Below are 72,089 nucleotides of genomic sequence, written 5' to 3' on the forward strand. Positions count from 1 at the left end.
TGAGGTAGATGAACCTGGAGCCTATTACACAGAGTGAAGTAAGTCAGAAAGACAAAGACAAATACTATATATTAAATATATATATACAATTTAGAAAGACAGTACCAGTGATCCTACATGCAGGGCAGCAAAGGAGACACATATGTAAAAAACAGACTTTTGGATTTAGTGGAAGATGAGAGTAGGATGATTTGAGAGCGTAGCATTGAAACATGTATATTACCATATGTAAAATAACTGACCAGTGCAAGTTTGATGCATGAAGCAGGGCACCCAAAACCAATGCTCTGGGACACCCCTGATGGTTAGGGTCGGGAGGGAGATGGGAGGGGGTGCAGGATCTGGGGGACACATGTAAACCTGTGACCAATTCACGTTAATGTATGGCAAAAACCATCACAATATCGTAAAGTAATTATCCTCAAATTAATTTAAAAAAAGTATAAGATGTGTTTAGCAAAAAAAAAAAAAAAAAAAAAAGGAGTCAGACACGACTGATGGACTTTCACATTTCACACACACCTGCTTGGTGTTAGTTGTAGTACATGATATCTTTAGTTGTGGTGTGCAGTCTTAGTTGCAGCATATGGGAACTAGTTGCCCAACCAGGAATCAAACCCAGGCCCCCTGCATTGGGAACATGGAGTCTCAGACACTGGGCCCCCAGGGAAGTCCCATGTATCTTTTCAAATTGGGTTTTCTCTGGATATATGTTCAGGAGTGGGATTGCTGGATCACATGGCAACGATTTTTTTTAGTTTTTTAAGGAACCTCCATTCTGTTCTCCATTGTGGCTGTACCAACTTTCACTCCCACCAACAGGTATAAGAATGTTCCCTTTTCTCCACACCCTGTCCAGTATTTATTGTTTGTAATTTTTTGATGATAGCCATTTTTACCTGTGTGAGCTGATACCTCATTTTGGTTTTGATTTGCATTTCTCTGATAATTAGTGATGCTGAGCATCTTTTCACATGCTTTTGCTTGTCTTACCAGAACTGCTCTTTCCAATTTCTAAGCTTTAGCCTGCTCCTCCCTTACCCTTGTTAAAAGCTATCTTTTCATTTTTATCCTTTTTGCAAATTTGGGGCATAAAATTCATTACAAATTTAACTGCTTCAATGAAATAAGAGTGAGAATTTTAAAACCATGTGGAATCTTGGGTGAAAGACATATGCCTGATAAAATCTGTCAAGGCCTGCATGTTTGCCATTATGTTTTAAAGTAGTCTTTTTCTTTTCCTGTGAGTAAATGAACAAAGAAGCTTTAATCTTTCACCACAGTGAACAACAAAATACTATCCTTACAAAGGTAAAAGCTAATGTTCTAGCATTTCCCAAATAAATTAGACTTTTGGAATTTTCAGTCTAAGGCCTAACTCCAGATCAGGTCCAAGAGTTTAGTGACACATGCATCTTTTTTTAACCTCATAAATAATTAATATCTATACGGTAAAAATGTAAAAATACCTGTTTTAATAAGGGACTCTTTGGTATGAGATTTATTTCTTTTTACGGAATATTTTACTTATTTTTAGAAGTGAAATGCAAGTTCTTCCATTTACAGTAAGCTGTGGAGTCCATATGAACATGCTGGCTATTTGTATCTTGGGGGAAAGAAGGGAAATTCCTATGAGAGTTGCTTTTCCCAAATTGAGTATTGACATAAAATCATCTTCAGTTTGTAAATTACTATTGACTATGTTTTTAGTTCAAACATCTCTTTTCCTTTTCACAAATCACTTCAGTGTTTTCCTTGGAATTTGAATCAATCCAGTTTAAGTTTATCAGAACATTTGGCAGAAATTCAGGAAATGACCCTTGATCACTTTGGTATGTTTAAATCCAAGAGAGCTATAGTCAGATAGAGAGTTTGGGGGCACGTGGGCAAAATATTTCTGTGGTTTTTCATGTATCTTAAAACAGTACCAGAAATCTGCAGCAATTGAAATGTGTCCATTTTTCAAACAAATACAATTCTTATTATGGCTGGCCTTCTTTTTATTGCCCCAAATCACCCACGCTCAATAGAGCCTCAACCAAATGCAGCCAGGAATGGAATGCTAGTTTATTTCTTCCAGAGCAGATTGCCAATGTCCAAATCATCTGTCTGGAATCTAGAATGGGAAGAAAGTTGCTCCTTAAGAAAATTATGATAAGACTTTAACCAGTAAAAACTTGTGAAAGTATTGTAAGTCTCTGAGAGACATTGTGTTTCCAATATGGCTGTTTTGTTAACTAATTATTATTTAGGTGGTTGTGGTGGTTTAGTCACTAAGTCGTATTCGGCTCTTGCAACCCCGTGGACTGTAGCCTGCCAGGCTCCTCTGTTCATGGGATTCTCCAGGCTAGAATACTGAAGTAGGTTGCCATTTCCTTCTTTGGAGGATCTTCCTGACCCAGGAATTGAACCCAGGTCTCCTGCATTGCAGGCAGATTCTTTACTGACTGAGCTACAAAGGAAGTGCCTCTAAACTATTATTTAGAGGAAGTGACAAAAATAGGAGGGATGTGTAATCTCTGCGGTCCCTTCTCAATCCCTTCTTTGCTCTGTATCCGGCGCAAAGGCAAGAAATGAGAGAATATTTGACAAGCTCCAAACCTTATTTTCATTCACTTGTTCAGTCATTTAGATTGGAGAAGAGATATGCAAGATCTCTTTTCAAACATTTGAAAAGAAAAAAAAGTTAGATCCCTAAAGATTCACACAAAATCAACAACAAAGACCCTGGAAGGATGAGAATTTTTATCATGTTGAGATAGAAAAGGCCTTTCTAAGCATAGTATAACACCAAGAAGTTCTAAAAGAACAACAGATCTGATCACATGAAAATTTAAAATGCCTGCATGGCAAATTATTTGCCCTGAACAAAATTTAAGGACAAACGAAAAGTGGAGAGAGAATGTGCAGCCTATATAGCAGATCAAAGGGTTGATATTTCTAATATACAAAAAAATAATAAGAAAAAAGAAAACATAGAGGAAAAACACTAAATACGCAATAATAAATGTGCTAATACAAAAATATAAATTACAACACCAATTTTATCTACCTGGATATAGATACCCAATATTGCTCAAAAATAATAACACGCTTTCTTTTCTACACAGCAGTTCTCCCACTAGGCAGAACCTGTCAGGGGGGACTCTCATGCCAGGCAAGGAGCTCAGCCCCTTCATGTTTGTTGTCCCTGCAGTGCCAAGAATCCGTGTGGCAGATGGAGAGCCATGTCTCCTTTCTGGTTGCAAGGCAGACCCCTCCCCCTGTCATAGCTGATTTAGGGCTCTGCTGCCCTGAATGAATGTTTAGGAACAAGCCCATCAAGCATAAATCTGCTCAGAGGCTCGTTGTCTGGTTTTGTTCTCAGTTGTCAGGAACCGGTGTGGATACGGAAAAGGAAGAAACGGGAAAAAAACCTGTTCCTAAATTGAGGAAGCACCTCGCTGCCTCTCCTACCAGGGGAGGGGCTCTGAGGAAGCTGAGCAGTTCCGGGCAATGGTTAAGGCCCAGATGCCACTGGGTAGCTTTATAAATAGTGGGCCATATGAAACGCTAAATGCCTGTGACCTCCGGGGAGAATGTACCTATCTTCATGGCTACTTTTACTTGCTAATAAAGAAGGTACTTAACCGTAGTGTTTAATTTTGCACTTTTATGTTTGGTTTGTTTTGCTTGTAGAATTTTTAAATTCTGTGTTTGTGACAGAGGTGTTTACTAACACCACAGTGGTAATCATATTGCAATATAAAAACGTATCACATCTATATATTGTATACATTTACATACACAGTGTTACATGTTATATCTCAATTTTAAAAAGGTAAGAATTTTTTAAAAATCTGTGTTTACTTGGATAACAACTTGTTTTGTGTTATACCCAAGAAAAGACAACACTATGGCTAAGAATTTTCAGGTGACTAAATGCCACACAATAGCTCCCCTCTCCTCCCCTCCCCTGCCCTCCCTTCCCCTTCCCCCACTTCCTCTCCTTTCCTCCCCTCTGCTTTCTTTCTCTCCCCACCTCCCTCTCTTTTTCCCTACCTCCTTACAATCCCTCACCCCATTTTTTCCTCTCTCTCACCAATCCAGGCACACTTAGAAAATATAACCAGGGTAGTATACCATTATTACAGGCAGAAGCCCCCTTCCTAGAGCTCCCTAGATTTATATTCCTTTCTGAGTATTAACCTAAGGGAGGTGCAAACAACCATTATCCACCATTCATGTCGACAGAGAATGAATGAGCCACCTCCCCAGCCAGGTCTTTGGCTGAGCTCAGAGAGTCAAACATTCCAGGCAAAGGAGAGGAAGGGAGGTGTGCTCAGATTGCATAGCTAACCCCCTGGACAGAGTGTGGAATCCTGTGAGTGCAAAGGAGCTTGGAACCCTGTCTGTAACATTTAAACGTTTAAGAAAATAGACCAAGGCAAAGTAATATTTCAAAATGAGAAAAAGTAATTTTACATGGCTTATCTCTGTATTTGAATTAAATTGACTGCAACTCACGAATGTTTTAATTCAGTTTAAAGTTTGCTCATTCCTTCTTATTAGACCCTCTCTTTGCTTCCCTCTTATCCTCAGTCTCCAGCCAGTGTTGCTTCTGGATTTCCTCTATCGGGTCCTACCATCATGTTGAATAAAGATAAAAGTTACACGCTATGGTAGTGCTCTCTCTTCTACCCCAGAGTTACTATAATTCATTTTGTGCTAGTGGTTACTCCTATGCTTTTGTAGCTTCTTCCAGGGCCTCTGCTAACCAACTTTCTGCAAATTAAATAAAACAAGTGCCCCTCAGGGATAACATAGCCCCAGACTGGGGGACATGATGAAATATGGCCTCCATTTCAATCCTGACTTGGCCCTCAGCCTGGTGCCCCTGTATGGTGAATAGCCTTTGCAGTGGTATATGGTCACCCTGCTTTCTCCTACTCCTGTTGCTCTAAAGTACAAACAGAGATGAATGCTTAGAAAGAGGGATATGTGTGGTGTTGGAATGAAGAATCTGTGGGACTCAAATGCAACACTGGCTGAGTCTGGCCACTCAGCTGGCCACACTGACTCTGCACTCCTGCTTCTTTTTGTGTATTCCCTGTGGCATGTTAAAACGGAACGCTTTTGCTCTCAGAGTTTTGGCATAGGCCTTAAGCCTGAGAACCAAACATTCCAGGATCCTAAAGAGAGATTTTAGGCCACCTTTGCAGAATATGCTTAGAGACTGACTCCTGTTCTGCTGTCATTAGTCCATCACTCACCTCCAAGTGATAGAATAAGAGGGATAAGATGCCAGGATTAAGAGTATCTTTGGAGAAAGTTGTTGCAGGCAGGGAGTGGATGGAAGAGGGAATGTTTCTGCCATTTCAAACCCACTAAGGAAGTCTTTAGAGATGCAGAGAAGTTGTCATGTGTACCTTGGAGTGTGACGGAATACCTAAAAAGTCTGAAGAGGACAGACTGTCTCTAGCTGGCTGGTCTGGATCCATGGAGTAGAGTTTGGCTGGTCATGAGTTATATTTCCAGAGTTCAGTGGGGCAAGGGCATTTCTGCTTGGTCAGATAAGGATCCCATGGACCAGACTGGGTCATTTAGTAATGTACTCTATTCAAGAAGACTGCTTGGAGGGGGAAAGTAACCCCCAAGAAATGGAGGTGGCATCAGAAAACCACGTGGTGGAGTCCAGCTATTGTCGTTGGGAAACTTATCTATGGGGAATCTTTGAAGGATCCACAAAAATGCTTTAGAAGAGAGAGAAATAGCATTTCAATTCTATACCCTGAAAGGGCACTGATGCCAAATTGTAAGTCACCAATCAAATAAGACCTTTCTTCCCTCTTCTTTTCCTTCCTACCAGGCTTCAACCCAGGAAAGACCAAACGCCTGCAGGTCATGCTAACAGATGAGGCAGAACAAGCAAGAACGGGAAAACATCCTCTCCTTTCCCTTCCCTCACTGATAATTTCCTAGTGTGGGGCTGGCCAGAGCTGGCAGTTGGGAGAAACTTAAAATTCAATGAATTTTGGAGTTTCAATAATGTCCTGGATGCTAAACGCAATCTGTGGGTTTTTGATGTTGTTGTTGTCAAGAGTAACTGAAAAAGCCATGAGATATTCTGGAGGTTGTACCCAGGAGCAGGGCAGCACAAGTTGAAAGAATTAGTTTCACAGGATGGTGATGGGCAAGAACAATGTTGCTTTCTGTTTCTACCTTTTCAAGTTTCAGTTTCTTTACTGAGCCAGTTCTGTATGGACCATGAAGAGTCTTTCGGTCTCTTTACTGAGCCGGTTCTGTATGGACCGTGAAGAGTCTTTCTTGCAGAGAAGTGCATGTATGTCTTTGATCCCATGCACTCTCACCTGCCGTCAGCCCCTGCAGCTGTCTCCTTCCTCTTGTGTATCATTGACTTCCCCCTCTCTACTGGATCTTGACTTACTATCACCCATCTTAGAAAAACATGATTCCACATTCTCTTTAGCAACTGCTCTGTTCCCTGTTTCCCTTCACTGAAAAAATTTGAAACTGTTAGCTGACTCCGGGTCTATGTTTCTCCATCTCTCCTCAGCTCACTCCAGTGGGTTTTCATCTCCACTACATCACTGAACAGGCTCTTACAGGATCAATAGTTCTCTCCCCACATCTCAGCTGATTTCTCAGCCGCTCTTGATGTGGTTGACCACTCCTCCTTCCTGAGCCATGTTCTTCCACTAGGCTTCTGTGTTAAACATTTATCTAGGCTCTTCCTACTCTACTGGCCTTTCATCTGCTGGCTCTTCCTCCCCTCCAAGCCCCTGTCCTTGGTCTCTTCATCTCTGTCCAATCTTTGAGACGGAAAGATCTTAAAATTATTTCAATCTTTTTAGGAGGTATAGAACTATTCTATTCCTTAAAACAATTTTATATACTGAGGATTTAATTTCTTTAATTGATTCAGAACTGTTGAGATTTTAAATGGTTTCTAGTGTCCATTTTGGTAACTAAAAAACATTTTATCCATTTCATCAAAATTTTAAAAATAAAGTTACATAAGGGTGTTCATTATTCTCTTGTCTATTAAATGTCTGTAGTGATGGCCTCCTTTTTATTCCTGATGTTGATCATTTATGTTTTCCCTTTTGTTCTTGATCAATTTTATTAAGGGTTTATCACTTGCATTAAGAACCAACTTTTGGCTTTGTTTATTTCCTGTTACATGTTCTTAATCTCTTTCATTGATTTCTACTCATAATATTTCCTGTTTTTCTATTTCCTTTGGATTTAACCTGCCTGACATGAGAATTAAGTTTGTTGCTTCTCAATATTTCTCTTCTCTTTCCTTCCCCGACCTCCCTTCCCTTCACCCAATATGCACTATGCATTTGGAAATATAAATTTCCTTTATGGCATCACTGTTAAGTAAATCACTTTCATTATCATTCAGTTCATAATATTTAATTTATTTCTTATTTTTGAGTTGTTTAGAAGTTCATTGCATAATTTTCAAATATTTTGGGGGTTTTCTAATTATTTTCTGTTATTGATTATATTTTAATTCCTTTGTAATCAAAGAATATATTCTACATGATTTGATTTTTTGAAAAAAAAAGTTAAGACTTCCATTAAGGCCTTTCTGTATCTCTATATTTAAAGTGATTCTGTTTTTGACAACATACAGTTGTGGGGTTTTAATTTATTCAAACTAATAATCTATTTTTAAAAACTTATTTAGTTCATTTATATTAGATGGAATAATTGATATAGTTGGGTTTAAGCCCACCATTTTATTATTTATTTTGTTCATCTTTTCTTTGTTCTTCATTCCAACTTTTGGACTAACCAAGTGTATTTTATGATTACATTTCTCTACTCAATTAATAGGTGGCTAGTCACACTCTTGCCTGGAAAATCCCACGGACGGAGGAGCCTGGAAGGCTGCAGTCCATGGGGTCGCTGAGGGTTGGACACAACCGAGCGACTTCACTTTCACTTTTCACTTTCATGTATTGGAGAAGGAAATGGCAACCCACTCCAGTGTTCTTGCCTGGAGAATCCCAGGGACGGGGGAGCCTGGTGGGCTGCCGTCTATGGGGTCGCACAGAGTCGGACACGACTGAAACGACTTAGTAGCAGCAGCAGTCATAAATTATTGTGGTTTTCTTTTGACATTTCCCTAGAGATTATAATATGCATCCTTGATTTAATACAGTCCATCCTAACCTTTTGTGCTATTATTGTCATACATTTTATTTACATGTTATAAATCCCACAAGACATTATTATTATTGTTACATGAAGCAGTCAAAAGTATTTCATGTTTGCTCACATATTTACACCTTTTGATGCTTTTCATATCTTCTTTCAGTCCTGTGCTTTCAAATGATCATTACCTCTCGTTGTTTCAGCAGTATGGATCTGCTGGTAAACATGTCTCTCACTTTGATTTTTCTGAAAGTTTCTTTATTTTGCTTTCATTTTTGATGATATTTCAAATGAACGTGGAATTCCAGGTTGACAACATTTTATTTTAGCACTTTGAGAATGCTATCTTTTTATTAAGAGCACTTTGAGAGCACTATCTTTTGGCTTCTATAGCACGTTGAAAAGTCAACCATTAGCCCTATTGTTGCTCACTTGAAGCTAATGTATTTTTTCCCCTGGCTGCTTTTAAAATTTTCTCTCAATCCTTGACTATTAGACATTGACAAAAATATGTCTATGTATGGTTTGTTTGTTCATTTGCTTGTTTCAGTCCTGCTTAGAATTTGCTGAGCTTCTCTTGGATCTGGGAGATGATATCTTATTAACTTTGGAAAAGTCTTGGCCATTATTTCTTCAAATATTATTTCTGCTTCAGTTTATTTCTCATTTTCTAGTACTTTGTTGAAATATGGTAGACCTTTTAACTTTGTTTCATGTGTCTCTAATGCTGTTTTATTTTTATACATGCTTTGTACCCATGCTTGAATTTGCATATTTTCTATTGTACTATCTTAGAGTCTGATAATCTTGTCTTCTCTGTTGAGTCTGCTGCTAAATGTGTTCTCAACTTCAGTATTTTGCCCATCTAATTTTTCTTTTTTACATGGAATCCCTATCTATGTTAATATTCCTTATCCTTTCATCCATTTTCTCACTTTTCTTCTATTTCCTGTAATATATTCATCAATTAGAATCCTTGTCTGTTAGCTTCACTATTTGAATTATCTGTAGGTCTGGTTCTATTATTTATCTTTTCTTGATTATAATTATCAATCATCTTTTGCTATTTTTTTGTATGTCTTGTAATGTTTTGTCAGACATTGTGAAAAGCACTGCAGAGGCTCTAGATGATGCCCCACACTGGAAGGGGTTTACACTCCACACTGGAAAGGGTTTACACTTTTCCTGTTAGGCAATAGAAGGAAGAGTTTATCTTTGAGAGGGGTAGGGGTTACTTTTGAAAGACTTTAGTCTACTTCTCATTTTTCCCTGTTCTTCAAGCATAGTCCATCTGGGCTTTTGATTAGAGCCTACAGGATCTCTGTCTTCTCAGTCCTGAGAATGCGAAATTTAGTGCTGGGCTTTGCAGTTTTAAACTTAGCTCTTTACCTTTCTCTCCTGGCCCTGTCTCAACTTTGAAACCTAAAAGATGTCCCAAGGGGTACCTGGTTATGTGTTTGAATGGGAGGACCTCTTTCTCTGGTTGGACTTTTTCTTCTTAGCACTATGAATCTAGAGGAGATTGTACTATGCCTTTTGGAATTCTTCTGCCAAACTTCCCAGCCTTCTTTGCATAGTCCCTGAACTCCGAAGATGTCCTATGGGGAAAACCAGTTGTATTTAGCACTTCTCAAGTTTTTAGTTTCTCTCGCCAGCCCTATGAGATTACCAAAAACCTCTCTGGTTTCTCTTTTCTCAAGAAAATTCTTTACAAGTCAAGTTTAATTCTCAGTCCATGCCCAGAATTGTTGGATATCCCCAAAGAAGAAAACAAATGTAGTTCATATAGCCCTCATTGCTTCCTTATTCCCTGAGACCCTTAAAAATGTAACTTGTTATCTAGCTGGCTCTTTCTAGTTGTTGCCGTGGGAATTATAGGTCATTATATCCCATGACCTACTACCTTTAACTTAGGGACAGAAGTCCCCTGATGCTTATGTTAAGATAAAGGCCAATCAATATGGTTACAACTTCAAGAAATGAAAAGGGCCAGAACCTGCCTATAGTAGCTGGATTGCAGGAAGTAGAAAGTTACATTGATTACCCAGACTTAAGCTCTTAATTTCAGAGGACATGAGTAAATATGTAGCATGGCTACACTTGAGGCAAGGAGGAAAGTGGTCAGAATGAATGGTGGCTCTTGAACAGACCATGTATGTTTGCAGCAATAACCATAGCTAGCAGTGATCAAAATAGACTTTATGCAAAGGTAGGAAGGGACTCCTCTCTTCTTTTTGTGCTGGGTGTTTAAACAGGATTAAATGTGACTCAAAATATTTTAAAAGCACGTACTCTATTTCACAGAGGGAAACATACTTATCACACTGTTATTTCTAGTAGTACAACCAGGTAGCTGGTTACAGAATTGATTCAGAATTGTGAGACTTCAAGAAATTTTATAAATGCCTTAATAATTTTATTTTGCTTAAATTGTCTTTTTCATGTGTATACATATAGATGCACAAATACACATATGTATGTGTACGTGTATATATGTTTATTCATGTATGTGTATAATACAGTTTTTACTCTACCCTCACTTTTCAGTCATTAATAATATAAAATGGGCACTTATTTTTTAATTATGCTTTTAAATTTTATTATTCTTTTTTAAGAACAATATTGATATTGTAAGCTGGATCCTTGCCTTTTAGACCATGAGTTTACTAGTTTTTAATTCCTTTTTTTGCTTCGTGTTTTGGTCAGTTGAGGATGCCTTACATTATTTCTTCTAGAAGATATTGGTATTTTGTAAGAAGTTGGATGCCTGACTATGTCTCTTATTGTCTTCATGAACGAAAAATGACTTTGAAATCCTCAGGCTACAGATTTTTGTATGACTACAGATATTTTAATGACTCCAGAGCTGTCATTCTCAACTTTGAGTGCACATTGTCATTTCCTGGGAGCTTTAAAAATACTGACCCCTGGGTCCCATTCCCAGAAATTCTGATTTAATTGGTCTGTGATATGGCCTGGGTTAAAAATGAAATAAAATAAAAACAATAAAAAATAATGCTTGGGCTCCACTGTGTGTCAGTTAAACTCTAATTTTCAGGAATGGGGTTTGGGCATCAGCAAACTTTTTCTTCTTTGTGTGAAAAATGCTCAAGCTTGCTGACCCTACAGTCAGTTTCCAACTGTGTCCATCTTGTTCCTTATTGCCATCAATGAAGATTAGAATTTTGCTTTTACATTGTCAGATTTTTTTTTTTTTTTTGGGCGATCCTTTCTTACCTGTCATCATCCTTTTTCCTTGTAGTCTCTTTATGCCAGATGATCTTCTTATAGCTTTCCCCTCTTTCACTATGGAGGTAAGTCATTTTACATCTTATAAAATAGCTTTCTAAAATTTTCTTTTGTATTTTGCAGGAGATCACTTTTGGAGAGGCTTGCTTTTCTTCTATATTTCCAAAATGATTCTCCCTTGCCCTTTTTCCCATATTAGTTTTTGGTCAGACCTCTGTTTTGTTGTTTCTGTGGCTTTGGTTTAAGTGATTTCTTCTCTTTTCCCATTTCAAATATGACAAAACTGACCAACCCAGAGATCGAGAACCCAGGTCTCTCACGTTGCAGGAGGGTTCTTTACCATCTCAGCCACCAGGGAAGCCCCTCATTGGCCCCACTCTTGGGTAATACGGATGATAGGTGGTTACTTTTCTCAAATCCTCCTCTGTGGCACTGTTGTAAGCATTCCCATCTCCCAGTCCCATCTCCAAAGTCCAAGTTTTCTCTTCATGTGGTTTTGCTTATAGTTCTGTTTGCCTGACCCTCTCATATTCCCATGGTCCACATGTAGTTTTAAAAACTTCTTCCAGCATCACTGTCCCCGTGCTGTCTTTCATCGTTGTCCACCCATAGTGCTTTCCTCGTGGGGACCTCTTTTCTTAGGAAGCCACGTACTAACTTTAGAACACACCTCCTGCTTTACTTCTGGCCCAGTTCTTTTTTGGGGTTTTCCATGTCTGCCAGATGGTGACACAGACTGAGGAACAGTAACAACAGAGAGCGAGAGCAGTGAGTCAGGGAGGGGCTGATGTGCTTCCTTGTGGGTATGTGACTGGCTGTCTGAATCTGTGGCCTATCAAGGGGACTGATTTGAAATATCTTCCTGTAACTTTTCTTCAGATAGATGAAGTCAGTTGGGCTAAAAACAGGATAGGCTATGTTCCATCCTCCTGTGTCTGGATTATAACTGTATAATATACAGAGCTCCATGGGTGATTCTAGATATATAAGGTAGAGAGCCACTGTTTTGATCAATGCTTGGAAGAAGCTGCAAAAGGGACCAGTGGGACCCCCATCTCAAAATGGAAACTCAGGCTGAGTTTGAGCAGAATAACTCCATGGAGATGAGAGATTCAAGGGAGGACAAAGACAATAAGTGAACAGGTTTTCCAGTCATCCATGTGATGGTGTTACTGGGACAGGGTACCTTGAGAAGGGAGTTGAGGAGGGGGGCAGGTGTGAGAAATGGTGGAGAAGCAGCATTCTCTCAGGATCCTGAGTGGATACAGCAGGAAGGAAGGGGAAGAACCAGTGACCACAACAAGACTGCCAATCTCCTGAGTGTTCTTGGCCCAAATAAATGCCTGTCGGGTCCTTTTAGAAATGGCATACTGAGGTTAAAAGATAGCAGCTATCAATTAGCTGTATCCATTCACTAACAAGTGTTTGTTGAACACCTACTGTGTGCCAGGCTTTTTGCTAGACCCTGGGGATGAAATTTAGTGAAAAAGCACACAGTCCTTGCCCTCATAAAGGCTTCAGTCTAGATGCTTTAGAGACAGCATCAGTCAGATAATCTTACCAATTAGCGTGTATCATAACTTGAGGGGAATGCCCTGAAGGTAAGGAACTCCTCCGCTATGAAAATATGTCAGAAGGGAAGCTAAGGAAGGAGGGGATGTGGGTCTGGGACACAGCACGCCAGACAGAGAGAGCAGGTGACAGATTTTCTAAGGGAAACGGAAGAGCTCCAGAGTGCAGAAACTCAGAGTGTGATGAAAGTAGGTTCAAGACAAGGCAGGGCAGGTGGGCAGTGCCTCCCAGAACAGGAGACAGCTGTCATCTGTGAGTACTGCCCTGCTCATTCCAGTCATACCTCAGGCTTGTAAGGCATTGCTGACTGAGTCAGCCTAAGTAAGCAAGAAGGTTTTTTATACACTACCTGTGAAATGCTATAATGTATGATGATTAGTAAAAAAAAAAAAAAAAAAAAACAAAAAAACTGTATTCTTTTCATAAAGCTATTATGAAAATTTAATCTTTCAGTTTAGTCACTCAGTTGTGTCAACTCTTTGTGACCCCATGGACTGCAGCACACCAGGCTTCCCTGTCCATCACCAACTCCCAGAGCTTGCTCAAACCCATGTCCATCTAGTTGTTGATGCCATCCAGCCATCTCATCCTCTGTCATCCCCTTCTCCTCCTGCCTTCAATCTTTTCCAGCATCAGGGTCTTTTCCAATGAGTCAGTTCTTCGCATGACATGGCCAAAGTATTGGAGCTTCAGCTTCAGCATCAGCCCTTCCAATGAATATTCAGGACTGATTTCCTTTAGGACTGACTGCTTTGACCTCCTTGTAGTCCAAGGGAGTCTCAAGAGTCTTCTCCAACACCACAGTTCAAAAGCACCAATTCTTCAGTGCTCAGCTTTCTTTATGGTCCAACTCTCACATCCATACATGACCAATGGAAAAACCATAGCTTTGACTAGACGGACCTTGTTGGCGAAGTAATGTCTCTGCTTTTTAATATGCTATGTAGGTTGATCATAGCTTTACTTCCAAGGAGCAAGCATCTTTTAATTTCATGGCTGCAGTCACCACCTGCAGTGATTTTGGAGCCCAAGAAAATAAAGTCTGTCACTGTTTTTATTGTTTCCCCATCTATTTGTCATGAAGTGATGGGACCAGATGCCATGATCTTCATTTTTTGAATGTTGAATTTTAAGCCAGCTTTTCACTCTCCTTGGAAGGTCAAAAGTGGCCCAATAAATCTACTTTATAAACTTGACCAGAGCTCTCTCTTCCTGTAAAGCCAGTGGATTTTCAAGTGAGGAAATCATTAGTCTAGACATCATCTTTGTCTGAAAAGGAGCAAGCAAGCACTTGTGTGTCTGCACCATGTTTCTCAGGATTTATGAAGCTTCTGTCATCCTAGTCTTCAAACAAATTTATTCTGATCTATGATCACATTCATAAGTGGGAATATTTTCCCATTCATAGTTCCTTGGGTGTGGTGGATCACTCTGTCAGAATTACTGCAGGCTGATTTTTTTCCTCCATTAAAAAAAAATTAAGGTATAATTGATTTACAGTGTTGTGTTAGTTACAGGTATACAGCAAAGTTATTCATATATGTTTGTGTGTGTATATATATATGCATTATAACTAAACTAAATTTATTGGAAGCTTATATTCAGTTTTATATATATACACACACACACACACACACATATATCTATATATTTTTTTTCAGATTCTTTTCCCTTATAAGTTATTACAACATATTGAGTATAGTTCCCTGTAGTATAGAATAGGTCCTTGTTGGTTACCTATTTTATATATAGCAGTGTGTATATGTTAATCCTAACCTGCTAATTTATCACTCTTCTGTTCCCCTTTGGTAATAACCATAACTTTGCTTTCTAAGTCTGTGGTCTATTTTTGTTTTATAAATAAGATCATTTGTATCATTTTTTTAGATTCCACATATAAGTGATATCACTTGTTATTTGGCTTACTTCACTTAGTATGCCTCCATTTTTAAATTTATGTTTTTCCATTCTATCTATCTATCATCAATCTGTCTGTCTATCTACCTATCTATCTATCCTTCCTGGCTCATTTCCTAAGTTAGGGCCTTTATGTGACTTTGCTGCTGCTGCTGCTAAGTCGCTCCAGTCGTGTCCGACTCTGTGCGACCCCATAGACGGCCTCCTACCAGGCTCCTCTGTCCCTGGGATTCTCCAGGCAGATGACTTTAGCCCCAAGAAAACTTCGCTTTTCAGTCTACACCCTTCCTACTGGATCTCCAAGTCCTGTACGTTTCTCTTACTCTTCAGTTCAGTTCAGTCGCTCAGTCGTGTCCGACTCTGTGCGACCCCGTGAATCGCAGCACGCCAGGCCTCCCTGTCTTCCTCTAGTCTTCCACTATTCCCCCCTCACCCTCCGTGTTTCTGTCTCTGTCTCACTCTCACTTGCTCTTCATGGTTTTCCCGCTCCCGCTTTGGCTCCTGTCTTGCCCTGGCCCTACTCTCATTCTTACTCACACTTTCTCCCTATTTCTTTCTTTCACTCTCACCTCTCACCCTCAGTCTCCCTCTCTCCCTCTTATAATTTGTACAATGATCTCCCCACATTTGTAGTTTCAGCTATGATCTCTGCACAGAGCTATCTTGTCTATATTTGTAGTTATGGGGCTCTTGGAGTTGCTAATAACAGAAACCAGCTTTGACTGACTACGAAAAAAGGAGGGAAATTTTATTAGAAGGTTACAGAGACATCTCATAAAATCAACAATCATGAAAATAAATGGCCCTTGGGTCCACTGCTAATTCATGAACTTAATATTGGTAATTCCAAGTTTCTTTGATTTTCTATTCCTTGCTTTCAAATCCCTGTGAGAGAGAATTTGACTAATTCGATCTCACAGTGGATGCTTCAGCTCTGGATTGAGGTCAGGGTTGCCATATGCAGATGAGGATGGGTTTTGGTTTGCCATGTAAGTTGCACCACTTCCAGTGTTCATAAACTAGGCATCAACCCAAATGGCTGTACCCTTAAATATCAATCCAGCTCTGGTTTTTCTGACTTTTGGAAGATAGACCCACTTGCTTGAATCATTATAGTGACTGAAATCCTCATCTTTTCTCTACCTAATGTCCACTGGGATTCCCTCTCACCAGGTCCCCTAGACTGGCTGTTACCACTAATCCCTCTGTATCCGTGTCCACTCTACATGTCCAGTAACAGTCATACAAACCCAGATCTGTGCACAAGAAATAAAAGAGCCCAGTAAATAAGAAAATAGAAAGCTCAGGGGATAAATACAAATAATTCACATTTTTCAACTGGAATTGGGCTTTGGTCACAGTAAATAGAATACTTTAAAATATGAATTACCTAATGATTCATATATTTATCTGTTTAAAATATTTTCTGAGCACTGACTCTCTGGTGGTAATTAGACAAGTCTCGAATCCTCTGGTCTAACAAGGATGATCAGGAGCTAGTTAAAAGCCTTACAGAGCTGTATATAATTTGCAACTGTTTTAAGTACTCCAAAGAAGAGGTACAATGGTATTTGAGCACAGTTAATGGGAGGCAAGGGGAGTCTTTCCCTGAGGAACTGATGCTTGCTCTGAGATCAGGAGTGGGAGTGGGGGTGGGAGCTGGGGTGTCTGGGAGGAGAAATTGGGAAGAGACTTCCAGGCAGAGAGAGCAGGGGGTGGGTGGCTCTGGTGCATTTGAGGAACTGGAAATCCAGTGTGCAGCGGGAGAACAGAGGTGGATGAAGAGCAAGGGAGGAGGTAGATGAGACACAGAGCAGGCAGGGCCAATGCTCGTGGGGCCAGCCCTCAGGTTACAGATTTTGACTGAGAAGCTGATGAGGGTTTTTTTAAGCAGTGTAACAAAATTAAATTCAAGTTTTAAAGTGATCATCCTAGCTGCTGTGTGGAGAATGAATTCGAAGGGATTTGAGAGGATATGGGCAAAGTGAGGAACACAATGAGTGATATCTGGAAATAGCTATTGTGAAATATCTGCACGTCCATAGAATTGGCAGAAAACCAAAATTCTCTGATAATTTTATGGCTATTTTCATTTTGAACCTGCCAATCATTATAGTTCAGAGGTTGTGTGAAGAAAGTCATAATAACGTCAAGACAGAAATGTTAAGTGACTAGGATTTGTCCCAGATGATGAAATAAAAATATCATGTATGAATCAAGGATAACTCCTAGGTTTATGACTTGAGAAATTAGGTAAGTGTTTGGTATGACTGTCTATACTGTCTTCTTAAGGAGTGTTTGTTATCCAATGGGAAGGGGCCACCCTGGTTAAGCATTTTCTTCAGTTGGTTGAGTTGCTAACTCAGCTTACATATTTAATCAATTTCTTTTGTCATATACCATATTGGAAATCATGTATCTTTTTAAAAATGTGTGTATTTTCTCTAATGGCCTGTAAATACTGTATTTTAAGCTTGCAGGAAATACTGAATTTAGGTACTTAAGTTATTATGAAAGATACCCTTCAAAACTTTCTGGTAGCTTATGACTCACTCAAACTCAAGTTTATTAGGAACATATTGAGACATTTCAAAACTATCATTTTAAATGCTGACAGTTGTTAATGATGATAGGAAACTTGGAGTTCATCTGAGTATCCATTGCTGGAGAATGGGAAGGTACAATGTGGTGGACAGAGGGGCTTAAAGAAACAGACTAGATGTCCACACTGCAAAGGCTGTGTTCCGTACACAGTTATCTCAATGGGGAAGATGTGCCTAAAGCTAGAGTATTTCAGACTCACAATAAAATGTAATTTCCCTACAAGATTTTAATAAATACTTTCTTCTTTCTTCTCCCTTTCCTTCCCTTCCCTTATTCAGTTAATGTTTTTAGAGTCTCAACCACTGTGCAAGTGCTTAGATGTTGTTCCTGTCCCAGTGGAAGGGGGAGGAGACAAGAACAAATGGTCACATAAATAAAGATATGGGTACAAACTGTGATGAGTTCCTTGAAGAAAAAAATGCATGTTGCTAAAAATGTCTGATGCAGGATACAGCATGCTTGGAGCTGGTGCATGGGGATGACCCAGAGAGATGTTATGGGGAGGGAGGTGGGAGGGGGGTTCATGTTTGGGAATGCATGTAAGAATTAAAGATTTTAAAATTTAAAAAATAAATAAATAAATTTAAAAAAAGAAGAAAAAAACAACAACAACAACAAATAAAACTAAATACATATTCAACTGGAAAAAAAAAAAAACTATAAAGAGGTAGACCATGGTAGGCTTTTTAACAAAGAGATATATGAGTCGAGACCTAAAGAAGGGTATTTCTGCAGAGACTGGGAGAAGAGCATCTCAGTCCACAGGAATAGCATGTGCAACAGACCCAAAGAGGAAAAGGGCCTAGTTTCTGTGAGAAGATGAAAGAACATTGGTATGGGCACACATATGAGCAAAGATTCTGGGGTACAAGGTGGGGCCAGAGAAACATGTGGAGGCCAGGCCATTATGTGCTCTGTAGGTCTTGTTTCTAATCTTAGATTTTAGCCCACAGACAACCTAACATCTGTGGAGGGTTTTGTGCTGGGAAGTAAAATTATTTGACTGACACTATAAAACAATGTCTTTGGCTACTATCAGGAGAAAGGGTTGGAGTCAGAACAAGAATGGGTGCTAGAAAAACCATTAGGAGGATTTTTCCGAGTTCAGATGAGAAGTGGCTGGGAAAAGGAGGTGGCAGTGAAGATGGGGAGAAGTGAGTGGCTTTGAGAGCTGTTTTAATGGTAGAATAAATAGAATTTGGTGTTACAGTAGATAAATGTTGGTACCATTACTGAGTAGCACAGGTTGACAGGAAATCACATTTTCAAGAAAAGATCAGGAGTTCTATGTTGGACATGTAAAGATCCCTGTGTAGTTGTGTACAAGTTGGTTATATGGGTCTACAATTGAAAGAGCAATCAATCTGGGAGTATAAAGAACAGAAAATATATTTAAATTTATTAGAATTTATGAGGTAACCAAGAAGGGGAGTATCTAGTGAGAATAGAAGAGGCCCCAGGGTGAAGCCCTGAGGACATCCAGTCTTAGGGAAGGGAGAAGCTTGGAAAGAGAAGGAGAGCCGAGGAGGAGAATCTAGAAGTGTGGTGGCATTAAAATCAAGAGAGGAGAATGTTGGAGAAGGAAATGGCAACGCACTCCAGTGTGCTTACCTAGGAATTCCAATGGACAGAGGAGTCTGGCAGACTAGAGTACATGGGGTTGCAAGGGCTGGACATGGCTTAGCAACTGTACCATCACATATATTTGTTATACTGGGTGAAAGCCTGAGGTTTTTGAACTGGAAACTTCTTGAAATTTGTATCTCCATGCAGTTCCCATAAATATAATGTAATACAAAGATGCTCTTTGGTAAAAAAAAAAAAAAAAAAGGAGAGGAGAATGTTTTGCAAAGAAAGTGGTTGCTAACTGTGTCAAGTGATGCTGAGATATTGAGTAAAATAAGACTGAAAAATCTCCACTGGATTTGGCAACATGGAGTTCATGAAGGACCTTGAGAAGAACGGTGTGGGAGGTAAAGGAGTGAACAAAGCCAGTTTACAGTAGAACTAATTGTGAGCAGGAAGTGAGAGAGTGGATACCGTATGGACAGAAATCTTCCAAGAAGTGTAATATGAGGGGACATGAGGAGATTGAACAATACAGAAGGGAACTGTATTGGGCACCTCTTTTATGTCACTTCAAATCTTGTCTCCATTTTTTACCCCAGCCACTGCCTTGGTAAGCTCTAAGCAGAGTCAGTCTGCTTCCCATAGGTTTTACTTGACAGTGCTTTGCCTTGGGCCCCTCCTACTCTGGGGCTTCTTTACTTTGTGGCTGGGAACTCCTGAGGGCAGCTCTTTGGTTTTCATGCCTATGTAACCCAGAATCCACTGGAGATAATATGCCAGGATTGACCAGAGGGTAATGGGAGCTGATGCCTTTATTCCCTTTTTTCCCTTGGGTGGATGACTTTGAGACATATTTCATAAGTCTATGGAGAAGGACCCATGAGGCTGAACATCAGGTACCTTTAAAAGTGGTTTAAAGAAAGCAAGCATCTATGTATTACCTTTCTTTCTTCCCATGTTTTGCCCCTCTGTACCCAACCCTGAGATCCCTTCTAGATAAACCACCTACCTGTATGCAAGCTTTCAACTCATACTAGAGCCCGATGGGGAGAATCTGGTAGAAAAGGAAACAGTGAAGATACAGAAGAGGGAAGAGATAACTAATGGAGCAAGGCCTCGAGGAAGCAAAAGGAGATGGGACCCAGTTTCTGTGGAGAAACTGACTTTTTAAAGGAGAAAAGACATTTCCTCTATTGTGAGACAGGAGAGCACATGAAGATAAATATGGGGCATGTCTGTTTGCAGTTTGGAGATTGTGTTGATGAGAGAGTTCTGTTTGTATGAGTTAGGGTTCAACTAGAGACATAGACCCAGGAGAAGGTGGGTATATATAGAGAGATGCTAATGGATTGCAAGGAATTGACTTGTATTATTGTAGGGTAGCTCCAAAATCTGTAGGGCAGACTGTGAGGAAGGGCACAATGGCTGAATTTCCTCCCGATCAGGAAAGCATCTGGTCTGTTCTTAGGACCTTCCCACTGATTAGAATCAGGCCAACCCAAAATATCTGGGATAACTTCCCTCACTAACAGTCAACTGATTATGGATGTTGAGTGTATTTACTAAATACCTTTATAGCGATACCTAGATTAGTGTTTGAACAGCTGAGGGCTGCAGCCTAGCCAAGTGGACACATCAAAAGACCATCACATGAAACTGGAGCCTGTTATACAGAGTGAAGTAAATCAGAAAGAAAAACACCAATACAGTATATTAACACATATGTATGGAATTTAGAAAGATGGTAACGATAACCCTATATGCAAGACAGCAAAAGAGACACAGATGTAAAGAACAGACTTTTGGACTCTGTGGGAGAAGGGGAGGGTGGGATGATTTGAGAGAATAGCGCTGAGACATGTATATTACCATATGTGAACTAGATGACCAGTCCAAGTTCGACACATGAAACAGGGCCCTCAAAGCCGGCGCACTGGGACAACACAGAGGGATGGGATGAGGAGGGAGGTGGGAGAGGGGTTCGGGACGGGGGGACACAGGTACACCCATGGCTGATTCATGTCAATATATGGCAAAAACCACCACAGTATTGTAAAGTAATTAGCCTCCAATTAAAATAAATTAGTTAAAATAAAAAAGCAAAAGAGACCATCACATTATCTTTTTCTACCTCTAAAGCTGTGCTGTCTAACAGAAGATTTTGCATTGCTGGAAATATGTTATTTCTGCATCATCCAATAAAACAGCTACTGGCCACATATGGCTATTGAACTATTGAACACAATGCTTAGTGTTATTGAGGAACTAAGTTTTGAATTATATTTAATTTTAATTAATTAAAATTTAAATACCCTATGTGTCTACTGGCATCAAGTTCTAGAGTATAAGGCAGGGTCATCTGTTGAGAATATTATTACTAGTTAAAAGTAACAAATTGGTTGATCAAAACTGGCCCCCCAAACCATCAGATATTCTCATTTGCCCTTTAGTCTATACAGTGGGAATTTTTCAGTCATAGCTGTCATCTCTGATATTGACCTTGCAGTTTGCTGGTATCACAGTTTGCAAATATTAACAGTAAACATGGGATTGTGATTCTAGCTGAGCAGCTCACCATGCAAAGTAGGTGTGCATTCCAGCATGGAGCAAGCAACAGTTCGTTTCCTGTATGCGCAGAGGTTCTTCCAGATGGCAAACTTGTTATAAACAGCAGCCGTCCTGTACTACATCATGTTTTCTGATTAACGGATTGTGTTATCTTATCAGCACACGGAGGATACACGTGGTAGGAGAAATAGAAAGCACGCATGCCATATTCCCAAACACAATGCAATAAAACTCAAACTTAGCACTAACAACACAGCTATTTATGTTTGGAAATGCAAAAACATTATTCTAAATAATTCTTGAATCAAAAGGAACCAAAAACTGAAATTAAGACCTATTTAAATAAGCTGATAGACAAACTACACTAAAATACTTCTCTTAGATAGCTTTAAAATAACTTTTCAGAAAACAGGGTAAAATATAAACATAACTACACATTTAATTTCTGGAGGCTAGAAGGAGAGCATCAACATTAACCCGAAGAAAACAGAATATAGTAATAAAGACAAAAATAAAATTAAAATGTTTACTTGATAATTGAAAGCTATAGTTTATTATTTCAAATACACATAGTTCTAGAAATTTTAACATTAAAATAAGAGTACACAAATAGTTTTAGGAAGTGAAATTGTCAGTCACTCAGTCTTGTCCAACTCTTTGTGACCCCATGGACTATATAGCCTGCCAGGCTCTTCTGTCCATGGAATTCTTCAGGCAAGAATACTGGAGTGGGTTGCCATTCCCTTTTCTAGGGAATTTTACTGACCCAGGGATTGAACCCGGGTTTCTTGCATTGCAGGCGGATTCTTTACTGCCTGAGCCATATAAAAATATTTTTGTATGTTTATAAATAATAATAACAAATACTTGACAGCTTTCTATATTTCAAGCACTGTTGTTGAAATATACAATGATTAAATAAACTGTTCATACAATAGATAGAATACTATATAACTATTAAATTATAAAAGGTTATTCTACATATAGGACATTGAAGGTTGTCCATGACATACCGACAGTGAAAAAGCTATGATCTCATTTTAAAAAATATATCTACTAGTATGTATATTAATGGGGCTTCCCAGATGGCTCAGTGGTAAAGAATCCTCCTGCAATGCAGGAGACTTGGGTTCGATCCCTGGGTCGGGACCATCCCTTGGAGAAGGGAATCGCTACCCACTCCAGTATTTTTGCTTGGAGAATCCCATGGACAGAGGAGCCTGGTGGGCTACAGTTCACGGGGTCACAAAGAGTCACACACAACTGAGCAACAAATGTGTATCAATATCAGTATTTTAAAATCCAAAATAAGACTGGGGTGGAATTGAATCAGAGAAGAGAACTTCTGCATTCTTTTTTTTTTAAGTTTTTTTTTTTTTTTTTTGCAGTGATCTTGTTTAATAAGTACAGGGATGATACTTTTAAAACCACTAAATGTGTTAAATATAGTATCAGTTCCTGAGAGACTGAGGGCTGAACATTTTTCACTTAGCAGGTGTGGAAAGCAGGTCTTGCTAAAACAATTTCCCTTCTGCTCCATGCTAGTCATCACCCACACTTCAGTAAGCTCTGCTTTGCCATGTGCCTGGAATATCTTTGTTGTGGTGTTCTGAACTAATGACTCTTCGTAGTGGCACATGTTACACAAGAAAGGAAATATATGAATTTCAGGATACCAGAAGGTGTCAAGGTGAAATATGCAAGGACTACAGGTCAGAGACCACAACTGATGAAGACCTTCTGGTGGCTGCACAGGAGGGGCTGAGGCTTTGTCCACCAGGGCACAGGCATGAGGGGAGGTGGGTGTTAAAAGCCAGGGTTACTCCCCTGCAGGGTGTCTTGACCAGTCCCTCTCACGTGGCACCCAGACATGTTTTATATTATAATTTAGTCGGCATGGTTTTATTTTTCTCTATGCTGATTTCATGTCTGTCTCTTGCTTCTGGGATGTTCACTGTATTCATTACATTTCTGTTGAGAATTTTCTAAGATGTCCTGATATAATGACTTGTAATTTTTCCAGACCAGCAGTGGTGACATTTGAAATTACTAGCAAGCTGTTCCGGAGAAGGCAATGGCACCCCACTCCAGTACTTTTGCCTGGAAAATCCCACGGATGGAGAAGCCTGGTAGGCTGTAGTCCATGGGGTGGCTAAGAGTCAGGTACGACTGAGTGACTTCCCTTTCACTTTTCACTTTCATGCATTGGAGAAGAAAATGGCAACCCACTCCAGTATTCTTGCCTAGAGAATCCCAGGGACAGAGGAGCCTAGTGGGCTGCCGTTTATAGGGTCACACAGAGTCGGACACTACTGAAACGACTTAGCAGCAGCAGCAGTACCAGCAGCAAGCTGTTCCTCCACAGTTGAGAACAAATATTATTATTTACTTTCTGTCTGACTGATAGACTTATAGAAGAATTTTGAGCTTAAAAGGGACGGTAGAAATTAAAGAAAATTTGTGAAGATCCTATTTTGCTCCAGGTCTTACTTTCCATCCCTTAGAGCTTACCTTCTGCAGCAATGGCATTCCAACTTCCATGTGAATAAGGATTACCTGTAGAGTTTGTTAAACACAAACTCCTGGATTCTACCAGAGTTTCTGACCCAGTAGCTCTGGGGAGGGACCCCAGGATTTGCATTTCTAACAAGTTCCCTGGTGCTGCTGCTGCTGTTTTTAGAAAATCATTGCTCTAGAGTGGCACTGTGCAACAGAGATTTAATGCCAGCCACAAATGCAAGCTACATATGTATTTTTAAGTTTTCTGGAATCTGTATTAAGAAAGTAAAAGGAAACAGGGGTTGGATCAATTTTAATCACATTATTTGACCTAATCCACAATCTTATCATCTCAACATGTAGCCAATATTTTAAGTTATTAAAGACATATTTTACTTTTGGGGCGATGGGATGCAGAATTAAATCTTCATAATCTGATGTGCATTTTGTCCTCGTAGAACATCTCATTTGGAACCAGCCACATTTCAAGTGCTCAGTAGCCCCACATTGGACAATATGTGCATGCTTGCCGAGTCGCTTGAGTCCTGTCTGACTCTTTGCCACCCCATGGCCTGTATCCCACCAGGCTCCTCTCTCCATGGGATTCTCCAGGCAAGAATACTGGAGTGGGTGGCCATGCCCTCCTCCAGGGGATCTTCCCAACGCAGGGATCAAACCTCATCTCTTATGTCTCCATCTTCGGTAGGTGGGTTCTTTACCACTAGAGCCACCTGGGAAGCACCTTGTTGGACGGAATGGTTCATAGTAACGAGTGCATCTTAACCATTTTTTCTTCCCCAGTATACCTGAGGGATAGGCATCCCTGGTGGTTCAGTGGTAAAGAATTTGCCTGCGATGCAGGAGACCCAGGTTCAATCCATGGGTCAGGAAGATCCCCTGGAAGAGGGCATGGCAACCCACTCCACTATTCTTCCCTAGAGAATCCCATGGACAGAGGAGCCTGACAGGCTGCAGTGCGTGGGGCTGCACAGAATCAGACATGGCTGAAGTGACCAAGCAGCAGCAGCAGCATACCTGAGGGAGATGATAAATTTCCAACAATAATAGTAACTCATTAAGGCTACATTTTCTGGAAAATATATGAACAGGCCACCCTTCGTCCATTTGTATTAGGGGCTCATTGAGCTGGAGCAGGTGTAACATACTTAACCAGATGAAAATTGTTATGGTCTTGACAGAAAAGACGGTTCCAAGTATAGTACAGTGTCCTGTCCATATTAACCTAATGTCTGAATCCTGTGGATTTATAGGCGACATTGGGGTAAGAGAAGGGGAGCAGAAAGAACTGTTTAACAGTGACTCAAAGGAAACTAGGAATCAACAGCATTTGGGGTGGGAAGGGGCTGTCTAATAGAGTGACTTCCAAGTCCTCAGTAAGAAGTCACGTGTTTTTTCTGCATCTTGCAGAATGGTGCTCACCTTCGATATGGTAGGGACTGCAGCCCCCCAGCTATGCAGGAACAGTGATGCCTAGCAGATGGGGAAGATGCAGAGAGAGCAATGGGGTGGCTTGGAAGAAGTGTCCTTGCTCACTGAGTATATGTGAAGCATGATGGGAACTTCTAGAAACACTGGCAAAATGGAACTTAAAATGGGAGGCTGAGGTCCATATAAGCATGTGGGACAGAGTCCCCAGCAGTACCCAGTTGATTATTGTTAGAGTGACCTCATTACATGGATAAATTGTACTGGGGTTCAGATGATTAGCCAGGGATCTCAGGGTTAGCTACATAGACCAAAGCAAGCTCGCACCAAGCTAGGTCTGGTGACTTTGGTTTTGTAAAGATGGAGGAACTGGGTGATGGGGCAGCGGGAGAGGGTGATTTGTTTTCAGGAGAGAAAGCAACTTGAAAAAAGGTCCAAGTGGGCAAGAAGCATTTTGGCAGAAGCCGTGTCTGCCTAAAGGAAGACAGGGGGAGCAACAGCTGCAAAAGGTGGACAGAACCTGACCATGTTGGACCTAGAATATAAGGCTTAGAAATTTGGACTTTGCTTCATAGGATATGGGGAACCCTTGAGAGTTTTTTTTAGCGTGGTGATGTTATAATTAGATTGTTTATTATAGAGAAAATAATTTAGCAGCTGAATGTAGAACAAAATGTTTTGAGAAAAGACTAGAAGCCAGACCAGTTTTGCTGCCCTCAGAAGGGTGAGTTGCTACCTGGACCTGGAGTGAGGTTTGGGAGTAAAGGTAAAGCAAAGATTTGAGAGCTGGCAAGAGTGGAACTAATAGTACTTCTGGAGGATGGTTGCAGAGGTGGGGAAGAAGGAAAGGAAAAGTGTGAAAGACAGATGTTGACAAGGGGCTGGTACTCAGGGAAGGAATGAAGGGAAAGAGAGAGACTAAGGAGAAAGGAGAGAGAAATGGGAGACAGAAAGAGAGCCAGAGACAGACAGACAGACTCCTCTTCCCTCTCAGATAGAGGAGAGGGAAGAAAGACACAGATAATGCCAAGGTTTTGAAGCCAGTAGCTGGTGCAGTCAGTGGTGAGAACTTTAACAGACATAGGGAAACACTTAGAAAAATCTGGTTACTTCAGTTTACTTTAATCCAGGTCTTAGAATCATCACCTCATTAGGACTGTGCAATGAAACTGAAGGCCAATGGCTAAATTTGTTCTGATTGTGACCCTTTTCTGGTACTTACTGGGAGAACTGTGGGCAGCAAAACAAGTGTCCTTGATGAGACAGTCCTACTGTTAAATGGTAAACTATCCCGGTTGCTAGGAGACATACTCCACCATCTTCTGCTGAAGAAGAGAGATGCCTAACTTCTAATCAGGTCAGCTATTGTTCAGAAAGGACTTCTAATTCAACCCAAGACAGATTTTGCTCGAGTTTAGATTGTTTTTGGAGAGACAGCAGTTTCCTGACTCCCTCCTCAGCCCCTGCCAGGGCAGCAACATCCACAGCCATCCCAGGTGGGTCTATGCCTGTGCCACAGATGCAGCCATGGAAGCAGCTGGTCCACTTGTTCAATGCTCGCAGCCTCACATATCACCATACCACTCCCAAGAGATAGATTCAAAGCCTGAATTTAGAGACATGGCTAGAAATCATCTGCAGGGGAAAATCCAGGCCTTTCTTTCACATTGTTGAGAGAGAGAGGAAGGGAAGGAGGAGAGAGAGGAGAGAGAAAGTACCCTGTGGTAAAATGAATAGGAAAAAAGAAATTTCCACTTATGCTTTATCTGTGGCTCACATTTTGACCATTTCATAATCATTCTCTGGTATGCTTTGGGGAAGAGACATATTAAAGTATTTGAAAAACTCATTTACTATCCTGGCATTCTCTTGATAAGAAATTTACCCTTTTGTTTTCCCCAGAAAAAATCTAACAACTCTGGACTGTTGACAAACATTCCCTTTTGGTGTCCCAACTCCTCTTGAAGCCAAAATGAGGTAATCAAAATTTTCTAAGTAATTATGTAATTGCCCTAATTTGCATATTATTTGCATGACTAAGGATGCAGGGATTTTTCTCCTCCTTCTGTGGGAGAAACCCAACCGCAGGACCTTCTTGGATTTCAACTTGTATCTAATTTCTTGCCTTAGACACACAGTGCTAAGAGAATTTTCCCGGACATTTAATCTGACCCCTACCCACCCCACCCCCCATGATCTCTCAGTTTTCTTATTATAAGCAAATTAAAATACTCAAACTTCATCCTGCACCGTAGCAGGAAATCTACTCTCTTCCAGAGTATTCCAGAAGACTCTGGAAAGTGATTTCTTACTGAGTAGCGACAGCTTCTAAAGGCTTCTGCTTCTCTCTCCTGGCTTTGCTCTAAGAATACAATTTCTCCTTCATTTCCTAAGGAACTGCTAACACAGTCTAAACTGCATGTTTAATCAGTTTACTAAAGATGAAGATAGTAAGGAGAATTACAAAGCACAAAACAAAAATGTAAAGCTCTCAAATATCACAGTCCTATCCAGCTATTCTGTTTCATAAGTCCTTCTTTACCTTTCTTCCTTGGGTTCTGGCTTGTTGCTAATTGTTTCACTCACATCTTTGCTCTTCTCTCCAAATCCCCAGCTACTAAATTGCAGTGGAAAATGAAAATCCATTAATTAAGGCAATTAACAAAAATCTAACACTTCTCCAGATACTTAGCCACAACTTTCAGCTTAAGGAAGAGTGCTTTTTACTTTGTTAAGATGATTTTCACCTCCTTTTGTTTTTTTAGGACAGTTTTCCACATTTCATGTTAGTGTAAGCCTTATCATAGATAATCAAAAATTCCTTTAAAGTCTTTCTTTAAAAAGAGACGCGGGCATGCTCAGTCTCTTCAGTGGTGTCTGGCTCTTTGTGACCCCATGGACTGTAGCCCGCCAGCCAGGCTCCTCTGTCCATGGGATTCTCCAGGCAAGAATCCTGGAGTGGGTTGCCATGCCCTCCTCCAGGGGAGCTTCCCAACCCGGGTACCGAACCTGCGTCTCCTGCGTCTCCTGCGTCTCCTGCATTGACAGGCAGATACTTTACCCCTGAGGCTCTGGGGAAGCCCTAAAAAAGAGCTATTACCCTCTACATGTATATCAACCACAGTCTGTAGGCAGATTTTTGTTCTCCAAACAGAACCATTCTGAAATATATACTTCTCTGCTGTCCTCAATATCCTTATTTCTATTCAGTGGAACAGAGGGAAAAAAAGAATGCCTAACCTTGGAATTAGAGAATCTGTGAAGGAAAAAACAGCCAACAAAGAAGTTAATTATAAATATTATTCAAACTCTTTAAACTATGTGAAGGAAGATGATGTAATGGAAAAATTGCATGCTTGAGGTTCTGGCAGATGACAAACCTGCATTCAAATCAAAGTCTAAGAACCATTTGCTCTGTGTTCTTGGGCAAGTTACTAACTTTTGTAAAATAGCAGTAAACATGCCTGCAACATGGGTTGTTGTGAAAATTGAGAAAATGTATGAAGCACTTGGCATCTAATAAGGGGCTCAGGAAATAGTCCTTCTTGTCCCACTCCTCAGACTAGTAAACTGCTATTGTTAGTCAATATATTAACTGGTGCCTTAAATGCCTTGGGATTATTAACGAATGAAATAAACTGTTCCATTAGTCAGTTTAGAAGCCAAGCCCAGTCAGACTCTCACCTATTTTCCACTCTTCCTGCTCTTTTACTCTCTTTCCCGTCCTGCCTCTATTCTTTCTACTCTCCACCCCTTTTCTCCTCACTCTCATTTGCTTCTTGCTGTGTAATGGGAAACTGTCTATTGTACAGTGCCAAAATAGAGTTAAGTGCTTATTCTAATTATTGAATAACATTTTATATTCCCTCTTTTTCTTAATTCAAGTAAAGTTGTCTTTAAAGTTGTCTGAGAAGCATAGAGTATAAACTGCCTTTAAGTGTGCTCAGTTGCTCAGTTGTGTCTGACTGCTTGTGACCCCATGGACTATAATAGATTGCCAGGCTCCTCTGACTATGGGATTTCCCAAGCAAGAATACTGGAGTGGGTTGCCATTTCTTACTCCAGGGGATCATCCCAACCTAGGGATTGAACCAAGTCTCTTGTGTCTCCTGCATTGGCAGGCTAATTCTTTACCACTGAATCTCCTGGGAAGAACCACCTGATCTCAGCTGATTTGGGAAGGTGGGGATGGAAGATTTTGGTCCTCAGTAACAAAGAGATTCCTTACCCTAGTTTCGACCACTTTGCTTCTTATTCTATTATTATATGCTCAGTAGTTACACATCTGCCGATACCGTAGAATGAGCAAACAGGAAATCATAATTTCTCTGCCGTCATCCATCCAGGTGCTGAAAACCTAGGAGTCACCCTTGACACCTCACTTTCTTTCCTACCCCACAGCCTTTGGGCTCTACCTTCAAGATAGATTCTGTGTCCACTCACTTTCCCTCATGTCCAGGGCCACTACTCTAGCTTCCTGGACTTCTCAAAAAGCCTCTTACTAATTGCTTTGTGCCTACCTGTCAGCCCCCCAGAAGTCTGCAGACTGGGGAGAGTGTGTAGACCAGCCAGAATAGGGTTGATAGATTTAGCAAACAAAAATACCAAACACCCAAATAAAAAGTAATTTAAGGTTATCAAGTGCTTTTCAGTTGTATAAAATGTTATTAAAATTATCTTTATGCTGAAAAATTATTCATTGTTTACCTGAAACTCAAATTTAACTGGGTATCCTGTATTTCTTTTTGGCAATCCTAAATTATAATCATTTCCTTAAAAATGTAGATGATGAGATGGAATGAAAATAATAGAGTGTGAAAATGATAATTACTTATAGAATTACAGGGATTAGAAATATCTGATGGCCAGCCTGTGGATTAAGAACTCTCTCTCCCAAATATTTTTTAGCCACATATACTATGTATTGTACTCTATAAATGAGAGCTGTGGTCAATCTAGAGAGATGAATCTCTACAAGAATTCTTACCTGCTAGATTTGCAACAGTAAAACAGCCCAAGAACCCTGCACATAGGCACATTCACATAGGTGCATTATGTACATTTTTTAGAAATAAATTCCATTTCAGAATATTTTAGATGCAAGAAAGTTACAAAGATAGTACAGAGAGTTCTGGAATATCCTTCGCCTACTTTTCCCCAATGCTAACATTTTGCACAGTCTTGATACTTTTGTTGTAAGTTGCTTTCACTAGCATCCTTTTTCTGTCCTTAGATACAACGCAGGACCCTATGTTGTGTTTAGTTGCCGTGTCTTCTTAAACTCCTCTAGTCTGTGCTAGGTTCTTAATCTTTTCTTGTTGTTCCATGACCTTGATAGTTGTGAAGAATATCAGTAGATGGTTTTAACAAAAATTTCCCTCTCCACTTCCAGATAAACACCTGGTTTAGAATCACAGAGATGGAAGGAGGAAAGCATAGAGGTTTAGCATTAGGACATCTGAGTTCTGATCCTGCATTATGTAATTCCTTCAGCAATGGGAGTCTAACTTTCTTTATCTGTTTTAAAGTGGGCATATTGTTACCTTTCTCCCTGGGTTTTATAAAGTTTAAATGAGATAATGTTCAGGAAAGAGATTTATGATGAAGCATCAAATATATGATCATCAAAAGGAAATTTATATTTCTAATGTCTGAGTTTTCCTATCCTGCAGATTTGTGTAAAGTGGAGATGGAAACCAATAACATTCTATTCCAGGAATTTTTAAATAACATTCTCAGAAAGCTCTCCAAAAGAAAAAAGTGAAAGCATAAATCAGATCATACCAATCCACCAATGATGTTCCGCTGTTTTCTAAATAAAGGCCAAACTCTTTGCCAGGGTTTTTCTAGACTGACACTATATATGCCTCTGGCCTCAGCCCTGCCATTTGCTCACTCTGCTCATCGAGCTGGCCTTCTTCCTGTTCTTACATCCAGTCAAGCCCACTGAATCTGCCATAGCCTTTGCCTGGAATTCTCTTCCTTAGACCGTTACCTGGCTGGCTCCTTCTTTCAGTCAGACCTTGACTCATGTGTATACTCTTTAGTAGATCTTCACTCTCCTCTCAGTCTAAAGCACACCCTCCATCAATCCCTGTCACATCACTTGGTATTTATTTGTTTATTTGACTGCACCAGGTCTTAGTTACTGCATGTGGAATCTAGTTTCCTGACCAGGGATCAAACCCAGGGCCCTCCTGCACTGGGAGTGTGGAGTCTTAGCCACTGGACCACAGGGAAGTCCCATATCATTTGGTTTTATTTTTCATAACACACACCCCATTCTGAGATTCTCTTGCCTGTTATCTGTCTCCTTCATTGAGCTGCATGAAGTCCGGGAATTTGTCCAGCCTTTTTCCTGTTTCATTCCCAGAAGCTAGAATAAATTCCCAGCTGATAGGTAGGTCCTCAATAAATACTTGCTGAACAAATGACTCTATCACCGTAGCTGAACAAAGAGGTAGGTCTATCCAGCTTGGTAACACTGCTCTGTCAATCCATGTCACCAGTTCAGTTGGCACCTCTATGAAGACAGGCAGGCACAGTGGCCCAGAGAAGATGAGAGAAACTGCATTATTGCTTGTTAAATTATATTCTGTACTTTGTTGACTCAAGTGCCTGCACTTACAGGCTATGAACAAAATGTTGCAAAATGGTATATGTAGTCTGACCCTTGTAATACTAATACACAATAAAAATTTGTTGAATGAAGCATGTTTTTTCAAAAACGTGTCTATATACAAATGTCTGGAAAATGGCCTGAAAAAACAAACAACCAAATGTAAAAAACAGTAAGTATTCTTGGGAATGAGATTGAGTAATACTTTTTTTCCTTTGTATCTTTAAAATTTTTAAATCATGAGAACAAAATTATAATCATTTCTATAATTTAAAAATAGCAATAAAATTATTTTCATTTTTACAAGACAAAAAAGGATTTACCTATAAGAAAATTGATATTTGAAATGAAGTACATGAAAAGATATGAACAGATGGTTGACAGAAAAGGAACTACAAATGACTTTCAAATATATGAAGATATGCTCATTCTCAAAGAAACATGAATTAAAACTACTCCAAGAAGTTTTTTTCACCTATTTGACAAAAAGCCCAGCTCAATTATACAGTATGAATCAAAGCTTGATAATACATTGATTGTGGTTTATTGATCTTTTAGTCTTTTCTTACATCTCCAGGGCATTGCCCAAATGGTTATTTCATTGCTACTTTTTCTTTTAACTCTAGAGAAGTAGTTCTCAAATGCTGTGTTTTAGGATCACTTGGTGGGCATTTAGAAATCCTGGTGCGCTCGTGAAAAGATGTTCAGCATGACTAATTATTAGAGAAATGCAAATCAAAACTACAATGAGGTGCCACCTCACACCAGTCAGAATGGCCATCATTAAGTAACAAATGCTGGAGAAGGTGTGGAGAAAAGGGGGAACCCTCCTACCCTGCTGGTGGAAATGTGAGTTAGTGCAGCCACTATGGAAAACAGTGTGGAGGTTCCTCAGAAAACTAAAAACAGAATTACCATACGATCCAGCACCCCCACTCCTGGGCATACACCTGGACAAAACTCGAATTCAAAATGATACATGCACCCCTATGTGCGTAGCAGCTCCATTCAGAATATTCAAGACACGGAAACAATCTAAATGTCCATTGACAGATGGATAGTTAAAGAAGACGTGGGACATTTATACAATAGAATACTGCTCAGCCATAGAAAAAGATGAAATAATGCTATTTGCCACAACATGGATGCAACCCGAGATTACCATACTAAGTGAGGTAAGTCAGAAAGAGAAAGACAAATACCATATGATATCACTTATATGTGGAATCTAAAATATGGCACAAATGAACGTATCTACAAAACAGAAATAGACTCAGACATAGAGAACAGACTTGTGGCTGCCAAGGGGAGAAGGGGTGGGGGAAGGGAAGAGTAGGCGTGTGGGATTAGCAGATGTAACTATTATATATAGGATGGATAAGCAAGATCCTACTCCATAGCACAGGGAACTGTATTCAATATCCTGTGCTAAACCATAATGGAAAAGAATATTAAAGAAAGAATGTCTATATGTGTATAACTGTGTCACTTTGTTGTATAGCAGAGATTAGCACAACATTATAAATCAACTATACTTCAATAAAAAAATGAATTAAAAAAGAAGTCCCGGTGCCCAAGTGGCAACCTATACCAACTAAATCAATGTTTGGGGGAGTGGAAACCAGGCATAAATATTTTTTTGAAGATCTTCAGAAGATTTCAATGTCCAGCAAAGTTTGGAACCCATGCTACAGTGTTTCTAGTCAGTATTGAGAGGAAGCCTTTAGTATTGAGCCCTCTTAAGGAAGCCCTCAGTATTGAGCAGCAAGACCACCTACACTGACAACTTACAGCCATCTCTGTTAAGATGACAGCTTTCTTTCCAGGAAATTCTTGTCAGGGAAGAAAGAATAATAACTTTGCTATTTGCTTTTGTCTGGGCAAAATAGTTTGTTCATCTAGTCAAAGAGCTCTCTTCTCAGAACAATAGACTGTTTACCTGGGCAAACAGTTCACTTGTCAGACAGCTGTGTACTTACCCAAGACTTGACCGTCACCTTGCTGCATCCACCAGTACTAAACTATCATGTCATGAATCTTGCCCAGTCCCAATCAGATTCCCCACTTAGAACCTCCTTAAACCACTTGAACCCAGACCCCCTAGACCCTGTAAATATGCTTTCCTCGGCATTGCTTGATTAGCAGGTTTTTCTGTGGACATCCCTGGTGGCTCAGATGGTAAAGCGTCTGCCTATAATGTGGGAGACCCAGGTTCGATCCCTGGGTCAGGAAGATCCCCTGGAGAAGGAAATGACAACCCACTCCAGTACTCTTGCCTGGAAAATCCCATGGATGGAGGAGCTTGTAGACAGTCCACAGGGTCGCAAAGAGTCAGACATGACTGAGCAACTTCACTTCTGTGGTCTTCAGAGAACTTAACTTCTGATAGTGTAACTTCACTGCCCTTTATCTTCACCTGCATTTCATTCCTGTGGGCTAGGGGGAAGAGCTTCCTGATCTTGATCATGTGAATCCCATCTTTTCCTATAAATCCCGACCCCCCAATCATTCTGTTTTTTGGAACCTTCCCCTCTTTGTAGGAAAACCACTCCTGCGTTCCTTTACTCACACATTTGCAGTACTTCTGACATCAGAACTGGGGGTTTTCTACACAGCAAACAATTCTCTGGAACACTAGTTGTGCTGTGCTGTGCTTGGTCTCTCAGCTGTGTCTGACTCTTTGCAGCCCCATAGGCTGTAGCCTGCCAGGCTCTCCTGTCCATGAGGATTCTCCAGGCAAGAATACTGGAGTGGGTTGTCATGCCGCCCTCCAGGGGATCTTCCCAACCCAGGGATCAAACCCAAGTCCCCTGCATTGCAGGCAGATTCTTTACCATCTGAGCCACCAGGGAAGCCCAAGAATACTGCAGTGGGTTAGCCTAACCCTTCTCCAAGGGAACTTTCCAACCCAGGAATCGAACCGGGGTCTCCTGCATTGCAGTTCTTTACCAGCTGAGCTACCCGGGAGGCCCCAGTTGGGTGTCCTATAATTCAGTTCTGACGCTATCTACCTGTGAGTATCTCACTTCTACAAGGGATCCCTCACTTCAGACACCAGTCACGAGTCGTAGATGGTCACCTATCTATCATCTGACCAGCAAGCTATAAACCAGGGTTCCCATAACCCCCTACTTGGATTCAGTAATTTGCTAGAAAAGATCACGAAATTCAGGGGAACACTTCTGTTTACCAGTTTATTATAAAGGACATAATGAAGGATCCAGGTGAACAGCCAGATGAAGAGATACCTGGGGCAAGCTGCGTAGGAAGGGGCAAACCACTCTGCAGGCACTTCCTGACCGGGAAGTTCTCTGAAGCTAGTAATTCTGGGATTGTTCTGGAGGCTTCATCACATAGGCAGGATCAATTCTCCAGTCTCCTGTCCCTCTCCCCTTCCTAGAGGATAGAGGGTGGGTGGAAAGTTCCAAGCTTCGCCTCACGGCGTGGTCTTTCTGATGACCAGCCCCCAACCTGAAGCTACCCAGGAGTCCACCAAGAATTGTCTCATTAGAACAAAAGACATTCCTAGCACCCAGGAAATTCCAAGGGATTGAGGAACTCTGTGTCAAAAACTGGGGTCAAAGACCAATTAGTAGAACAAAGGATGTTTCTATTGTTCTTACCACTTAGGAAATTCCAAGGATTTTAGAAATTTTGTGCCAGGAACCAGGGGCAGAGACAAACATACATATATATATATATATATATATATATATATATATATATATATATATATATATATATATATTTGTGTGTGTGTGTGTGTATATATATATATATAATTATTTTCACAACCTCCCTCCTGACTCTTCCTGTCATCTGGTTTGCTAATATTTGCCCAAATTGAAAAGATAATCATTTGACCTTCTATCTCTTCTCACAATTATTTTCTGTCCATATCCTTGAATGCATGAACTGTCACCACAGCATCACCTTCGCGGGCAGCTATGCCTCTCCTAGTTTTCTTTGCCTGACTCACCACACAGCTGAAACTTTTTCTTGCACATCTTACTAATGACCTATTTATTGCCACATCTAATGGTCTTTCATCAGAGTTCCTTTTGATGACCTCACTGGATATACACTTACCTCATCTCTTCTTCTCCCTGTTGTTGTTGATTTTTTTTTTTGGCTTTGATGACATGTCACTTTCTCCCTGTTACCACCTCACTTTCCTTCACTCACTTTCTCTCTCTCCCCCTTTTAGTTCCCCTTCCTTGCCCCAATTACCATCTGTAAGTATCCTCCAAAACTCCAGTCAACTCACACGCCATCTCTGAAGGAAGAAACTTGTGACTTCAACCCTCACCTTCGAGAACGAATTCTACATCAGTAATTCAAGCACGGGATAGAGCAGGTGCTTCACAAATACCCTTGAATTAATTATCAAGTAGCTGATGAAGATGAACACATCATTTCCATGGAGTGTCTCATACACAGTACCAGCTGGAATTGGCAGCAGACTTTGCATCTGGACTGAGCAAGGATGTGTGCTCAACACTGAATGTGTCACCTGAAGCAGACTGTTCCAGTAGCTCTGTTGTATCTTAGAGAACTCATGACTCCATTCTCATGATTGTCAATCAAATCCCAGCTGCGCTGCCTACAGGCCACTAGCCTAAGGTCTTTGGCCAGCCCTCAACATAATGAGATGAAATTTACTAAAGGAAAATTGAGAAACACCCTCTTGAGGATGAGATCTCAGAGCAGCAAGTCTTCACTCTCCCTCTCCATTAGGCTACAGGGGGAAACACGTGTGACCTTTCTGGTGTAATGGGGACATGGTAACTATCTTGCCCTCTTGTAACTCTATCATAGGTACTGAATTAGAGGTGGAAGAGGGTGTGTTCATGAGTTATCCCTGAAATAGCTCCGGAGACATTCAGAACTGCCATTGAGCAAGTTACGTTTATGGTTTTTCTACCCAGTTGTTGTCTAACAAATATGTTTAAAGCAGCATTTTAACAGACACTGTACTAAGTGCTATGGGCTTCCCTGGTGGCTCAGTGGTAAAGAATCTGCCTGCCAAAGCAGGAGACTCGGATTTGATCCCTGGGTGGGGAAGATCCCCCTGGAGAAGGAAATAGCAACCCACTCCAGGATTCTTGCCTGGGAAATCCCATAGACAGAGTACCCTGGCAGGCTACAGTCCATGGGGTCACAAAGAGCCGACCATGACTTAGCAACTAAATAACGACAACATACTAAGTGCTGGTGATACTTGTCTGCTGCATCCAAATTGCTCACACACAGTTAGGTCCCCACACAACCACATTTCCACTGTGTAACATACAGTTAGACTTGAAATCAGGACAAAGGGCTATCATATTTGTCATAGTTTTGCAAGGTGTTTTCACATCCACTATCTCATTTAATATTCTTAACAGCCCAAGAAGATGGGCAGAGAAAATAGTGTTGATTCCATTTTATGGAAGAGGATATCAAGACTTAAAAAATGTCACATGCAACGTACTATGTTTAGCTTACGGTTGAGAGCCAGGACAGCAAGCCAAGTGACCAAGTAGAATTCCCTGCTTTTGTCACTACCCCGTTCTGCCTTCCTACCTCTTTTTCCTCATCTGCATGAAGAAGGTGCTAGGCCGGTGGCTTTCTGCTATGGTCCCATCAACTATAAGACTCTCTGAGTCTGTAACCAGGGCCCTCCAGCAAGGGAGCTCCCAGTCCGGGAGGGACAGTTGGACCAAAAAACTAACAACTCTGTACCTCCTAGGGTTGTGTGAAGATTATAGTATATAATATACTAATCCAGTGCTTGTGTGTGTGTGTGTGTGTGTGTGTGTGTGTGTGTGTGTGAGATTGAGTAAAACTGGATGGAGTGGTACTTTGTAGGTACCACTTTGCAACAGGTATTTCTCCAGGTTCTCCTTAGTTTTCCAGGTATCTGCTTTACTCAGGAGACTTTGGGGCAGGGATCATGTGATACCCACCATCACTAAGAATAGTGTCTTCTTTAAAAAAGAAATTAGTATTTGTTTTACTTTTGGCTGTGCTGGTCTTCGCTGCTGCATGCGCTTTTCTCTCTTTGCTGCGAGCAGGGGCCACTCTCTGGTTGTGGTGCGCAGGCTTCCCACCGCAGTGGTTTCTCTTGTTCCAGAGCATGGGCTCCAGGGCTCAGGGCTTTCAGTAGCTGTGGCTCCCAGGCTCTGGAGCACAGGCTTAATGGTTGTGGTGCACAGGCTTAGCTGCTCTGTGGCCTGTGGTGTCCTCCTGGACCAGGGATCGAACCTATGTCTCCTGCATTGGCAGGCAGATTCTTTACCACTAAGCAACCAGGGAAGCCAAGAATAGTGTCAACAGGGATTGTTGAAGAAACAATGGGTACATTGAGGCAGGTTGATCTTAGAGAGGGAGGTGGCTTGATCCATGTGCCAGATTCTCACCTCAACACACATTTTTGCGTTTCTCAAGATATCTAGTTTAGTATGCTTGGTGGGGACCCACCGTGGAAGTTTAACAACTGTAAAATGGGCGCAGGGGGCAGATTTTGAGTAGAGAGGAGGATGAAGAGGAAGAAGAAGGAAGAAAACAGGAGAGGATGGAGCTAGAGCATTCAAATGTGTAAAAATGCTTCTGTCTTCACAGACATTAAGTGCCAGGACTTCATCTGTCTCGCCATCCCCATATTTTGCCAGTACTGCAACCGGAACTCCAGGTCTGCCATGGAGACAATCTCATGATGACATTACGTTCCAGGAAGTCTTGCTGAATGCACAGCAGCGGCAGCCCTGGCTCCCCCCTCATTCCTCTGGGAGCCTGCAATTTGTGTTGTTTTAGGCTCTGTGGCCCAGGAAGCATTATTAGATGGAAGTGTGCCATCTCCCCACCCCGGCTCCCAGTGCTGTCTTTGTGGCCAGTGAAGTAAATGCATCTTGTGCCTCTTAAGAAATGTGGGACAGGAGGTCGGGTGGAGCCCTGCCAGCGTGACAGTGGAGGTGCGTCAGTGGCTCAGTGACAGGTGGCAGAGGCCAAGGGCTTGGGAATCACTTACAGTCACGGAGATTTCTTTCTCTTTCAGCCTTTGCCCTCTGATGGGAATGAAGCAGCAGGCCGCCAAGCCACACAACGGAAGCCTGAAATGAGATGACTTGGGCAATTTGCACAAGAGTTTCCTTCTTTAAATAATTACAGAGTCGCTATCCCTGGGGGCATTTGCTTATTGGCTGCCTCAACAGTCTTCTTTTTTTTTTTTAAAGCAAGTCTCTTAAAGACTCTGCTCTTGGTCTTACATGCACTTGCCCAGACTTGTCTTATTCTTATAGGACTGATGTTCTACTGTTCAAAATTTAGGAAGGAGCTGACTCTGAGCTGGAAACAAGGGCAGCAGAAGGTCAAGATAGTGGGCTCATTTTGTGCATGAATCCCAGAGAGAGAGTGCCAGCCATTGCAGGAGGTGGGTGTGAGGGGTTGGATGTGCAAAATGGGGTCTAGCTGGCAGCCCCCGGGCAATCTGCTGATGGTGGGTTGGAAATGGCAACTGTTGAAAAACACTGAAAACTGGGTTGTTTCCCATGTGAAACATGGCGTCTGCACTGACTGTAAATGATCCCCACAGGGAACTAGGCAAGGGTGTGCTGGTAAACTGGCTCTTTGGAAAGAAAAAAAAGGAGGGTTGGTTTGTAACCTTAGTACATACTTTGACTCTGGCACATTTCCAGCTACCACGGTTAACCTGCCTGCCAAAATCCCAAATGTTTAACACTCCTCTCTCTGGAACTGGTACCAGCAGCTCCAGCCTGCCACTGGCTAAGAAACAAATCTCTACTTGCCACTCGCAGGCCAGCTTTGGGTCCACATGCAATACTCCCCCCTGCCCAAATTAAAAAAAGAAAAAACGATTGGTTTCAGTTTTGCCGCTTATTACATGTGTGCTTCTTGGCAAGGACTTTACTTTTTCCAAACATAGCTCTCTCTTTTGAAAAACAAGAGTTCAGGTTATGCCATGTAGTATCTTTGCCAAGCTCATACCACTCTTCCCTAAGATCCACATCTTCTGTCTCATGTGCTATGCTTGGGTTAAGAGATTCTGCACCTGTGGCCTGAGCTGATTAAACAAACTGAATGGCCAGGGGCCAATCAGATCTCTCCTTTGATGATTAGCCCAGAGCAATCCCAAGCTTGAATTTGCGAATGGAGAGGCAGAGAGAGGGGGACCCCAACAGAGGAAGTCCTCTGCCACCTACCACATCCCTCAGTCTATCTGCTCTTTGCTCTGATTGTTCAGCTTTGTCTTGGAGTCGTGGAGATGTCCCAGTTGCTCCCAATAAACTTTCTTCTAGCTCTCGGGCCAGTGAGAGTACGACTTTGTAAATTGTAAGTAATAGAGCTTTAGTGAGTTGAAGTGAAGTCGCTCAGTCGTGTCTGACTCTTTGTGACCCCAGGGACTGCAGCCTGCCAGGCTCCTTCCATTCATGGAATTTTCTAGGCAAGAGTACTGAAGTGGGTTGCCATTTCCTTCTCCAGGGGATCGGCAGAAATGATCTTCAAGGTGTTGTTGTTGTTGTTGTTGTTGTTGTTGTTTTGAGCTCTAATATTACACCAGTGGTTATCTAAGTATGGTCTTCCTACCAGCAGCATCAACATCACTTGGGAATTTATCAGAAATGCCCCACCCCAGACCTATTAAATCAGAAACTCTAAGGGGGCGTCCAGCAATTTGATTTTACAAGCCTTCCAGGTAATTCTGACGTGTGCTCAAGTTTGGCAAACTGCTGTATTTACTATTTTAAAGGGTTACGTTTTATGTAAGAAAGGGATTTTCATAACACGTGCCACGATCTTTCTAATTAAGTTACTAGATTGAAGGCAAAAGTTGATTTTTATTGGTAAAAAAGTAAATTTTTTTAAAATTATTAATTTTATTAAATTTTCCCCCTAGCATATTTTTTTCTTTTTATAAAGCCATTTAAAATGTTTATCTTATTAAGGTTTTTTTTTTCTTTTTGGCTGTGCCACACAGCATGCAGGGTCTTAGTTACCCAACCAAGTATTGAACTTGCGCCCCCTACATTGCAAATGTGGGGGTCTTAACCACTGGACCACCAGAGAGGTCCCCAGAAGTTAATTTTTATAAATAACATGTATTACTTTTGCAACTTTAAAGAAATTTCAACAGATTTTGTTTTTCTTTTTTTTTTAATTTTTCATTTCAGTGGACTAAGACTGACATTTCAAGGATTAGCGTAAAAGAATAGAAGAAAAGTGTGAAGAATGAAAATGCTGCCAATAAAGAACAAAAAAGTAAGCAACAGATCATTTCAAATGGTGAAAGTCTGGAAGGGAATACAAAACAGATAACCCAGATGCTGTGTGGTTTTGCACTGGACCAGATTTCGCAAAATGTACCATTAAACACTGAAATGACTAATAATTTCTGGCATTGGGAAACTGCAGTAATGATTGATTTACATAAGTACAGTAAAAAGTGAAACAGGAAACTTTGACTTAAGTTCATCCTGGTGGTTTTCACTGTTAGTTTGGAAAGATAAGTTTGAATTGGAATTTTCACTGTCACAGGATCTTAAACAGGCAGTTGGAATAGATAGGGCTCCTTTGTGGGTTGGTTGTTTGAAAGTAACATATTATTTTTCCATGGAAAATCATACGTTGGAGGGCCAACTGCAGGTAGCACAACAGAATCCTTATTGGAAGGAAATCACAGTGCTGGTAATAGTACAGGTCCCTGGGAGGGCAGGTTCCATGAGATGCCCTGTACTTTAGCAGTTCCCTCAGCAGCCCTTAAAGGACAACCTCTGTGCTGGGGTTAGGGAAAGCAGAGTGATGGAAGAAGGGACTCTGGAGGGTGGGGAGTCCTCTGGGGGAAGGAATGGGGACTTCATTTGCCTAAGTGTCAACAGGGAGAACACTAAGGGTGGACAGGGCTCTGCCACCAAGTGTCCAAATATGTGTGTTATTCATAAATTGAATAACCAAAAAATTTGGGAACTACCTGTATTTGCTATCTTGCCTGGAGAATCCCAGGGATGGGGGAACCTGGTGGGCTGCCATCCATGGGGTCGCACAGAATCTGACACGACTAAAGCGACTTAGCAGCAGCAGCAGCTGTATCTATTGTAGTGTCAACCTCTGAAACAAGTCTGAAGAGCCTAGTGGTTATACTTGCTGGCTTTGCAGTCAGGTGGATCTTGGTTTGAATACCAATTCCATGTGACCTTGGGCTAGTTACTAAAACATACTGTGTCTCATGTCCTCATCTATAAAAGGGAGGTGGTAATGATGAGTGTTTAGCTGACAGGGTTGCTGTAAGAATTCAATGAGATAATCTATATAAAGCTCTTACCACATTGTACATTTAATATAGAGGGCTTCCCAGGTGGCACAATGGTAAAGAATCGGCCTGCCAGTGCAGGAGACACAAGAGACTTGGGTCGATCCCTGGGTCAAGAAGATCCCCTGGAGAAGGAAACGGCAACCCACTCCAGTTTTCTTGCCTGGAGAATCCCATGGACAGAGGAGCCTGGCGGGCTATAGTCCATGGGATTGCAAAGAGTCAGACATGACTGAACACACGCACTCTGTGTTTTAGCCCTTAAGATGATTTAATGATTCTTATCCTTTTTGAAAAAGAAAATGATAGTTTGAAGTTTAGAGAGGTTGATTAACACAACATAAGAAGTGTAAAGAGGACTTTTAATAGTTGTGGGAAATTGCACCTACTTTCTTATGTGAGCTGGTGAATCTCCCCACCGCCCAGCGCTGAATCTTCACTGAAGATTCCACCAGTTGAAAATCTTGCTATGAATGTGTTCCATAGGAATTTAAGAATTCTAGAGAAAATAAATACAGGAAAAACTTCTATAATGATTCATGATGTAGAAAAGATGTTTATTATTATAATGATTATTTCCTTCAATATGATTGCTGCTTGAAGATAATAGTATTTAAAAACAAAAACCAAAACAAGCCCTGCCTAATAGTGCAGGGAAACTGGGCTGGGTATATTTAATCATGTGTCTTGCTCTTCTGACAGCCCCAACTGCTGAAAATATTCATGAGTGTGGTTTTGCCTTCATGTTCCTGGGTAAATACGGATAATACATTGTCCTTCTGGGCCTTAGGAATGTTTTGAAAGGCCTGAAGGTTTACAGCTGGTTGGCTCTGACACAGGGTTTCCCAGGGCCTTTGTGGTGTGTGGACAAAGCATGTTGGTTATGTGGAACTTGGTGGGTATGCTGCCTATGGCCAATGTCATCTAGAGAAGATGCCAAGGAAGGGCCCCTGGAGCCCCATGTGTCTGTCCCAGGGATTTGGAGCACATCCCAGAGTGGTGCTTCTGTCTTCGAGCAGGGAGACACAAGTAAGTTCTGTTGATGTGTCTTCTATTTACTGAAATTGATTCCATCTCAGTAACATACCATCAAAGTCCAAGCATTTACAGAGTAAGAGGGCAAACTTCCAAAGAACATGAATCTTCGTACCAGAGGGAGTTTGAGAGCTCTCTTGTGATTTCTCTGGGTCTGTTCTGGTTAGCTGTAGAGCCTCAGGCACTGCATGGGTCTCCGAAGAGTGCCAGGATGATGAGTTCAGACTAGAGTGGGCTCAAGTTGGTGGCTGAGTCCTATAGATGAAAGCTCTGGAGTCAGAAGGCCAGAGGTCCTGGGTCTGGCTGGCTAATGTAGTCACGTAACCACTGCCAGTCAAGGAATACCTCCAGTTAGGGCCCAGTTGAAGTGGTTTTCTGAAGGAGTTTGTGCTTAGAACTCTCCCCCGTGGGTGCCTTACATTAGAAGCAGTAACTTCTCAACTGACTCTCAGACAGATCCTGATAAGATAATACCTGACAACTTCCTTGGGGTATAAGCCTTCCTAAGAATATTCACATTTTAATAAGAGGCAGTTGGAGATTTAAACAGATTGTAAGGCAAAGAAAGAAATCTTTTTGTAGGTTGGGTACAAGGGCAGCTGATGTGGGAAATAACTTTTGAATACACTGTCCTGCCTGGTAATCCTAAATGACGTGCATTATGCTTGTCTAATTGGACTGACTTTTCTCTCTTGTAAAATGGGGATAGCAACCCTTGACTTTTCTGACTCAGAAAGATACATCATGACAAAAAGAGATAATAGATGATACTTTTGAAAGTATTGACACCAGGGCATTTTGTTTTAATTTTTAATAGGCAGCAATGTGGCTTTAAGGAAAAAGCGTAAGTTTTGGAGTGAGGCAGATGTGGGTTCTGATTGCTCTATATGAACTGCATGAAAAATCACTGAACTTCTGTGAGCTTTAGTTTTTTCACTTATAAATAGGGATGATGGTCCCCACCTCTCAAGATAATTGTAAGGTAAGAATGGGATGCTATTTTGTGCTCTTAATGGTATTAACAGCAATAAATGTTGGCAGTTATCATTCCTCAGAGCACCATTCAAATGTGAGGTTTTATTTTGTGCAAAGAGCAGTTATGGTATAAATCCAGTCTAATCTCAGGTTGATGGAAGGCTGCATGACCTTTGAGGACCCAGGGAACCTCTGGGGTGTGGTCTGAACTGAAGCAGGGGAGCTATGAGCTCCATTTCACACCTGAGGCTGTGCTTCGAGGTGGCCTCTTGGGGCGTTTGACCATTATTCCCCAGTGACTTTATCTTTCAGGCATCCCTTAAAATGCCAGCTTTGAATAAGTGAAGCCCAGTCCACCAGCTCACTGCACAGGGCCTGGGACACAGTAGGGGATCTACCAACATTAATTAAATATACAAAGGACCAGGATTGGCCATCTGTACTTGCATGGCCTCCTCCACAAAGTCCAGTCTGAACCTGAGCGCTAGGAAATCAGGACTGGGAAAAGGCTATGTGGTCATGCAATGAGAATTTAATATCCAGATGGTATTGAGGGCAAAAGAAAATAGTGTGGACTGCATAGGGATGAAGTGTGTTCCTTTTCATCCCAGGTCAGCCTGAAAAGTCATGTGTCTTGATCTTCAGAGCTGAAGGAAGTATGGAAAATGTTAACTTATGTGTCAGGAAGATGGATTCATGTCACTGCTTACTGCTACTTCTGGAATCAGGGATCATTCATTCATTCAACAAATACTTATTGAGGCCCTACTATATGCCAAGCATTATTTTAGACACTCAAAATATATCACTGAACAAAACAGACAAAATCCTTGTCCTCAAGGAGTTCCATTTGAATGGGGAAAATAGACTGTTAGCAAAGAGATCATTAACAAAGGTAGGCTGAATAAAACTAAAGCAGTGTCAGGCAGTAGAAACAGTCAAGGGGTGTGATTCCCAGTAGGGTGGTCAGGAGACAGCAAGAGGGCCTCTCTGGCTGAAGCAAGTACAGAGGAGAGAGTGATAAGAAATGAGTTTTGAAGGAAGCAAGAGCCAGGTCCTGGAGTCCGTTTTAGGCCAAGGCCAGGACTTTGGGTTTATCCTAAGGGTGACAAGAGAATTTTGAGCAGAGGAGTGATTTCTGTTCTTAAAGGACTCTGGCCGCCTGCCCAGCTGCTACTGAAGAAGCTCTGGTGAGAGGTAACTGCCACATGGAGAAGGATGGAAGGGGCGGAAGAAATAGTAAATGAAGGATTGTGGCATATGACTTAGTGACTGAGTCGACAGGATTTGCCAATGCATTGGATGGAACATTTGAGAAAGAGAGACCAAGGATCACTCCAAGATGTTTTACCTAATTAGGAGGAAGTGTCTCCTGAGATGGGATGTTAAAAGGAGGGGCAGGTTTTGTGAGGGGAAATGAAGGATTTGGTTCCGGTTCCTCTTATATTCACCTATTGCTATGTAACAAACCACTCCAAGACCTACTGACTTAAAAGTACAATGGATTATTATCTTTCATGTTTCTTAAAGATGGACTAGGCTCATCTAAGTGATTCTTGGTTGTTTTTCCTTTGGCAGTTGCAGTGAGTCATTTGGGGCTCATTCCTGTGGCTGGGCAGGCAATTCTGGCCATTTGCCGGGAGCTCAGCTAGAGCTGTTGATGGCAGTGTGAACATACGTTGCTTGACCTTCTTACAGTAGGGCATCTGGGTTCCAAGAGTGAGTATCCCAGGGAGTTGCATTCCAAGAGAGCTAGGCAGAAGTTCCACCATGGCTTCTTATGGCCTAGCTCTGCAAATGTCAAGCTGTTGCTTCTGCTTTGTTTTACTGGTCAGGCAAGCCACTCAGGCCAGCCCATATTCAAAGGAGAAAGGAGTAGGACTTTACCTCTTGATGCAAGGAGCAGCATCCATACATAGGGAAGGAAAGAGCTGCTGGCAGTCAACTTGGGGCGCCATCTACCAGTGATACTCTGAGTTTGAGATGTGTACTAATATTCAAGTCTGGGACTCAAGGAGAGATTGAAAGTGAAAGTGTTAGTCATTTGGTCGTGTCTGACTCTGTGACCCCATGAAATGTAGCCCACCAGGCTCCTCTGTCCATGGGATTCTCCAGGTAAGAATACTGGAGTGGGTTGCTATTTCCTTCTCCAGGGAATCTTCCCAACCCAGGAATTGAACTCAGGTCTCCTGCGTTAGAGGCAGATTTTTTACCAGCTGAGTTACCAGGAAAGCCCCAGGGAGAAATTGGGTCTCTGGAAATTGGGCAGGAAAGTTCTCTTCAGGATCTTCTGAATTCTTAGACCTGATATGTTAAATTAGAAACAAATTACTCTCCTGCCTTTTTTTTCCCCAAGACTGATTGGAACTATATGTTTCAGTTGGATATGTCTCTGGTAGCTAAAAAGAACTGCATTTTAAAAATCATCATTAATATGTATTAATTATATAATACAATGCCTGATGCTATAGACATACAATAAGTATTAATCATTATTATTGGCTAGCACATTTTTTTTACTTCCTTATTCACATTGTTTCTAAACTGCCTGACTGTCCCATGCTGTCTCTGTAGCATGTTATTCTGGCTGTAATCACATTGGGTTGATTGTTCTGGATGCTGTAAAACAGTTCAGATGACCTTTTCTTTCATTTAACCCATTATTAATACGTGCACCATTTCTCAACCTGGAATCATCTGATATATTTCCTGAGTCCATAAAATCTATGGTATTTAAACATTTCTGGATTTTCATATTTATGGTCATCTTAAAGTAATAGCACATTCTGGAACTCTCAGACTACTCCTTTTATTGAAGTTATTGTTGTTGTTCAGTCACTCAGTTGTGACCAACTCTTTGTGACCCCATGGGCTGCAGCCTGCCAGGATTCCCTGTTCTTCACTATCTCCCGGAGTTTGCTCAAACTCATGTCCATTGAATCGATAATGCCATCCAACCATCTCATCTTCTGTCCCTTCTCCTCCTGCCTTCTTTCCCAGCATTAGGGTCTTTTCCAGTGAGTCAGCTCTTCTCATCAGGTGGCCAAAGTATTGGAACTTCAGCTTCAACATCAGTCCTTCCAATGAATATTCAGTGTTGATTTCCTTTAGGATTGACTGGTTTGATCTCCTTGTTGTCCAAGAGACTCTCAAGCATATTTTCCAGCACCACAGTCTGAAAGCATCAGTTCTTTGGTGCTCAGCCTTTTTTATGGTCCAACTCTCACATCCGTACATGACTACTGGAAAAACCATAACTTTGACTATATGGAACTTTGTCAGTAAAGTGATGTCTCTTTTAAGTGATTTCTCTTTTTAACATGATGTCTAGGTGTGTCATAGCTTTTCTTCTAAGGAGTAAGCATCTTTTAATTTCATGTCTGCAGTCACTGTCCACAGTGATTTTGGAGCCCAGGAAAATAAAGTCTGTCACTGTTTCCATTTTTCCCCCCATCTGTTTGTCATGAAGTGAAGGGACAAGATGCTATGATCTTAGTTTTTGAAAGCTGAGTTTTAAGCCAGCTTTTCACTCTTCTCTTTTACCTCCTCAAGAGGCTCTTTAGTTCCTCTTCGCTTTCTGCCATAACATGTTGTTATTTGCATATCTGAGCTTGCTGATATTTCTCCAGGCAATCTTGATTCCAGCTTGAGCTTTATCCAGCCCAGCATTTCACATGATGTACTCTGCATATAAGTTAAATAAGCAGGGTGACAACTCCTTTCCCAATTTGGAACCAGTCTGTTTTTCCATGTCCTGTTCTAACTGTTGCTTCCTGACCTGCATACAGGTTTCTTGGAAGGCAGGTAAGGTGGTCTGGTATTCCCATCTCTTTAAGAATTTTCCACAGTTTGTTGTGATCCACAGTCAAAGGCTTTAGCATAGTCAATGAAGCAGAAACAGATATTTTTCTGGAATATTCCATGCAATTTCATAGGGGCATTTCCACTGTACATAAGGTCATGTTAATACCAAGTAAAGCCAAATTACATTATGCACTCTAAGCTTTTGCAGTCATTCCATAGAGAAAGATGGTAGCACAACGGAATGGCCCAATCATTGGTATGTGTAACTGTAAGGACCCCAGAGCTTGACCATCAATACATGCTAATGAAGTCAGTGGCTATATTGTGAAATGTCATCTTTTAATATACAAATTAGCAGTGGTTAGTAGTAAATGAATGTAGTAGTGAAAAACAAATATTTTTTTGATTAATTAATATCTTTAAATTTCAATATTGTATTTTGAAGTGTGCACTTTGGCCTTTCAAGATAATGGGTCTGTTGTTAAAAGAAAATGTTTTTTAAAAAGATAAACGATGAGCATGATAACAATAAAAGTTCAAATGATGATCCAAGTTTGCAACAAGTGATAGGAAACTCTAATAACCAAATATCAGCAGTTCAGTGGCAGCAATTAACATTGCCCATTACTCTCAGTTAATGTCAGTAATTTGCACTTTATTGGTTTTGTAACTTAGTTTGTATTTAATTTGTAAACTTCATTTAGTTTTGGATTTGCATTAAGAGCTGTGAGCAAAAGGCATATATACTTCATTCATCTTAAAGAAATATTATAGTTAAAATAATTTAAGTGAACACTGACAATTTAAAATATTTTTCCTTCAATGGATTTTTCTCATTACTCTTATTTAAGAAATACTGACTTAATGAATAAACTTCTCTAAATCCAAGAAACAGTATCATCATAGTCTAAGCAGGAAACAACCAAAACAACTCAGGGCCCATTTTTTCCTCCCAGAGATGTTTATAGTCTTATAAAATTCTGGATCCAGTTGGTTTTTATTGGTGTTTTGTTTTTTAAAGACTTTTTGTTTGTTTTGCCTGTGTAGAACATAGCAGAAATTTTAACATGCATTTTTGGGGGATGGGTTTTATGGTCTTTAAAGAAATTTGCTCCTTGTATTCCAACTATACCAATCTACTTTCAATACCAAGAATGTACCAAGCTCTTTGCCATCTCAGCACCCTGGCACTTACTGTGTCTCCCATCTGGTCTAGAGCACCTTCCCTTGGCTTTTTCAAGGCTCAGCCTTTTTATTAGGTCTCTGCCTAAATGTCCTTCTTCAGAATGCTCCTCCCTGATCACTTCTGTCTGAAAGAGGGTCCTCTTGTTTTCCCTCTTCACCTTCTTTATTTCCCTCACAGGACTTATAGCATCTCTTGTGATTTAAGATGTTTATTTCGCTTTTCCTCTGCGTGCCACCCTCTTTGGACTGTGAGTTATCAGCAGGAAGGTTTTGTGTCGGTCTTTTTTTACCATTGTAGCATCTAGCACACTGTATGATGAACAATAGAGACTCAATCAGCATAGATTAAATTTGGAAATACAATAATCACTGCTTTTATGACAGTGTGTGGCATCTATGAAGCCATTGTGAAAGTAACAAGAACTTAACCAATGGTGGAAAACATTCAAGTAATTAATTTAAAAAATTATATGGTCCTGGTGTATGTGTTGAGCTGAGTGGTGCAAAGCAACCAAAAGTGGGGATCAACTTCCCAACAGAGTGTAGCTTTGCTTTTTGAGCTATAAATAGTTATTCTCCTGATTCCTGTGGATTGTCTTTCCCTATGGTTTGATGAGAAGGTAAGAGGTAAATAATGATTCCTTGCAGCCCTCTTCTATCTGGATCGTGGCCAGGATGAGTGCCTTAGTCAGGATGAGAAATGTGAAGGTTGATAATTAATGGAGTCAGAGGCAAAAATAATGATGAGGTGTTTTATTTTTTCTCATACCAACTCATATATGTGGATTCCAGAGAAATAGTGTAGATGCTTTCCTTTGCAAAGCAGAAATAGAGACACAGATGCAGAGATCAAACATATGGACACCAAGGGGGAAAGGGTGCGATGAATTGGGAAATCAAGATTGACATGTATGCACTGTTGATACTGTATATAAAACAGATAACCAATGAGAGCCTTCTGTATAGCTCAGGGAACTCTATTCAATGTTCTGTGGTACCTAAATGGGAAGGAAACCCCCAGAAAAGGGGACATGTGTACATGTGTAGTTGATTCACTTTGCTATACAGCAGAAACCAATGCAACATTGCAAAGCAACCATACTCCAATAAAAATTAATTTTAGAAAAACTGCAAACAAAACAAAATAAAACAAAAAAACCAACAGAGGATCAGGGAAGGGAGAAGGAAAATGGTTGGAATAAAACCCATCAATTACTGTTTTTGCCTTTCTCTTTTCTGTGCCTGTGCTATCTCCTTGAGAACACTTAAACCTTGGCTTTTTGTCCATTCATCTCAGAATTCTGTTGAGTTATATATCAGATACTTACCATTTTTCATTGACTCTTACTTGCACATTTTCCCCACCTTTTAATGTTGCTGAAATTAAGATGCATCACTGTTTATCTCCTGTGATGGTTTGTTTGATGGCCTTTTTCTTTTTAAATAACAAATAATGTGCATCTTAAAATTGGTGGCATTTTACAGTCAATAAAATAAATTAACTCTTTCTTTGGAGGCAGTTGCCTAATGTTAATTTGCTAAGTGAAGGAATCTGAAGCATTTTTCTAGCAGTCAGTCACTGCAGCAGCTTTTCAGTAAACAAATAGCCATCGACATTTCCTGGGCAGTCATGGTGCTCTTCCAGCCTGGAAGTGGAGTCCATTTTTCATTTGAACTTAGGTTGACCCTGTGATTTACTTTGATCAATAGAATATGGGAGACATGACACTGTGTGACTTTGGGGCTGTCAGAGGACTTACAATTCTTTTGGAGAGCCAGTAACCTCCATGTAACCAAACTGAGACTGCTGAATGATGGGAGACACATGGAGTGAGAGGCATTTGGAGGAGAAGGGAAGTCTCCCTGCCAACACTTAGCCTCAGTGCTCTGAGCATGTGAGTGAAGCCATCTTGCATCTTCCAGCCCCAGTCGATTCGCCTCAAATAACACCACTTGAAGCAGAGGTAAACAATCCCCATCGAGCCTGCTCTGAATTCCCAGAATCCTGAACAATAGCTGGGTTTTTGTTTGAAGCCCCTGTATTTTAAGGTTGTTTGTTAGGTAATAGATAACTGAGAGGGCAATTGAGTTAGGACTTAAGTCCTACACACTTTTTTTCAATTTTTCCCAACTTGGAGCAAACCCTTTCCCCTCAGATAAAGAAATATTCTTCAGTGTTTCCCATTGTTTCCCAAACTGCCTGTGTTTCTCCCTGTTCAGATTTCCCCGCACTAACAAAACAATCCTTAACGTACTATGAGGAATAACAGTCCAAAAACAAATCCTGCTGGGATCCTCATTTCCTCAAATCACCTTCCTACTTAAAATTGTTTCTACTCAATGTGATAGTGCTTCCTGGGGGTATCTGTGACTCCTAAAATGTGTTTTTCTACCTAATCTAAAGTAAATCTACATAATCACTAGGGAACCCCCTCTAAAAATGTCCAGTGCTTCTAAACAAGAAATGACATGGCAATTCGATAAGAGGACCCACGTTGACACTTGTTGTTCAAGATCATGATTACTCAGAGAAACCGACCTGCATCCAACAAACCTGAGAACAACTATGGTACAAGGTGTGTTTGCCAAAGCAACAATCATAGTGGAGGCATGTCTCCTGAGAATGGCCACTCAGAACAGCTAACCCTGCTGACCAAGCAGGATATCCTCAGTGTGTGCAGCAGTTTCTCAATAGGAAGCATGAGAACTAGGAACATTGCAAAAGGAAGGGCAAGAACACTGAAAGACTAATATCCGGTGAGGTGTGAGGGGGAAACTTAAGCTACTCACTTTTCAGGAACAACCTCACATGGAAAGCTATTTTGGTAGCCAAGTGTGGAAAGTTAACTGTAACCAAATAAAACCAGGGGGTCATTAAGCCAGGAATGTGTGCGAATTCATGAGTCTAGTTTTCCTAAGCTTCTTTGCTCTTTCAGGAGAAAATTTCCTCTATTGCTCCATGAAATATGAGTGTATATGTGTTTTACCCTTTAATAAAACAAACCACATTATCTCTTAAGGTCCCATTATTCCTATTCCACAGCTTAATCCAAGTATGCAATCCAGTAATTATAACTGATTTAACATTTCTTTAAAATTGAAGCACACTACTTTTTCCTTTTTTCTGCCTAACCTTTTTAAAGGGACAATAAAATTGAGAATGAAATATCTTCTGTAGCCTTTGACTGGCACCTGAGACCTTCCCCAGGATCTAGCTTGGGTTATAAAACCTTTCATTAGTTCCAGTCAATTGGTCAACCCAGAAAGTCCATCCATGTGAAACCTGTGGACATCGATCTACTGATGGGTGCAATCAAGATGCAGATTAATACCATCTTTATTGTGATTTAGTGGAGAATCATACTTGACTTTGGATTGCTATATAACATCTGGGAGAGATATTAACCCAGAAGGAAAACTGTAGAACAGGATCACCAAGAAAAAGCAAACCACAAAAGAAGGGGAAAGCAGTGTCAGAAAAGTTCAGTCTGACAGATACTGCCATGAATTTACTGGCTTTACTTGCAATGAGGCAGAAAGAAAGGCATCCTTTCCCTACCAAATACCAAAGCACATTTTTGTTTTGTCACTGTAGCAAAGACGCAATGATCGACTTTAAGTTGGCAACACCATTTTGAGGCCTCCTTGCCTTTCCTCTAGACTGCATCAGGAGTTTGCCAGATATCATAGGCTGTGCATTAAAAAACCTCATTCCAAGCTAAAAAAGAAGCGCTGTTGGTTATTCTTCAAATAAATCTAGAAAAAATATTTTTTTTTCACTTTCTCCTCTAGCAAAGGAAGTAAGGGAATTCACACCAGATCAGAGACCCAAAGGTGAGTTCCCTGGGGTTTGACCCTTCTCTCTTGACAGGAATAGCTTTAAGTAACTTTGGGGGTGACAGTGTGAGATGTCCTCATGACCTTTCCCCAGCCCTCAACATTTCCCTCACAGCACATGAGTGTTTTCACTTCTCTGTGATGCTCTGCTGAAGGAACACCGGTTAAACCTACTTCTAAAGATGCAAATGGCCCAGCAAGGAAGGTAGGATAACAGGAACTCTGATCTTCCCTTGGGGCTGAGCATAAAGAATGGGACAAGGCAGGGCTCAGGAAATGTACACTGAAAGTTTGAAGGTTGACTGTACGGGGGTTATTGATCTTGTTAGGACTTCCAGGTGGGGCACCAGAGCTCTGAGGGGCAACTCAGATACTGAGGCCAAGGAGCAGGGCAGCCGATGAGGGGAGATGATACTGTGGAAATCAGGACCTGAGTGACATAGAACAAGGGCAGTGGGAGGCACTGGGCATTCAGGGAAGATGCCTGATGCAACCCACTGCAGTGTTCTTGCCTATTGAATCCCTAGGGATTCAGTGGGTGCCCTTCCAAGATGACACAGGGCACACAGGTTGGTGGAAAGGGGCCTTTCAGAGTACAGGGTCTCAGGTCAGCCCGATTTTCTGGAAGATGATGAAGGAATACTTCTTTTCCTTCTCTTCCTCCCACCTTCTGTGCCTAGGAACTAAGACTCCGGTGGGAACTGTTGGTACCAAGACTTAACTTTGGGCTGGACCTTCTTTAACCTCTTTGGCACCCGTGAACTGGTTTCTTCTCAGTCACTCTTGTTAACTGTATTACATAGCACATGATATTCTGTGGACCACTGGCTTACAGAAACAATTTGTGGGCTGCTTTTAAGGTAAGACTCTCTACATCTCATTAAGATGTTTGCCAGTCCGTCTCTTGTGACTACACCCAAAGTCTTGCTAAAATCAAGCCCTCTTGGTTAGCATAGAGAGCCATAATGTGCTAATCAGGGTTGGACTTGAAACAGCTGGGCAATGAACCAGTTTCCTTTATCTTCCTTTGAATTGTCAGTGGTCATCATGATTCATATGACTTAGTTCCTCGAAAGGCAAACCAAAAAAGATGATGGAACAGAATTCACAAAATACCTTCTATTGCCTATGGCTTATGCATGTGTGTGTGCTTAGTCGCTCAGTCATGCCCAACTCTTTGCGACCCCATGGACTGTAGCCCACCAGGCTCCTCTGTCCCTAGGGATTCAATAGGCAAGAATACTGGAGTGGGTTGCCATGCCGTCCTCCAGGGGATCTTCCCAACTCAGGGATCAAACCCAGGTCTCCTGCTCTGCAGGCAGGTTCTTTACCTTCTGAGCCAGCAGGGAAGCCCATGGCTTATGCATATATATTTTAATATTATTTATAAGTACATAGTTAAGAGTGTTTTGGTCTTAGAGTTGGAAGCATAAAATGAAACTATGGTAATTAAATATAGTTATTGGGCAATTGTATTTGCTTCTAATCTATTTTTTAGCTGACCTACTGCAAAATAAAAGACAGTGACTGTTAGCACAAAGCTGATTCTTCCAATTTGGGAATAGAAGGAAGTAAGACTTCATAAGCATGTATGTAACACAGACAAATTACAATTTTTTAGATTTTTAAAATTAAATATTATGGATTAAAGGGCTTCCCAGGTGGCACAGTGATAAAGAATCTGCCTGCCAAGGCAGGAGACACAAGAGACGCGAATTCAATCCCTGGTCAGGTAGATTCCCTGGAGAAGGAAATAGGAATCCACTTGCCTGGATTCTTGCCTGGAAAATTCCATGGACAGAGGAGCCTGGAGGGCTATAGTCCATGGAGTCGCAAAAAGTTGGACATGACTGAATGAGCACACACAGCTATGGACTGAAATCCTTAAGTTTGAATCTTCTTGTAACAGTATAGTTACAAGAGAAGGTCCAATCAGGATATAACAAGATTATAAGACCATTAGTTCAGTGGTTCTCAAAGTGAGGCCAGAGAACCCCTGGGGACACCTGGTTCTAAAGGAGATTCACAAAACCCTGGGTTTTTCCAACTACATATCTGTGTAAAGCTGGATTTTCTTCATATTCTTCTGTTAAAACAGCATAACTAACAGGTTGAAATGTGGAAGTAGATGTGAGATTCTAACTGTCCTCCCTGAGGCCAGACATTAAATAAATTTCCCAAAATATAACACATGACAATCTTCTCAATACATTTTGGAGAAGGAAATACAATTTTCATGAAAAGTATGTTATTTATGTCAGCATGTAAAGGATTAGTTATTATACTGAATGAACAAAAAAAAATTACAAAAAATTCTTTGGTTTTAACTTCTAACGTGGTAAATATTAACAGAAACTACATAAGTTTTAAGAGTGGAAAAGAGTCCTGGTACTACGATGTTTGAGAAGTGCTGCATGAACATGGTTCAAGCAAATTCTCTAAATTCTAACCATATAAAGCCTATTTCTTCAGCATAAGCTGGTTTCCACCTTCACCTCTTGCCCAGTTTCCCTCCAACTGTATGCTCATGTCCAGGGCTAATAAATAATTTTGGCAACTGGTAGTCCATAGTATCGCAAAAGAGTCAGACATGACTTAGCGACTAAACAGCTACAGCAAAGGCATGGAAGCCCATCAGTCAAAACGTTTGTACAACCAGGAAGCACAGATTGTGGCTGAAAGCAGCAGGATTAGCCCCCCTCTCTGAGCGTCCAGGTCTGCCCTCTATAAATTCCACCTGCCTGTGGCAAAGTTAGAGCTCTCTCTCCCGTCCAGCCAGCTGCTCTGCTCACAGGTGAATCTAGCCAAGTACCTGACACATTGTCAGGGGCTGAGCCCTGTGTGCCCGAGCCCATGTTTACCTGCCCTGAGTGCAATCCCTTTGCCTCAGTAGCCCTTCCTCTGGTTTGGAGAGACATGAGGTAGAGTTTCTCCGCAATGATAAGAATGGAAAAGGTCACCAACCATTTTATTACCATCCCAATTTGCCCCGAGTAGGTGGAGCTTCAGGTGGTCCAATATTGTGCATTGTCTTAAACACTGGGGTCAGATTTGTTGAGGCTTAAGGAATAGGTGAAATTCCTCCAGAGATCTTCGGTTAACCAAACCACTTCAACCACTTCAGCAAAAACCTAGTTAGCACTTTGCACAGAGCGCAGCAGCGTTAGCTTCTCACCAGAAATGCATGGAATGTACTTAGATGTCTTTTTGGTGGGGTGAGATTACGAGAACTGGGAAAACCAGACGCGGGGGATTTCCAAAGCCGTGAGGCTGAGCTGATGACTGCCAAGGCTGCACGCTTAGCCTGAGTTCTCCTGCAAATTGAACTTCCCCACGCACTGACTCCTTCCCTCTGACTTGCTGCTCTGGGTTGATTGATGTCCTCCAAAATTCATATATTGATATCCTAACCCCCAGGTGTTCAGAATGTGACCTTGTGTGGAGACAGGGTCTTTACAGTGGTAATCCAGTTACATAAGGTCATTAGCGTGGGTGTAAACCCAGCATGTCTGGTGTCCTTATGAAAAAGGGAAGTCTGGACACAAGGATGCGTGCAGAAGGAAGACTGGGTAAAGATGCAGGGAGAAGGCCATGTGAGTATGAGGACAGGTATCTGTAAGCCAAGGAGGGAGGCCTGGAATAGATCCGTCCCTCACGCCCTCAGGACCTCAGGAGAAACCCACAGTGCTTTTGGACTTCTCACCTACAGAACTGTGAGGAGAGCTTTGCCTGTTGCTCAAGCCACTCCGTGTGTGCGTCTCTTGTCACGGCGGCCCTAGCATGCTTGCCTTCAGGTTTCCAATCACAGCCCCGCTTTCACTCAGGGGAAGAATTCTTACTAAGGGGTTCTTCGTTTGACAAAGTGAGATATAGAAGACTAATGAGCGTTTTTCTCCAGTAAAGCTCTGATGGTTCCCTCAGCAGCACGTGGCTTGTGAGACCTCCCCTCAACCCTCGGATGGGCAGGGACTTTGGTAACAAACGAGAGGAAGAAAGTGTCTGGTGCCCTCAGAGGTGAGAACCAGGGGCTGTGGCCTGCAGTGTGGCCTCCGCAGCCTCAACACAGCTGTCACTTGGGGACCTCCTTCTCAGGGCTCTCTGCTCCCCAGCCCTGCCAGAGCCTGACCACCACACCCCCCACTATGGGTTCGATGCATTTTGTGTGAGCTGTGCCGTCTGTAATCTGTGTGAAGCTGTGCAGGCTTTGATGTTGCTGCTGACCGTGGCGCACCCCAGCCCAGCTCACCCTCACCCTCTCACACCCTCTTCTGCTCGGCACCGCCCCCACGGTCTTCATTCTTCCCTTCTCGTACAGGGCAGACAGCCCGCTTTAGCCACTCTCTGCATGGCTTCCACTACTTGGATGCCAGGCCTTGTGGATTACTCCTTCCAATTTCTTCTCACTCTGCCTCTTCTGTGTCCACTGCGGGCGTCCTTCGGTGGTCAGGCCGTTGGTGGTCCATGTATTAACACTGGGTGACACTTTGAACACCAAGGCTGTTTTGACTTGGGGGCACCTGGAAGTGTGGAGTAAAGGATATGGGAATTCAAAGGAGTGATAAGGTGAGGGGCAAGGATGGGCTTGCGAGGTAGGGACTGGGAAAGGCCAATTTTCAGGCAGTTGTTGGGGTGGAGGGGTGAGGGCATCTAGCGCACAGATTTAATGGTGATAAAAAGAAGTTGAGAGTTCAATGGCTTATTTCTGAAATCAACAACCGCCCCAGAATGGCAGTACCAGTGTGTCATGTATCATTGCAGAAGCCTTCTCCTGCTTGCTTGAATTTCCTTCCTTGAATCTGGCACACACTAGCACTGCATTTAAATATACAGTTTTGGTTAAATGTACCATATCATTTGTCCATACAGTCAACACATATTTACTGAATATAATTCTCAGTATGGAGATTTGGTAGGAGACAAGGCTGACCAAATCCCTGATACTTCACTACCATTCGCTTCAACAACTCCTACTTGAAATAATATTTTCAAGTTAATTCTTAAAGGATGAATCATCAGATTAATATATGTGTATATGCACACTCATTGCTAGACATACATATGACAAATGTATTACTAAAGCCCCAACTATAGACTTTTAATTCATTTGTTAAATGAATTAAATGAATGTATCTTCAAAATGAAGATACTAAGGAGTGACGATATTCAGTGGTCACCGAGGTGATGGGCTCTGTGAAAACTGTAATTATTTTCTTTTGATGGCTTTTTCGTTTATTGGATGAAATGGAAAAATATGGGGACATTTTCAGATAATAAGAATTATCCCCTCCATCATTCCATTGTTTGGTTTTCAGTATTTTCGTCTTTCAACTTTTAAGATTGAGAACTCTTAAGTCTGCTTCGCAAAGTTCATGGGAGGAGGACAAATTTAGTTGCCTGTTGCTGAGTTGGTATTGTTCTAACTCCTTACAGTTGTCATGTAAATAGCTTTCAGCTTTTAATTTTGAAAGCAAAGAGATAAGCTGATTCCTCTATCCTTCTCCCAGTTTCCCTGTTCAGATACCCCAAAGCACCAGTGAGACAGCCAGTCCTCCTCTCCTCTCATCCAAGGGCAAGACAACTTTTTTCTCAGTTTTTTTCTCTCAAAATAACCACAGATTTTCAGAGAAGGCCAACAATTCAAAATATTACGTGGCATTAAAAAAAAAAGGAATCAGACACAGACCTTTCAGACGGTCATATAATAAGTTATAAACTGCTGGGTAATCTGGATTTAGACCACCTACAGCTGAAGCTGGGTCCATATTGGGCGAGCATTGAAGACAAATGCCGTCTGTGGTTAAGCGCTAGATTCGTCATGCTCTGGGTCCCCTTTCCACTGTCTACTTGCTTGCTCAGACTTGGCAAGGGTCCAGTGGAGGAAACAGGGGGAGAGGAAGCCAGTGGAGAATGACCAGTTTTGTACTCAAGCTTCCTGAAGGGCTAATTTGTCTGGACTTGCTTGTAACGTTTTGGAGAAATACCTCACACGTGACAAAGGGAGAAGTTCTGGTTATAGAAGTGAGAATTATCTAGATTGTCCCTGGGGTCATGGGCAGCAGGGAGTGAAAAACATGTGCCTTTGGTGATGGTGTCTATATACGCAAACAGGAAGAGACATCATAGAAAGAAGGCTCCCTGGAGATTTAGCTCTTGTCCCCGAACCCTGGGCACCTTGCCTTACTTTTGGGCTCCTGGGCCTTGTGTGTAGGGCTGCATGCGTTGGTTATTCTTGCCATGTGATTTTAAAGCCAGTATATATTGAATGAGATTTTCCAGGTGTCAGGCCCTGAATTGTATGTGTTGTAGGCATTGTCTAGTGTAGTCTTCCTGGCACACAAAGACTACTTCGCCCCAGTTGTTAGGGAATAACAGTGAGATACAAAAATCATTAAAAAAAAATTTGCCCAAAGTCACAGATTTGCTCTGCTTTGTGTCCCAGCACTTCTGAAGTATCAGATCATTCAATGCCTGCATTAGTTTCATTTTTTTAATCCTCTTTCAACATTCTCTGCTGTACAGAGTATGTACAGGAAACTTCCTGTGTGCCATTCATTCAGAATTCAACAAGTCTTTCCAGAGAATTGTTAGCTGCTAAATGGAGTGAAAATGTATAGCCTCTGCACTGAAAAAGCTCATCTTCATCCATTCGTTTATCTATCCAGCAGAGTTTTCCTAAGCACATCCCTTGTCCCAGGCGGTGTACTAGGTGCTAGAAATAAAAAGCCAAATAAGGTACTGTGTTTAGTGTTAACAATGAGAGTAACAATGCTGATAATAACAGCTAACATTTACTGAGCACTGGAGGGTGTGCCCTGTGCTGTTCTAAGTATTTTGTATCTATTCACTCATCATTCCTCAGCACAAGTGACTCAGGTACCATTACCGCAATCTTCATTTTACAGATGAGGAAACAGAGAGAGACACAGAGAGGTTGAGAAACAGTCTTGCTGGAGTCAAGATTGAAACAGAACCAGTGTAAACACTGTACATCCTTGTTGGAAACCAGTGCAACAAAAATATGTTTGTAATGAAGTGAAATTCTTGAAAACTGAGGTCAATCCCTGGTCATTTGAGCCAAGGGAAGTCAGTGCTCAAATGTGTCTATCCAAGGGTTCAAGATGGGTGTCTGGTCCTTAAGTGGGCATGTGGCTCTGGGCAAAGTTAGGATAGGAGAGCTACTAGAGTGTGGAGAGCTGGGTATTCAAGAGGCAGAAATGAAAGTATTACACTTTCTTTCAGCTTCATTTCAGATATATGGAGATGTTTCTATAACAGTGGAATTCAGGGTTACGTGGAAGAATGGCTTTGTTGTGCTGGAGGGTCAGCACATCCTAGTAAGAATTCCAAGATGTTATTTCCCTTATTAAGTTTCAAATGTAAGGTGTGTGTTCATTCACTCATTCAAGAGATATTTATTAAATATCTACTCTATACCCAGAAGCTGTTGTAGGCCTTTGGAATACACAGTGAACAAAACAGAAAAAATACCCTTACTCTCATGGAAGTTACATTGTTGTAGGTAAGACCTGTGAAAAAGCATTGCCAATAGGGAACTGAGAGTGTGGGCATAGGGATCTGCAGCTTGAATTTAAGTAAGACAGCCAGGCGAGCCTCACTGAGCAGATAACATCTAAATAAAGTCCTAAAGCAGGTGGGACTAGCCAGTGCCAGGATTCTAGGGTGGGAGGTGCCCTTTGTGCTTCAAGAGCAGGCAGGAGGCCAGTGTGGCTGAAGACAAGCGGGAGGAGGGGTCAGAGAGAAAAAGCGTGATAGGGCCCTGTAGACCACTCTAAATCCTTGGCTTTCCCTTTGAATGAAACAGGGAGGGCAGTGTATTGGAGGCACTGAGGAAGAGTTTGATTCTGGGTACAGTTTGAAGTCAGCAGATGTCCTGTAGACAATAAGCAATCTGGGTATCAGAGAAGGAAAGGCATCAAGGACTGCACCGTGACCTTTGGCTGGAGCACCTGGAAGGGTGGAGAAGCTCTTAACAGTGAGGGGAAGACCTTTTGTGGAACCATGGGGAGAAGACCAGGCATTCTGTTTCAGGAGAGGCTGTGAGGCATCAAGTGGAGAGGCGAAGCTGGAACTCTCGGGGATGTGGGCCAGGGTGCAGAAGAGAGGGCTGAGCTGGGGGTGACAGTTAGGGAGCTCTCAGCATACAAGTGCTGTGAAAGGCCAAAGACAGCTGAAATCACCAGGGGAGTGAGATAAAGAGGAGAAGAGGACCGAGAGCTGAGTGTTAAGAGGTTGGGCAGAGGCAGCCAAGCGGACAGAAGAAATGGCCAAGTGGTAGGAGGCAGCGAGAGTGCAGGGTCCCAGAGGCCAGTAGAGCACGTCCTGGTCTTCTGCTTGTCCAGAGGGACAGGACTCCTCGAGTAAAAGTCAAGTCTGCACCTCACTCAGGGTCTAGGAGTCAGGAGTTAGTCAGATAAACAGTTTTAAAGGAGAAACAACTTTACTTTTCCTGCCACAAGGAGAAACAAAGACTATTACAGCAATTTTCATAACTGGGTCCTGTTCGAAGGACCCGCGTGAGTTCAGTCATGAATGAAGATGTTAGCAACTTCAATTAGTCATTAAGCCACTTCTTCATTTGCTGTGTACATGTGGTTTCTAACCAGGCAGGGATTTGTTTAACAAAACAATCATGGTCTTCCTTTTCCCTCACGCCCTTGAATCTAAAGATCAGTTTTGAAATGTTAAGTTGTGCTATACTGTACCTCTAGAGTGTCTTATTTTTATTTTTCTAATTTTATAAGGAAATATATAGATAGATAGATAGATAGATAGGACCTTAATGAACACATGTGAAATGAAAACCAAAGTTCTCCTGTGCTCACCAACATCTTCACCTTTTTATGCCTTTGAAATGCATTTACCAGCCACCTGCAGACCCTTGAACCCTGAGCTGTTCCCACAGTATTCATGACTTTAAAACGGTCCATTCTTTAAATGGCTTCAGCCCTCTTTCAGGCATCCCATCCACACCCTCTGGTTTGGACTGGATCCCAAAGGAGCTGGGTTTGGCTACATCACAACATGGGCTCGAGACAGAGGGAAACCAAAGTCTGATTTCTGGGGAAACATTGGCAGGAGACACGAGCCACCTGAATGAAGCCATAGTTCTTCAGTGTCCTGTGAGCTCAGGCAGCCGGCCAGGCAGTTTGGAGAGCAGAGCCTGGAGTCACCCCTGAGGTCATGATCTCTACCCCTGGGTTATGGAGGCCCTTGCGGGCAAGCCTGTGGGCGGAGAGGGAGCTGATACAAGCTCAGTCCACTCATCCACTCAACATTCCTTTGTTGAATGACTCCCATGTCTCATGTACTTCGTTTCTTCATGAATTAACAGTATGCTTATTTTATTACATTGAAGAAACCAGACATAGCCTACGAATGAGAGGTCTGGAGATAAAGGATGTTTTAAGGTTGGGGGGAAATAGCACAACTGTTGAGTCAGGCTAGCATGGGTTCAGATCCTGGCCACAGCTGTGTGTTACTTTGAGGGGTTGCTTTCCCTCTTCGGGTCTCAGCAGTCTCCTCCAAAGGGAACACTGTGATGAAATCCTTGATCACAGATGATACGGGAGCAACACCTGAGATAGCAACCCTCACAGAGCAGGGAGTTAGGGTGTTGTAACGGGTTACCACTGTTTTGTTTGTTGTCGCAGGGTGTGGGTGAAGTAGGAGGTTTAAAGGAGACTTCCTGTGCAGAGGCTAAGAATCTGAAGAATTTTTGCTCTCTTCAGGCTATTTTCCTTCACACTTTGTCCTTGGTAGACACTGGCCATCAATCGCCACCCTCCTTCCACTCCAGCCAGGATGGCCTCAGGGTGTGGATCCAGGCCAATACCAGTTCTCTGGAGTTTGCTGATGAGGTGTAACCTCTTTACCATGGTCATCCCAAACAGAAAACCAAGAGAGGCACTTCTGAGACCTTGTACGCTGATACCTTTTTGAATAAAGTGAAGGGATTTGACTCAATGGAGAAGGCAATGGCACCCCACTCCAGTACTCTTGCCTGGAAAATCCCATGGATGGAGGAGCCTGGGTAGGCTGAGGTCCATGGGGTCACTGGGAGTCAGGCACTACTGAGCGACTTCACTTTCACTTTTCACTTTCATGCATTGGAGAAGGAAATGGCAACCCACTCCAATACTCTTGCCTGGAGAATCCCAGGGTCGGCAGAGCCTGGTAGGCTGCCATCTATGGGGTTGCACAGAGTTGGACACGACTGAAGCAACTTAGCAGCAGCATTCAACTCAAAGTCCTGGGCAGTGAAAATCAGGAAGAGTCTGAAAGCCTTCCAGGCAGCCTGTTAGGCAGCCATGGAGAAAGCCCTCAGGCAGGAACACATTTAGAAATAGTTCAGAGATTTCCCTGGTGGTCCAGTGGTTAAGAATCCATCCACCAGTGCAGGGGACACAGGTTCGTTCCCTGATCCAGGAATATTCCACATGCTGTGGGGTAACTAGGCCTGTGTGCCACAACTATTGAAGCCTGCGTGCCTAGAACCTGTGCTCTGTAATGAGAGAAGCCACCACAGTGAGAAGCCCATGCAATCCCTGCTTGCCTCAACTAGAGAAAGCCCGCACTCAGCAACAAAGACCCAGCACCCCATGCACTGTGATGAAGAGTAATCCCTGCTCGCCTCAACTAGAGGAAGCCTGCACTCAGCAACAAAGACCCAGCAGCCATAAATAAATAAATATATTTTTTTAAGAAAGTAGTTCAAAAGTCCTGATTCTCTTTTCTAAAATAAATTGTATTTGAAGATAGTTGATTTGCAATGCAGTATTACTTTCAGGTGTACAACAAAGTGATTCAGTTATACATACACACATTCATTATTTTTCAGATGCTTTTCTCGTATAGGTTATCACAGAATATCGAGTAGAGTTTCCTGTGCTGTACACTAGTTCCTTGCTGGTTATTATCTTATATATAGTAATGTGTGTATTAATCCCATTAATTAATGTAAATCCTACGCTAATTTATCCCTCCCCTCCATATTTCTCCTTTGGTAACCACACATTTGTTTTCAAAACCTCTGAGTCTGTTTCTGTTGTGTAAATAAGTTCATTTCTATCATTTTTATTTTTTAATAAAGGCCACGTAAGACAAACCCACAGCAAACATTGTTCTTTTTATTTATTTATTTTAATTTATTAATTCTACTGTTTATTTTTGGCTGTGCTGGGTCTTTGTTCCTGTCCTCCCGCTTTCTCTGGCAGCAGTGAGCGGGGGCTACTCTTTGTTGAGGACCACAGGCTCCAGGTGCCCGGGCTTCAGAAGCTGTGGCTCTCGAGCCCTGGAGTGTGAGGGCTCAGTAGCTGCAGTGCGTGGGCTCAGTAGTTGTGGTGCGTGGACTTAGTTGCTCTGCAGTATGTGGAATCTTCCCAGACCAGGGACCAAACCCATCAGACCAGGGACCAAACCCATGTCCCCTGCATCGACAGGCAGATTGCTATACACTCTACCACCCAGGAGGTCCTGAATCATTTTAAAATTAGATTCCACATATGTGGTGTCATACGGTATTTGTCTTTCCCTGTCTGACTTACTTCACTTAGTATGATAATCTCTAGGCCTATTTATGTTGCTGCGAATGGCATTATTTCTTGTTCATAACTGAGTAACATTCTGTGGTGCACATGGACCACACCTTTATCTGTTCCTCCATCAATGGACATTTAGGTTACTTCAGTGTTTGGCTATTGTAAAGAGTGCTGTAATGAACACTGGGGTATGTTTCTTTTTGAATTATGATATTCTCTTGAGTGTATGCCCTGGAGTGTGGTTGCAGGATCATATGGTAGCTCTTTATTTATTTTTTAAAAGGAACCTCCATACTGTTCTCCATGCTGGTTGTACCAATTTTCATCCCCACCAACAGTATAGGCGGGTTTCCTTTTCTCTACACCCTCTCCAGCATTTATTATTTGTAGACTTTTTTATGGCCATTCAGCCAATGTGAAGTGATACCTAACTGATTGGTATTGCTCTGATAATTAGTGATATTGAGTATCTTTTCAAGTGCTTTTTGGCCGTCTGTATGTCTTCCTTGGAGAAATGTTTATTTAGATCTTCTGTCCATTTTTTGATTGGATTGCCCGTTTTTTGATACAGAGCTGCATAAACTGTACATTTTAGAGAGATTCCCTTCTTAGTGATGGTGAATAGGTCTTCTCCATCATCCATGCCCCAGGAAAGGGTCCAAACAGCTTTGGGCAGCCCCGTTTGCATGTGCAGCCTTTCTCAGAGCCTTGAACTTCCAAACAGAAAGAACTCACCACTCCCCCGCTCGCCACACTGCCCGCCCCCCAACCCCTACTGCAGTTGCCACCTTCTTTTCCTCCCTCAAGTGAAGTCCAGATCCCAGGAAGACAGGAAGGGGGCTGAGTCCTCAGCTTCCTCCTTCAGTTACAATCCTATGGCAGTCAGAGCCAGCAGTGAGGAAATGGGAAGTGCATTTTCTCCCCCTTTTGAAGGTGAAGCCTAGGGTTTTACGGCTCACTTTCCAATCCCCGTGGGTGAAAAAGATTTAGCACCATTGATACCCACCCCCACGCATAGGTTACTGAAAGTAGATCATTAATGATAATCTAGCACTCACTACCTGGGAGAGGAAAGCAGTGGAAGGTAACAGCCAGGAGATTCTTGGTTTCAACTTCCTAATTTGGCCAGATGGGGCAGTTTTGTTCCTGCTGCCTATTAGGCAAATCAGGGATGCTGCCCAAACTGGTGGTGTGTGTTGGGGAATGCCGCCATCGTGTGTGTTTGCTGATGACTCAGCTTATCTTGGGTCCTTAGAAAATGATATTTCCCAAGACGTGACTTCTTCCTTGCCAGGCGTCTTGTCAAAGATCCCAGGGTGGGGTGGGAGCGGGGGTGAGGCAAAAACCAAAAAAATCCAAAACAATGTATGAACAAAACCTGCTGTTTCTACAGCCTGCGTGGATCCTTCCAGATCGCAGTGTCACGGTCATTTCAACAAACGTCCATTTTATTTCATGAGATAAACTTAGCAAAGCAGAAAACCCAGAAATTAGCATCCAGGTCCCAAGTATATAAATAACTCTATCAACCCAGCCTCTAAAACCGTATTGTCAGATGTAAAGAAAGTAGGCATCCTTGAAAACTGCATGGCGAGTTCATTGGGGGTGAAACCTGACTCAATAAAACCAGAGGGAAAACTTTAATGAGTCAATTAAACAAGAATGAGGTTAGATTGTAGATTCACTGTCTAATCATAGAAGTAATTTCCATGAAAAGAACAAGCAAGCACGCTTGGGCACAGATAAGATACTAATGATGGGTAGGGTGAGGCCATGGAAGCTCTTAGGGTTGCTTTTCCTAGCGTTATGGATGGATGTCTTACGGTAAAATAACCAGTGAGGATCCCCTGTACCGCCAACTTCCCACACATTAGCTCATTTCCTCCCAATAATAATCATACATAAGAGGTGTTATTTTCCTTATCTTTCAGATGGCAGAACAGGCTCAGAAAAACGTAGTAACTACCCCAGGTCACACTGTAGGAAATGGAGCTTGACTGTAAACCCACATAGTCCTGACTCCGAGATGTGGGCTGTTAACTGGCTCACTGCACAGCTTTCCAATCACAGCAGCAGAGAAAAATTTCTGTGGGCTTGTTTCAAAGCCCTGGGACTTCCCTCAGCCTCCTACGGCCTCCTCTTTCTCTCTCTTTCTTTTTCTTAACCACAATATATATATTGTGGTTAAGAGTTCCCTCATTGTATATTAAGAAGCAGTATATTTTATGCAGTGAGCTGTCCTAAGGTGCCTCCTCTCCATCACCTGGATGGCTGGTCAGAGTCCAGATATTTGCCAGGCCCACCTCCAGTGTCTCTGATTCTCTAGGTCTTAGGTGGAGCCTGAGGATTTCATTTCTTACATATTCCCAGATGTTGCTGGTGCTGCTGCCCCAGAGGACTATGGTAATGGACCATAGAGGTTTTTTTTTTTAAGCTATTGTACAGGTTAAAGAGGTCGCTGTGGGTTGGCCTGCAACCAACAGTCAATTGTAGTAACCACTAAGGTCAGTTTTCATTCCAATCCCAAAGAAAGGCAATGCCAAAGAATGCTCAAACTACCGCACAATTACACTCATCTCACACGGTAGTAAAGTAATGCTTAAAATTCTCCAAGCCAGGCTTCAGCAATACGTGAACTGTGAACTTCCAGACGTTCAAGGTGGTTTTAGAAAAGGCAGAGGAACCAGAGATCAAATAGCCAACCTCCGCTGGATCATCAAAAAAGCAAGAGAGTTCCAGAAAAACATCTATTTCTGCTTTATTGACTATGCCAAAGCCTTTGACTGTGTGGATCACAATAAGCTGTGGAAAATTCTGAAAGAGATGGGAATACCAGACCACCTGACCTGCCTCTTGAGAAATCTGTATGCAGGTCAGGAAGCAACAGTTAGAACTAGACATGAAACAACACACTGGTTCCAAATAGGAAAAGAAGTACATCAAGGCTGTATATTGTCACCCTGCTTATTTAACTTCTATGCAGAGTACATCATGAGAAACACTGGGCTGGAAGAAGCCTAAGCTGGAATCAAGATTGCTGGGAGAAATATCAATAACCTCAGATATGCAGATGACACCACCCTGGTGAAGTGAACTGGTGAAAGTGAAGAAGAACTGAAGAGCCTCTTGATGAAAGTGAAAGAGGAGAGTGAAAAAAGTTGGCTTAAAGCTCGACATTCAGAAAATTAAGATCACGGCATCCAGTCCCATCACTTCGCAGCAAATAGATGGGGAAACAGTGGAAACAGTGGCTGATTTTATTTTCTTGGGCTCCAAAATCACTGAAGATGGTGACTGCAGCTATGAAATTAAAAGATGCTTACTTACTCCTTGGAAGGAAAGTTAGGACCAACCTAGACAGCATATTAAAAAGCAGAGACATCACTTTGCCAACAAAGGTCCATCTAGTCAAGGCTATGGTTTTTCCAGTAATCATGTATGGATGTGAGAATTGGACTATAAAGAAAGCTATGTGCCGAAGAATTGATGCTTTTGAAGTGCGGTGTTGGAGAAGACTCTTGAGACTCCCTTGGACTGCGAAGAGATCCAGCCAGTCCATCCTAAAGGAAATCAGTCCTGGGTGTTCATTGAAAGGACTGATATTGAAGCTGAAACTCCAATCCTTTGGCCACCTGATGCGAAGAGCTGACCCATTGGAAAAGACCCTGATGCTGGGAGGGATTGGGGGCAGGAGGAGAAGGGGACAACAGAGGATGAGATGGCTGGATGGCATCACCGACTCAATGGACATGGTTTTGGGTGAACTCTGGGAGTTGGTGATGGACAGGGAGGCCTGGCGTGCTGCGGTTCATGGGGTCGCAAAGAGTCGGACACGACTGAGCGACTGAACTGAACTGAACTGAACTCTTTTTTTCTACATAAAACTGACCTCTGAGTTCTGGTAAGTATGTTTGAGACTCAGCGTATTTGGGGAGTGGATGTTTCTTGCCTGTTTGCAGTCGGCTTGGGTTCAAGCTGCAAACTCATGCATGGATAAGCTTGTAGCACTGCAGTGGCTGCAGGCTGAGGATCTTTTTTTTTTTTTTTTTTGTCCAGGCCCAACTGCCAGAGGGTGAGGCGCTGGTCCAGGAATGTTGTTAGAATGCTGGCCGGTCAACACTTCTTCCCCTGAGCCTGCTCTGCTGTGCCTCCCTGCTTTCTACTCCCCTCCCCCGCCAACTCCATTCTTGTCAAGTTTATTTACATCCTTTAACTAGTGCAAAGAAGTAGAGGAAAACAATAGAATGGGAAAGACTAGAGCTCTCTTCAAGAAAATTGGAGATACCAAGGGAACATTTCATACAAGATGGACTTGATAAGGGACAGAAATGGGAAGGACCTAACAGAAGTAGAAGAGATTAACAAGAGGTGGAAAGAATACATAAAACTATACAAAAAAGATCTTAATGACTCAGCTAACCACGATGGTGTGGTCACTCACCTAGAGCCTGACATCTTGGAGTCTGAAGCCAAGTGGGCCTTAGGAAGCATAGCTACAAACAAAGCTAGTGAGGTGATGGAATTCCAGCTGAGTTATTTCAAATCCTAAAAGATGATGCTGTTAAAGTGCTGTATTCAATCTGTCAGCAAATTTGGAAAACTCAGCAATGGCCATAGGACTGGAAAAATTCAGTTTTCATTCCAATCCCAAAGAAGGACAATGCCAAAGAATATTCAAATTACCACACAAAATTGTGCTCATTTTCCATGCTACTAAGGTAATGCTCAAAATTCTTCAAGAGAGTCTTCATCAGTATGTGAACCGAGATCTTCCACATGCACAAGCTGGGTTTAGAAAAGACAGAGGAACCAGAGATCAAATTGTCTACATTCGTTGGATCATACAGAAAGCAAAGGAATCCCAGAAAAGCATCTATTTCTGCTTCATTGACTATGCAAAAGCATTTGACTGTGTGTATCACAGCAAACTGGAAAATTCTTCAAGAGATGGGAGTACCAGACCACCTTACCTGTCTCCTGTGAAACCTGTATATGGGTCAAGACTCAATAGCTAGAACCGTACATGGAACAATGGACTGTTTCAAAATTGGGAAAGGAGTACATCAAGGCTGTATATTATCTCTGTATATTATCTGTTTCTTTTATATGCAGGGTACATCATGTGAATTGCTGAGCTGGATGACTCACAAGCTGGAATCAAGATTTCCGGGAAAAATATCAACAACCTCAGATATGTGGATGATATCACTGTAACGGCAAAAAGTGACGAAACTAAAGAGCCTCTTGATAACAGTGAAAGAGGAGAGTGAAAAATCTGGCTTAAAACTCAGTGTTCAAAAAACTAAGATCATGGCATCTGATCCCATCACTTCATGGCAAATAGGTGGGGAAACAATGGGAACAGTGACAGATTTCTTTCTCTTGGGCTTCAAGATCACTGCAGATGGTGACTGTAGCCATGAAATTAAAAGATGTTTGCTCCTTGGAAGAAAAGCTATGACTAGCCTAGACAGCATATTAAAAAGCAGAGGCATTACTTTGCCAACAAAGGTCCTTATAGTCAAAGCTATGCTTTTTCCAGTAGTCAGGTATGGATGTGAGGGTTGGACCATAAAGAAAGCTGAGCACTGAAGAATTGATGCTTTTGAACTGTGGTGCTGGAGAAGACTCTTGAGAGTCCCTTGGACTTCAAGGAGATCAAACCAATCAATCCTAAGGGAAATCAGTCCTGAATATTCACTGGAAGGACTGATGCTGAAACTGAAGCTCCAATACTTTGGCCACCTCATGCAAAGAACTGATTTATGAGAAAAGACCCTGATGCTGGGAAAGATTGAAGGCAGGAGGAGAAGGGGATGACAGAGGATGAGATGGTTGGATGGCATCACCAGCTAGATGGACATGAGTTTGAGCAAATCCCGGGAGCTAGTGAAGCACAGGGAAGCCTGGTGGCTGCAGTCCATGGGGTCATGAAGATTCAGACACGACTTAGTGGCTAAACAACAACAGCAACTAGTGCTGTCCGAAAGAAGTAGATGTGAGCCACATATGTAATTTCATTTTTCTAGTAGTGACATTAAAAATATCTTACATTCTATTGTTTTCCCTTCAGGTCTTTGAAATGCTGTGTTATTTCACCCTGCAGCACATCTCAGTTCAGACCAGCTGTATTTTCCATGTCGAGTTGCCATCTGTGGCTGGTAACTGGCGTGCTGGACAGTGGCATTCTCCTGCATTTGGAATTACTGCGAAGTCTGAACCTAGAAAGAACCACTTTATGAAAGGTAGTAATATCAACATATTCATACTTTTGCATTGGTTTATCTTTTTTAAACAAACAGACGTAGCCAAAACAGCTGCACCTCAGAATCGACTGAGACATCTGTTAAGGATACGTTGCCCATGCCTAACCGCAGAGCTACTGAATTAGAATGGCGATAGAGGGAGATGGCTCTGCATTTTTAAAGAGTCCCTGGGGTAATTTTGCAGCATCCAGCCCAGGACTTTTCACACAGGGACATTTACAATTCAGCAGACAGTGAAGAACAAAACCCCGTCTAGGAGTGTCGGCCTTGGGGCCAGAAGCCAGAGTCCAGCTTCTTTTACTATTTGTCAGTCTATTTCACTTGTTCTTGAAGATTGATTTGCATGGTACTGACAGACGTTAGTCTGAGTGAACTCTGGGAGATGGTGATGGACAGGGAGGCCTGGCGTGCTGCGATTCATGGGGTTGCAAAGAGTCGGACACCACTGAGCGACTGAACTGAACTGAACTGACAGATCAACATTTTAAATCATTTAGCAGAATTAGGTTAGCATCCAATTTGTAGAGAAATGCTGTTCACTAGGCTTTCTTATCTTGCTTTTGTGATGTTTATAATTTGACACCAGTGTGTGGAAATTTGTAGGCACAGGCTGCCACCTACTGATGGAAGGGGGTGTTGACACATGTTAGAAGGAATGTGGGCTTGCCCTTGCTGGTAGAGATGAGTGCAGTTTATACATAAGGTTCTCCACAGTGGTCCCTAGAATAGCAGCAACAGTATCCCCTGGGAACTTGATAGAAATGCAGAATCCTTGGGCCTTCCTCGAGATCCACTGGATTAGAAACTCTGAGAGTGGGTCCAGCTCTCTATGGTTACTAAGCTCTCCAGGTGAGTATAAGGCATGCTGAAGTGTGAGGACCACGGCTGCAGCCCAAAGTCATGGTTCTTGG

The 72,089-nt window shown here is 41.8% G+C and overlaps 1 long non-coding RNA gene across 1 annotated transcript; it reads left to right on the top strand.

Annotated features, from left to right (window-relative positions):
- LOC108635919 lies at nucleotides 23,766-41,542 on the top strand. The gene is made up of 4 exons (XR_001918013.1): nucleotides 23,766-23,811; nucleotides 27,496-27,570; nucleotides 39,521-39,623; nucleotides 41,383-41,542. It is a non-coding gene; the product is annotated as an uncharacterized LOC108635919 (long non-coding RNA).

The sequence above is a fragment of the Capra hircus genome, chromosome 4 (assembly GCF_001704415.2).
Source record: "Capra hircus breed San Clemente chromosome 4, ASM170441v1, whole genome shotgun sequence".
Taxonomy (NCBI): Eukaryota; Metazoa; Chordata; class Mammalia; order Artiodactyla; family Bovidae; genus Capra; species Capra hircus.